The sequence below is a fragment of the Schistocerca americana genome, chromosome 11 (assembly GCF_021461395.2).
Source record: "Schistocerca americana isolate TAMUIC-IGC-003095 chromosome 11, iqSchAmer2.1, whole genome shotgun sequence".
Taxonomy (NCBI): Eukaryota; Metazoa; Arthropoda; class Insecta; order Orthoptera; family Acrididae; genus Schistocerca; species Schistocerca americana.
The window spans coordinates 202,855,951-202,928,039 of NC_060129.1; positions in this window are offsets into that span (position 1 = coordinate 202,855,951).

The following is a 72,089-nucleotide window of genomic DNA, read 5'->3' on the forward strand; positions in this document are numbered from 1 at the left end:
TTTACAGACGAATGGAAAAACTGGTAGAAGCCGACCTCGGGGAAGATCAGTTTGGATTCCGTAGAAATACTGGAACACGTGAGGCAATACTGACCTTACGACTTATCTTAGAAGAAAGATTAAGGAAAGGAAAACCTACATTTCTAGCATTTGTAGACTTAGAGAAAGCTTTTGACAATGTTGACTGGAATACTCTCTTTCGAATTCTAAAGGTGGCAGGGGTAAAATACAGGGAGCGAAAGGCTATTTACAATTTGTACAGAAACCAGATGGCAGTTACAAGAGTCGAGGGGCATGAAAGGGAAGCAGTGGTTGGGAAGGGAGTGAGACAGGGTTGTAGCCTCTGCCCGATGTTGTTAAATCTGTATATTGAGCAAGCAGTAAAAAAGTTTGGAGTAGGTATTAAAATCCATGGAGAAGAAATAAAAACTTTGAGGTTCGCCGATGACATTTTAATTGTGTCAGAGATAGCAAAGGACTTGGAAGAGCAGTTGAACGGAATGGACAGTGTCTTGAAAGGAAGACATAAGATGAACATCAACAAAAGCAAAACGAGGATAACGGAATGTAGTCGAATTATATCAGGTGATGCTGCGGGAATTAGATTAGGAAATGAGACACTTAAAGTAGTAAAGGAGTTTTGCTATTTGGGGAACAAAATAATTGATGACGGTCGAAGTAGAGAGGATATAAAATGTAGGCTGGCAATGGCAAGGAAAGCGTTTCTGAAGAAGAGACATTTGTTAACATCGAGTATAGATTTAAGTGTGAGGAAGTCGTTTCTGAAAGTATTTGCATGGAGTGAAGCCATGTATGGAAGTGAAACGTGGAAGATAAATAGCTTCGACAAGAAGAGAATAGCTTTCCAAATGTGGTGCTACAGAAGAATGCTGAAGATTAGATGGGTAAATCATATAACTAATGAGGAGGTATTGATTAGAATTGCGGAGAAGCTGCGGAGAATCTGCATAGCGAGAAGCATTTTCTCGGAGTCGCCGTGCGCAGCGGATTCGTAACGCTTCATACTATAAGATCGGATGTTATGCTGCACTGTGAGGATTTTTCAACTACTTAAACAGTTTCATCTTGGGAGTTTTGTATCGCGCTGGCGCGTGTATTTCGGATGTTGATATATATTATTACTGATCTTTTTTTTTCAGTACTGTCGTCGGCTTTTTTTTCACTTCTGCGATCTGATGGTAGTAAATCCATGGCTACTGCAGAGAAGGGACTGCGACCAACACCGACTCAAAGGAAGGCCTCGGCGCTTGTTGCTGACGTCACGTCAGCTAGGCACGGCGAACGCCACGTCTGTTGCAGGCGTACTCATAATGGCGGTGTCTCCCTCCCAGACACAGGAAAATGTGAAACTATTGGCGGTAGTTTACCGACACACATTGTTCTGAGAGATTTCTGCAAGCAATTAATTGTGCAGTTCATTACACTTTTTAACAAGTAGTGTACACCTGAACTTAAATTTCCGCCTGTTTTAAGGGTTTACATACAAAAACAACTTCATGGTCCAGCAGCAGCAGAATTCGTGCCTCCTTACCCTATTTGTAAATCTGAGGAAGTTACGTTCGTACTGTGTTGCTTTCACAACAAACTGTGAACATATTGGTGCTGCTCTTTAGGTATCTCGGTTGACTATGGGGCGAGGAGCACTGAATGTTGATGAAATATCTCGCGATTGTACACGTTGGGGGAGGGGGTGGGGGACAGAAGAAGAGGCAAAAGAGAGATACTTGTTTTATCAAATAAATTTTTTTATCTTACAAAGTTTCTCCTTTCAGTTGCAAGAGAGGAATATTTATCTTTTCTAATGTGCATGTTTAAAAAAGTTTAAGCTCAGCAGTATTTTCGATGTATGAAACTATTTTGTTTCCTGTTTAGAATTCCTTTCGTTGAAAACGACTGTAATCTAATGACTGGCAACAGTTGGACATTTGCACATGTGAATTGGTTCACATTTCCAGTGACGATGTGAAACGAAAATAAATACACTCCTGGAAATTGAAATAAGAACACCGTGAATTCATTGTCCCAGGAAGGGGAAACTTTATTGACACATTCCTGGGGTCAGATACATCACATGATCACACTGACAGAACCACAGGCACATAGACACAGGCAACAGAGCATGCACAATGTCGGCACTAGTACAGTGTATATCCACCTTTCGCAGCAATGTAGGCTGCTATTCTCCCATGGAGACGATCGTAGAGATGCTGGATGTAGTCCTGTGGAACGGCTTGCCATGCCATTTCCACCTGGCGCCTCAGTTGGACCAGCGTTCGTGCTGGACGTGCAGACCGCGTGAGACGACGCTTCATCCAGTCCCAAACATGCTCAATGGGGGACAGATCCGGAGATCTTGCTGGCCAGGGTAGTTGACTTACACCTTCTAGAGCACGTTGGGTGGCACGGGATACATGCGGACGTGCATTGTCCTGTTGGAACAGCAATTTCCCTTGCCGGTCTGGGAATGGTAGAACGATGGGTTCGATGACGGTTTGGATGTACCGTGCACTATTCAGTGTCCCCTCGACGATCACCAGTGGTGTACGGCCAGTGTAGGAGATCGCTCCCCACACCATGATGCCGGGTGTTGGCCCTGTGTGCCTCGGTCGTATGCAGTCCTGATTGTGGCGCTCACCTGCACGGCGCCAAACACGCATACGACCATCATTGGCACCAAGGCAGAAGCGACTCTCATCGCTGAAGACGACACGTCTCCATTCGTCCCTCCATTCACGCCTGTCGCGACACCACTGGAGGCGGGCTGCACGATGTTGGGGCGTGAGCGGAAGACGGCCTAACGGTGTGCGGGACCGTAGCCCAGCTTCATGGAGACGGTTGCGAATGGTCCTCGCCGATACCCCAGGAGCAACAGTGTCCCTAATTTGCTGGGAAGTGGCGGTGCGGTCCCCTACGGCACTGCGTAGGATCCTACGGTCTTGGCATGCATCCGTGCGTCGCTGCGGTCCGGTCCCAGGTCGACGGGCACGTGCACCTTCCGCCGACCACTGGCGACAACATCGATGTACTGTGGAGACCTCACGCCCCACGTGTTGAGCAATTCGGCGGTACGTCCACCCGGCCTCCCGCATGCCCACTATACGCCCTCGCTCAAAGTCCGTCAACTGCACATACGGTTCACGTCCACGCTGTCGCGGCATGCTACCAGTGTTAAAGACTGCGATGGAGCTCCGTATGCCACGGCAAACTGGCTGACACTGACGGCGGCGGTGCACAAATGCTGTGCAGCTAGCGCCATTCGACGGCCAACACCGCGGTTCCTGGTTGTCCGCTGTGCCATGCGTGTGATCGTTGCTTGTACAGCCCTCTCGCAGTGTCCGGAGCAAATATGGTGGGTCTGACACACCGGTGTCAATGTGTTCTTTTTTCCATTTCCAGGAGTGTATATAAAAGAAACGAGTTCATTGTAAGGGGGTTGGGGTAAGTTTCGATAACAAAATGGATGAAGTAAATATGGTTACTTGAATGTAAAATTTCCGAAGCTTGCGATGGGGCAAAGCATCTTCTCATATTGATCTACGTTTGTTTTGACAGGATTCAGTAACACAGAACTATGATCTTCATTTGTAGCTTTACGATAGTAAGAAAATTTTTCATCTAAATAAAACTGCAGGATCCAAAACTATACCGAACGTTTTGTCCAAAAATAAGAGATTCATAGTGATAAGCACGCCCAGGCGTTTCTGCCTGCAACAGACGTGGCGTTCGCCGTGCCTAGCTGACGTGACGTCACCAACAAGCGCCGAGGCCTTCCTTCGAGTCGGTGTTGGGTGGGACCCTCTTGGTCTACCCAGTAATAAGCACAGGCCACTTTGTCAGGTCTAAGCTGAATCAGACGATACCCTGTGCAAAATGAACAAGAGGGAAAGGCCTTCTTGAAATAGATGCTGAAAATGTAAAGAAGTAGCAAAAAGGGAATGCATGAAAGGCTGTTCCCCAAAAGGTTGTTCGTCAGGGCAGTGTTGGACATTGGCGGATAGTGTCGGCGAAGACAGACAGGATGCAAGATGCCCAACTGCAAATGTGCAAGAGGCGTAATGATAATTTGCGCATCGAGAAGAAACGGCCCTGGTTGCTGGACTTCCACTGAGAATAAAAACTATGAGGGTCAAAAGTTCTGAAACATTTTCACACGTCAGAAAAGCGTATATATTTTTTTTAATCATAATCCAAAATTCAGTTTATCTGTCTCCTTAACTGCCTAATGTAAGAAACATGTAATGCTACAAAATATATTGCATAAACATGACTGAATGTATTTTTTATCAGTAAATGTATATTTTGGGCCGTTACGTAACACAAATATAGCATTTAGAACTTTTTGTCCTTATTGCTTCATAAATCTTTCCATAGAGCGTTAACCTTTGTTTTACAATAGTACAAAAGGAAACAAACACAAATAAAAAAGTACTTAGGAGAAGACAAGTTCCCTAGTCGGGATCGCTACGAAAAAATTTATTGTACATAATGGGTCTCGGTAAAATTAAATTACTATCTTCAGATTGTAAGTAGGCTGTTTATGTTTTCTTATTGGGAACGTTACGTAGCGCTCTGTATGAAAATGGCTAAAAATGGTTCAAATGGCTCTGAGCACTATGGGACTCAACTGCTGTGGTCATCAGTCCCCTAGAACTTAGAACTACTTAAACCTAACTAACCTAAGGAAATCACACACATCCATGCCCGAGGCAGGATTCGAATCTGCGACCGTAGCAGTCGCGCGGTTCCAGACTGTAGCGCCTAGAACCGCTCGGCCACACCAGCCGGCTGTATGAAAATCACTGGCTGTGCTGTGTGCAGTCTGTGGCTACCATATGAAACGTCCCCTTTGAACAATTGTATAAGACTGTGCTTAAACTGACACACAATATTTTTAGCGCAACGCAATCTGACTTTCCCTACAAAAGAATGGCCCTGACTAACATTAACCTATACGTTTCACAAATCACTTACCTCACAAAAATCTTCGTCACTCGAACTACAGCAATACAGCGAGCGCCAATACTGCCAGCTAAATAAAACATTCAAACTACTGAAGGCACTAACTACTGATAGGCATAGTTAGCAAATGAAAGATTTTGATAGAGAACGAACAATGTATTTACCTTAATAGTCATAATATATATAGCAGTTCATGACATCCAGTCTTACAAATTTCAAAACTCCGCCATCTCTCTCCCCACATCCACCACTGCTGGCGGCTCACCTCCAACTGCGCAATGCTACGCGCTGTTCTCATCCAACTGCGCAACAATACAATAGCGAATATTACAACAATGCCACCGAGCCACAGACTGCACACAGCACAGCCAGAGATTTTCATACAGAGCGCTACGTAACGTTGCGAATCAGAAAACATAAACAGCCTACTTACAAGATCTTCATAAAAGTTGTTAAAACAGACAGTGAGAAAAGCAGACAGAAGACTCACATTCATCGGAAGAATCTTAAGGAAATGTAACTCATCCACGAAGGAAGTGGCTTAAAGGCGCTTGTTCGCCCGATTCCTGAGTGTTGTTCACCTATCTGGGATCCCTATCACGTGGGACTGATAGAGGAGATGGAGAAGATCCAACGGAGAGCGGCGCGTTTCGTCACGGGATCGTTTGGCTGGCGAGAGAGGCTAAACAAACTCCACTGGCAGACGTTACAAGAGAGGAGTTGTGCATCACGGAGAGGTTTAGAGCTGATATTCCGGGACAGCACTTTTCAGGAGGAGTCGGACAACGTATTGCCTCCCCCCCCTCCCCCCTCCCTCCATACACACACATACGTCACGCGTATTGACCACGAGGAGAAAATTCGAGAAATTAGAGCCAATACAGAGGCTCACCGACAATCATTCTTCCCACGCAATAGTGGAACAGAGTTGGACGGAATCAGATAGTGGTACAGAAAGTACCCTCCGCCACACACCACTAGGTGAGTTGCGGAGTGTGATGTTGATGTAGATGCAGATGTAGAGCTCACTGCACCTCTGGAATGTGTCTGTTCAGATATAGTAATTTGCAGCTTTAGCATAGCATAGACAGAGCAGTACTGCAACGCGTTATGCCGGCCGAAGTGGCCGAGCGGTTCTGGGCGCTGCAGTCCGGAACCGCGAGACCGCTACGGTCGCAGGTTCGAATCCTGCCTCGGGCATGGGTGTGTGTGATGTCCTTAGGTTTAATTAGTTCTAAGTTCTAGGCGACTGATGACCTCAGAAATTAAGTCGCATAGTGCTCAGATCCATTTGTTTCTAGGGGACTAATGACCTAAGCAGTTGAGTCCCATAGTGCTCAGAGCCATTTGAACCATCTTGCAACGCGTTATCCAGATATCCGCGGAATACAGGTAAGGATTACAGATTTTTTTAATTTATTTTTTATTCAGTCAGGGCCAACGTATGTCATTCAGAGACAGTTACATCTTCTACTCTTAGTTCTGGGATCTGAGATCAGGTCTTATGATGTCAAAGTTTCACTATTCAGGCAGTTTATACTGTTCAAAACTCTTGCAGTCAGATTGCTAGCTTTTACAGTATGAAAGACTTCCCTTTAGATTACGACAATTAATTATTATTACAGTGCAGTTTTGCCTTCACATTACGGCAGTACAAGTTTCATTACGACAGTTCATTTATTACACACACCAAAAAGAGTTTTGCGTCGCCCCGGTTCCCAGAACTCCTGAAGATGGACGTTGACTGTGGATCGTGTATCACAGACGGAGTTCCTTTGACTGTTCAGAGATGTCACTAAACCCGTCCAAAGATGTAAACAACGATACATGAGCAGCGCCTATTAGACGGAGGGAGTCCGACAGCCGATCAGTTCCAATCGTTCCACCAGGAAGGAGGTACACGGCAAGTGTTGTCTGTAGCTCAACCGTGCCGCGGTTAGATCGCATTGTTACGAGGTGCATTCAAGTTCTAAGGCCTCCGATTTTTTTTCTCCAGACTGGAAAGAGATAGAAACATGTGCATTGTTTTAAAATGAGGCCGCGTTCATTGTCAATACGTCCCAGAGATGGCAGCACCGTACGGCAGATGGAATTTTACCGCCAGCGGCGAGAATGAGAACTGTTTTAAATAAAATGGCGACTTTTCCTTACTTGAACAGCGTGCATTCATTCGTTTTCTGGATTTGCGTGGTGTGAAACCAATTGAAATTCATCGACAATTGAAGGAGACATGTGGTGATGGTGTTACGGATGTGTCGAAAGTGCGTTCGTGGGTGCGACAGTTTAATGAAGGCAGAACATCGTGTGACAACAAACCGAAACAACCTCGGGCTCGCACGAGCCAGTCTGACGACACGATCGAGAAAGTGGAGAGAATTGTTTTGGGGGATCGCCGAATGACTGTCGAACAGATCGTCTCCAGAGTTGGCATTTCTGTGGGTTCTGTGGACACAGTCCTGCACGACGACCTGAAAATGCGGAAAGTGTCATCCAGGTGGGTGCCGCGAATGCTGACGGACGACCACACGGCTGCCCGTGTGGCACGTTGCCGAGCAATGTTGACGCGCAACGACAGCACGAATGAGACTTTCTTTTCGTCGGTTGTGACAATGGATGAGACGTGGATGCCATTTTTCAATCCAGAAACAAAGCACCAGTCAGCTCAATGGAAGCACACAGATTCACCGCCACCAAAAAATTTCGGGTAACCGCCAGTGCTGAAAAAATGATGGTGTCCTTGTTGTGGGACAGCGAGTGCATACTCCTTACCCATTGCGTTCCGAAGGACACTACGGTAACAGGTGCATCCTACGAAAATGTTTTGAAGAACAAATTCCTTCCTGCACTGCAACAAAAACGTCTGGGAAGGGCTGCGCGTGTGCTGTTTCACCGAGACAACGCACCCGCACATCGAGCTAATGTTACGCAATTGTTTCTTCGTGATAACAACTTTGAAGTGATTCCTCGTGCTCCCTACTCACCTGACCTGGCTCCTAGTGACTTTTGGCTTTTTCCGACAACGAAAGACACTCTCTGTGGCCGCACATTCACCAGCCGTGCTGCTATTGCCTCAGCGATTTTCCAGTGGTCAAAACAGACTCCTAAAGAAGCCTTCGCCGCTGCCATGGAATCGTGGCGTCAGCGTTGTGAAAAATGTGTACGTCTGCAGGGCGATTACGTCGAGAAGTAACGCCAGTTTCATCGATTTCGGGTGAGTAGTTAATTAGAAAAAAAATCGGAGGCCTTAGAACTTGAATGCACCTTGTGCTTTGTGCCAGGAAGGGCTCTCAACAAGGGAAGTGTCCAGGCGTCTCGGAGTGAACCAAAGCGATGTTGTTCGGACATGGAGGAGAGACAGAGAGAAGGAACTGTCGATGACATGCCTCGCTCAGGCCGCCCGAGGGCTGCTACTGCAGTGGATGACCGCTGCCTGCGGATTGTGGCTCGGGGGAACCCTGACAGCAACGCCACCTTGTTGAATGATGCTTTTCGTGCAGCCACAGGACGCCGTGTTACGACTCAAACTGTGATGTAGACGTGGCGGCGACCTACTGAAGAAGGGTAATGTTCAGGACACCCATCCAGGGCGGTGCCAGGCGTTTTCCAGGATCTGCCGAGCGGCGGCGGAAAGATGGGTCCGGAGCGAAGACGCGACACGAAGCGAAGCGGGCTCTACGTAACGCGCTTGCAACACGCGGGAAACGGAGGCCATTATGCATGCGGGCGGCTTCCGGCCTTTGGAGGAGCACGCGAACGTCTCAGAGACGTGAATCACCGGCGCACCCAGTTGGTATGTCGGTCGCGTATTCGCGATTGGCGCGTGCGAACAGCTACTGTCTACAAAACAAAACCTCCGTCTCCGCGATGGGTAACGCTTCTCTCGCGCCGTCTTCCACAGCACGCTTGCCATTTGTGGGCCGAAAAGATTTACTACTGGTAGGAAGTTCTGCCGCGAATGGCTTTGCCGCAGTGGTAACACCGTTTCCCGTCACATCACCGAAGTTAAGCGCTGCCGGGCTGGGCTAGCACCGGGAGGGGTGACCACACGGTCTGCCGAGCGCTCAAAGTTACTAACAAGGGAACCTCCCCATCGCACCCCCCTCAGATTTAGTTATAGGTTGGCTCAGTGGATAGGCCTTGAAAAACTGAACACAGATCAATCGAGAAAACAGAAAGAAGTTGTGTCGAACTATGAAAAAAATAAGCAAAATTACAAACTGAGTAGTCCATGCACAAGATGGGCGACATCAAGATCAGTCTGCGCTCAGGAGCGCCATGGTCCCGTGGTTAGCGTGAGCAGGTGCGGAACGAGAGGTCCTGGGTTCAAATCTTCCCTTGAGTGAAAAGTTCACTTTCTTTATTTTCGCAAAGTTATGATCTATCCGTTCCTTCATTGACGTCTCTGTTCACTGTAATAAGTTTAGTGTCTGTCTTTTGCGACCGCACCGCAAAACCGTGCGATTAGTAGACGAAAGGACGTGCCTCTCCAATGGGAACCGCAAACATTTGATCGCAAGGTCATAGGTCAACCGATTCCTCCACAGGAAAACACGTCTGATATATTCTATACGACACTGGTGACGGCATGTGCGTCACATGACACGAATATGTTGTCGACCCACCTAACTTCTACACTTCGCGAAAGAGAAAAAAGATTCTTCTACCTTGCCCCATTTAGGTTTTCTTGTGGATGTGATAATCACTCCCAAAAAAGTGACGAAAACATAAGAGTTTGTCACATAAACTGCAACGAATGAATGCGACAGTTTCACAGTCGCACAGTTTTCCCTGTGCTCTGTCAAAACATATGTTTTTAACGTTTTCAAATTTTTCCGTGTGTAGACCGTCAAATCCTGCATATGTACAAGCAAATCTGAACATGTCCTCGAATTTTGGAGAGCGAAGTTGATTATGAGTGAGTGTCTGAACTTTGACAATTGCCTGAAAATAAAAAATTAAACTTTTCACTCGAGGGAAGACTTGAACCAAGGACCTCTCGCTCCGCAGCTGCTCACGCTAACCACGGGACCACGGCGCTCCTGAACTCACACTATCCTTGATGTTGCCTATCTTGCACATGAACTACTTAATTTATATATTTTGCTTATTTTTTTCATAGTCCCACACAACTTCTTCCTGTTTTCCCGATTGATCTGTGTTCAGTTTTTCAAGGCCTATCCACTGCGCCAACTAAATCTGAGGGGGGTGCGATGGGGTGGTTCCCTTGTTAGAAGCCCCATCAGTCAAACACATCAGTAACAGCTTGCACCGTACGTGCTTGAGCACTGGCCTGCAAAATGAGGGTCAAGTCCTTCAGAAAGCGTCATCACTTCTGTCTGTAAGATGGTCGTAGTTTGTGTTCCAAAAATGAACAGCAGAGAGACAGAATTGGTGACACTTTGTGCAGGACCTGACCATCATTTTGCAGGACAATGCTCAAGCACGTACAGTGCAAGCTGTTACAGGTTTGTTGACCGATGGGGCAGCTAAGTGCTATACCGCCTACTGCACTCCCCTGACTTAAGCCCTCGTAGTTTAACTCGATTTCTGAACTGAAGGAAACACTTCGCGGCATTCGCTTCACAACTGCTACTATTCGTTGGGCAATAAACAAAACCAAAAAAAATGGTTCAAATGGCTCTGAGCACTATGGGACTTAACATCTATGGTCATCAGTCCCCTAGAACTTAGAACTACTTAAACCTAACTAACCTATGGACAGCACACAACACCCAGCCATCACGAGGCAGAGAAAATCCCTGACCCCGCCGGGAATCGAACCCGGGAACCCGGGCGTGGGAAGCGAGAACGCTACCGCACGACCACGAGATGCGGGCTGGGCAATAAACAGCGCCGCTCGAACTGTCAACACAACTGGCACCGCTAAGAGTATCCTACGACTTCCACATCGCTGGCAACCGGTTATACACAACGCTGGTGACTACTCTCAATGTCAGTAAAACTTTGAAACACGTATCTACTTTGTGCGAGCTGTAAATGAATAGTTGTCACTATTAAAGTTCCAACCCTCGCAATAAAGTCGGGCGGTAATCTCTCTGCTCTGCCATTTGCTGGTGTAGTGACGTCAGCGTGGAAGCAGGCGCTCACAAGCGAACGACAGGAAATGCGCGTTTACTTTGTTTTTTGATAAAAGATGTTGTTTATACCAGAATTTAGATGTCTAAACTGCTTTTCTGCTGCTAAAAATATTACGTAAATTACATTGTATCGTAGGTTATGCCGTACGCGTCGGTAAAATATCAGATCACAACCAAACCACCACAAACCTGAAATGCGAAACGTTGACTCAAATAAATCGCAAGCAATTCATGTGATCGCATTGAAATAAATCCTCATAACCGCATACCAGACGTACATTACGATTATATAAATACACTACTGACCGTTAAACTTGCTACACCACGAAGACGCGAAGACGCGAAATTTAGCCGACAGGAAGAAGATGCTGTGATATGCAAATGATTAGCTTTTCAAAGCATTCACACGAAGTTGGCGCCGGTGGTGACACCCAAAACGTGCTGACACGAGCAAAGTTTCCAACTGATTTCTCATACACGAACACCAGTTGACCGGCGTTGCCTGGTGAAACGTTGTTGTGATGCCTCGTGTAAGGAGGAGAAATGCCCGACTCTGATAAAGGTCGGATTGTAGCCTATCGTGGTTGCGGTTTATCGTATCGAGACATTGCTGCTCGCGTTGGTCGAGATCCAATGACTGTTAGCAGAATATGGAATCGGTGGGTTCAGGAGGGTAATACGGAACGCCGTGCCGGATCCCAACGGCCTCGTATCACTAGCAGTCGAGATGGAAATGGAAATGAGCGTTTGGCGTCATTGGCCGGGAGGCCCCCGCGGGGCAGGTCCGGCCGCCATATCGCAGGTCTTATTACAGCCGGCGCCACATTGGGCGACCTGCACGCCGGATGGGGATGAAATGATGACGAAGACAGCACAACACCCAGTCCCTGAGCGGAGAAAATCTCCGACCCAGCCGGGAATCGAACCCGGGCCCAGAGGACGGCAATCCGTCACGCTGACCACTCAGCTACTGGGGCGGACAGCAGTCGAGATGACAGGCATCTTATCCGCACGGCTGTAACGGATCGTGGTGCCACGTCTCGATCACCGAGTCAAGACATGAGGACGTTCGCAAGACAACAACCATCTGCACCAACAGCTCGACGACGTTTGCAGCAGCACGGACTATCAGCTCGGAGACCGTGGCTGCGGTTACCCTTGACGCTGCATCACAGACAGGAGCTCCTGCGATAGTGTACTCAACGAGGAACCTGGGTGCACGAATGGCGAAACGTCATTTTTTCGGATGAATCCAGGTTCTGTTTACAACATCACGATGGTCGCATCCGTGTTTGGCGACATCGCGGTGAAAGCACATTGGAAGCGTGTATTCGCCATCACCATACTGGCGTATCACCCGGCGTGATGGTATGGGGTGCCATCGGTTAGACATCTCGGACACCTCTTGTTCGCATTGACGGCACTTTGAACAGTGGACGTTACGTTTCAGATGTGTTACGACCCGCGGCTCTACTCTTCATTCGATCCCTGCGAAACCCTACATTTCAGCAGGATAATGCACGACCGGATGTTGCAGGTCCTGTACGGACCTTTCTGGATACAGAAAATATTCGACTGCTGCCCTGGCCAGGACATTCTCCAGACCTCTCACCAACTGAAAACGTCTGGTCAATGGTGGCCGACCAACTGGCTCGTCACAATACGCCAGTCACTACTCTTGATGAACTGTGGTATCGTGTTGAAGCTGCACGGGCAGCTGTACCTGTACACGCCATCCAAGCTCTGTTTGACTCAATGCCCAGGCGTATCGAGGCTGCTATTACGGCGAGAGGTGGTTGTTGTGGCTACTGATTTCTCGGGATCTATGCGCCCAAATTGCGCGAAAATGTAATCACATGTCAGTTCTAGAATAATATATTCGTCCAATGAATACCCGTTTATCATCTGCATTTCTTCTTGGTGTAGCAATTTTAACGGCCAGTAGTGTATAACATTTCCGCCTTTATATCACGCAGAGTAATCGTTTTGCAAATGTTCTCATTACCCGATCGAACCCTTTTCGAGTTATTTAATAAACTTTTTATTTGAATGGGTGAAAGTATTTTTCCCAAGAGACGAGTAACTTTGTTAGACACAAAAACCCCCTTCGTCGTCGTGTTCTTGACAGCTGACTCCGAAGATCTGTCACGCTCTCGAATTTGGACACACTTGTTTGTAAGAGCCGCTGTAGCATTCATCGAAGAAAAAGACTGCGCCAGAAGAATGATTATCATCTGTAATTGTGCCCTTGTTAAGATGTTCCTTATCTGGTGACAGCTTTTCCAGAGTCTCGAAAGACCTTTTATATAGATCTCGTTTTGTTACAGCGATCGCTTCTGTCTTCTGTTGCACGTGACGCATTGACAATCGCACTGCTGCGCGGCAAAATGGACGTCGGAACTGCATCTGGCTTGAGCACTCTCAGACTGCAAATCCCTCACGTAACCTGCTTCTGCGAAATGGCGAGAGCATATTCGTACATGCTCAGCGTTTGCACTGCCTTTCCTACAACATTTAGTTTTTGTAATGTTTCACTGCGCGGGAAACTGTGATACATTACGTCAGTTTCCTTTGTGTCCTGGCTGTAGCAAGAACAGCCCGCAACAGCACAGGCTGACACTGTAAAAATTAATTTCCACACTCACTTGTACATTCAGCACTGAGTATTTGAGTGGACGAACCATAAACCACGCCGCTGGTGAATGCAGTGTTGATCCCCCTGTCCATTGTTCGCTAACTATTTAAGTTCTGAATCAAATCTCTACGCAGTAACAGCAAAAACATGAACACTCCCGAATCCGTTGAAGTTTCCACTGTCGACTGTGTACTTCCGAGGGAAGAACACGATCAAAGTACTCCACACAAATACAGCAAAAATGATTACACATAACGCGAACTAATGTATTGTTTCGTGCGGCGGCTGCTTTCGTTCTGACGTCACGCTGACAACTGGGAAAATGCGTTACTTTCTGCGCATTGCTCACTGTGCCCCCGCCCCCCCCCCCCTTCCGAGCTCTGTTGGCAAGTGGAGTACACTCAGCACTTGCGAGGCAAACTCAGGAGATATTACATCGAGGAGTAGCGGCTCTCGTCTCGTAAACTGACATACGGCCGGGAGAGCGGTGTGCTGACCACATAAATGACCTTGTGGATGACATCTGAACTTCACTGAGGCTTTTTGCGGATGATGCTGTGGTATACCGAGAGGTCGCAACAACGGAAAATTCTACTGAAATGCAGGAGGATCTGCAGCGAATTGACGCATGGTGCAGGGAATGGCAATTGAGTCTCCATGTAGACAAGTGTAATGTGCTGTGAATACATAGAAAGAAAGATCCCTTATCATTTAGCTACAATATAGCAGGTCAGCAACTGGAAGCAGTTAATTGGATAAATTATCTGGGAGTATGCATTTGGAGTGATTTAAAATGGAATGATCATATAAAGTTGATCGTCGGTAAAGCAGATCCCAGACTGAGATTCATTGGAAGAATCCTAAGGAAATGCAATCCGAAAACAAAGGAAGTAGGTTACAGTACGCTTGTTCGCCCACTGCTCGAATACTGCTCAGCAGTGTGGGATCCGTACCAGATAGGGTTGATAGAAGAGATAGAGAAGATCCAACGGAGAGCAGCGCGCTTCGTTACAGGATCATTTAGTAATCGCGAAAGCGTTACGGAGATGATAGATAAACTCCAGTGGAAGACTCTGCAGGAGAGACGCTCAGTAGCTCGGTACGGGCTTTTGTCGAAGTTTCGAGAACATACCGTCACCGAGGAGTCGAGCAGTATATTGCTCCCTCCTACGTATATCTCGCGAAGAGACCGTGAGGATAAAATCAGAGAGATTAGAGCCCACACAGAGGCATACCGACAATCCTTCTTTCCACGAACAATACGAGACTGGAATACAATGGAGAACCGATAGATGTACTCAAGGTACCCTCCGCCACCCATCATCAGGTAGCTTGCGGAGTATGGATGTAGATGTAGATGTAGATGCCCCTCCATATCCGCATCCAGTAACTCCTGTGGCCTGAGGATGACACGGCGGCCGGTCGGTGCCGTTGGGCCTTCATGGCCAGGTGGGGTTTAGTTTTTAGGAAGTTCTGTCGCTTCTGAAAGACTGGTATCGTCTTTGAATGATAATGTTTCCGATGAAAGAAGCCGTCTTACGGATCAACACATTATACACACATCAGAAGAAGTTTTGCATCACCCCAGTTCCCAGAACTCCACAAGATAGGCGTTGACTGTGGATATTGTACCACAGACACAGTGCCTTTAACTGTTCAGAGATGTCATCAAACCTGTCCGAAGATGTAAACAACCGTGCATGAGCAGCGCCTATTAGACGGAGGGGGTCCGACAGCCGATCAGTTCCAGTCATTCCACCAGGAAGGAGGTACACGGCAAGTGTTGTCTGTTGTTGAACCTTGCCTAGACGGTCAATACCGCGGTTTCTTTGTGCCAGGAAGGGCTCTCAACAAGGGATGTGTCCACGTGTCTCGGAGTGAACCAAAGCGATGTTGTTCGGACATGGAGGAGATACAGAGAGAAGGAACTGTCGATGACGTGCCTCGCTCAGGCCGCCCGAGGGCTACTACTGCAGTGGATGACCGCTACCTACGGATTATGGCTCGGAGGAACCCTGACAGCAACGCCACAGTGTAGAATAACGCTTTTCGTGCAGCCACAGGACGTCGTGTTACGACTCAAACTGTGCCCAGTAGGCTGCACGATGCGCGACTCCACTCCCGACTCCACGGCGAGGTCCATCTTTGCAACCACGACACCGTGCAGCGCGGTACAGATGGGTCCAACAACATGCCGAATGGACCGCTCAGGATTGGCATCACGTTCTCTTCACCGACGAGTGTCGCATATGCCTTCAACAGGACAATCGTCGGAGACGTGTTTGGAGGCAACCCGGTCAGGCTGAACGTCTGGGACACACTGTCCAGCGAGTGCAGCAAGGTGGAGGTTCCCTGCTGTTTTGGGGCGGCATTATGTGGGGCCGACGTACGCCGCTGGTGGTCACGGAAGGCGCCGTAGCGGCTGTACGATACGTGAATGCCATCCTCCGACCGATAGTGCAACCGTATCGGCGGCATAATGGCATTCGTCTTCGTAGACGACAATTCGCGCCCCCATCGTGGACATCTTGTCACATGCTAACAGCGACATAATTGTCTCAGCAATTCTGCACCAACTCTTGAGAAATTTCTGTCGTCATTGTTATTAAAACAGCACCGACTGCTATTCCCATTTTCTACAATAACGCAATATTTCAAAGCAATGCAAATTTTACGAACAGAAATTATTCGTTCTTTCAAAAAGGGTTATTTGAAAACGAAGAGCTGAGGCTAATCGATATTCCGTTTTTTTTTTTACCTGGATATTTGTAAAAAGAAATAAACGTTTCCCATAACCGAGACAAAATCCACCGAAACATATTAAAGTGGGAGGACAAATAAATAGAGGTCGTCAAAGAATTCAAATATATTAACAGAATCTTCCGTCGGTTCTTGGTAGAACAACATTATTATAATAAATGAAAAGCACCAGTTTGCTTTTGTTCTACAATATTTGTAGAACAAAAGCAAACTGGTGAATCCAAATATCTTGGAGAATGTAACAGTTGGAACGCCCTCGTGAAAAAAAAAAACAGTAGAATCTAAAAGAAGTAAAGTTGAAGTGGGCTTTCAGCTCACCAAAATCACATATAACACAAAAAGTCCCTCTCGTGGAGTGCAGAAGGAAGACAGTACAACACAGTAAGCAAACGGGAAGTCGAAAGATTGTCACCAACCACGGCACAGCTCAAAAGTTGGAGATCAAAATAAGGAAGATACGAAAAAAAACAAAAAAAAAACTTCGTCCCAGGTTCCACAACAACAAACCAATTCACATCAAAAATGAAACCCTGTATCAAACTGCCGGAAAAGAAGAATTGATTTTTATGAACACATCCACAGAATGAACCCAAATACTCGTAGATTAACAAAAAAAATTCTGACTATTTCTGCAACAAAAATAAAAAAAGCAAAACTAGTTCAAGGAAACGGAGAACGACTTAAGAGAACTCGGAGAACGACTTAAGACAACTCTAAACTACACAAAATGTACACATAGATAAAAGTGCAAAAAAAAAAAAAAAAAAAAAAAAAAAAGAGAGCACAAGAAAGAGAGGTTCCGAGTCAAAATGAAAACCAAACGAACAGTCGAAATCTCTGAAGAAGTAAGTAAAGCGCGAAAAGAAAGAATGAAATAATATTGGGCTAACAGAAAGGCACAGAACATTAAAAACTGATTGATTTGACGTATCCCAAAACAACGTGAAACGAAAGAAGGAAAACCGGAGACCAAACAAATACCGCAAAATAGCGGTTATTCAGAGCGAAAATACCGGCCCGTTTTTCCCATCTCTGTTTTAACAGCCGGTTTAAAGTGGAGATGAGAGAACCAGTATAAACGAAAACACCCGCCTCCAGCGATAAAAGCCACCGCCAACGTAACATAGATGTCGCACCCCATTGGCCGCGTTTTTTTCCCCACTAAGCGAAACTTTGGCGCGTCCCGATTTCTGCCTCTCACGCTCGGCAAATGCTCGGCGGCGTTGTGACGTCACAAAACTGTTCCAGCATCTGATACTAAAATGTATCAAGGGGGTCTGTAGCTCGATGGAAGGTCCAACACACCCACTGGCTCGCCACCTTGAAGATGTCCCCCGCAGACTGGGTCGAAACGTTGGGAATTGACACAGAATTCATCAACCGACCACGGCATAGCAGCCCGGGTAATTGTAATGGACATGACACTTCCGGCCGTGAAAGTCTACATTTTAGTATCAGATGCTGGAACAGTTTTGTGACTGTCACAGCTTCGCAGGAGAGCTTCTGGAAAGTTTGGAAGGTAGGAGACGAGATACTGGCAGAAGTAAAGCTGTGAGTACCGGGCGTGAGTCGTGCTTCGGTAGCTCAGATGGTAGAGCACTTGCCCGCGAGAGGCAAAGGTCCCGAGTTCGAGTCTCGGTCGGGCACACAGTTTTAATCTGCCAGGAAGTTTCAATTGACACAAAATTCATCAACCGACCACGGCATAACAGCCCGGATAATTATAATGGTGTTCCAGCATCTACAAGGGTCATTCAATAATTAAAGAGACAAATTAGTGTGGAGAAAAAAGCGTTTATTTTTACAAAACAATACTTATTCCACTTTTCAACATAATCCCCTTGAACATTTATGCACTTGTGCCAACGGGCTACAAGCTTTTTTTATTCCGGCTTCAAAGAACTCTTTATCTTGATGTTTGAACCAATTTCCCACAAACTTTTTCACATCCTTGTTGTCCTGGAACCTCTCCCCACGTAATGCCTCCTTCATTGCACCAAACGAATGGAAATCACTTGGTGCTAAACGAGGACTGTAACGGGGGATGCGGCAATACTTCCCCCCCCCCCCATTTTGTCGATGGTTTAACGGGTTAGTTGAGCAATATGAGCACGTGCGTTGTCTTGCTGGAAAGTCACACCTCTCCTCTGAGATCCACTACATCGCTCTCTCTCGTGGCTGGCTTCACAATGTTCAGAAGCAAATGCGAGTAGTATTGGCTGTTCATTGTATGGTTCAAATGGCTCTGAGCACTATGGGACTCAACTTCTGAGGTCATCAGTCCCCGAGAACTTAGAACTACTTAAACCTAACTAACCTACGGACATCACACACATCCATGCCCGAGGCAGGATTCGAACCTGCGACCGGAGCGGTCTCGCAGTTCCAGACTGTAGCGCCTAGAACCGCACGGCCACTCCGGCCGGCCGTTCATTGTGTGCTGCTCTTCGAGATAATCACAGAAAACTGAGCCTTCGGCATTCCAAAACACCGTCAATATGACTTTCCCCGCTTATGCATGGATTTTGAATTTTTTCTTACAGGTGAGTTGGTGTTCTTCCACTCCACGCTTGGTCTTTTTGATTGTGGCTCATAATAGTGAACCCAAGTTCCACCAGAAGTTAAAATTTTGTTGAGGAAGTGCTCACCTTCTCTTTCATAACGTTTCTTTAGCTCTGTGCACACGCTCAACCTTGTTTCCCTGTGCAGCCGCGTCAACTCCTTTGGGACCCATCTTGCACAACCTTCCCGGTACTTCACCTTGCTACAGATAATGTTATGAACTGTACCAGTACTGACTTGAGCCTTGTCAACCATTATTTCCACAGTCACACGGCGGTCGGCACGAATGACGTCACCAATTCGACTTTCAAGTGAGGGAGTGGAAACTGCAGCTGGTCGTCCTGAACGGTGTTCGTCACTCACTCAGTCGCATTTTTTGAACTGCTCTACCCACTTGTAAAAATCTGCACGATTCATACAACCTTCACCATAGAGTTTAGACATTCTGCAATATATATTCACTGGTTTCTCGCCTTCAGCAAGTAAAAAATGGGATAACAGAACTTTGTTCAACTAATGTGGACGTTTGTAGCGGACTCGCCATCTTGATATGTATCTTTGAGGTTATAAACAAAACAATGTTGATACATCACAGGCCCCCACAACCGCACGAGTGGTCGACTGTGGAGAGCGGACAAATTGAACAGCTGGCCGGCGGCCATTAGAGTGGTAAACTGACGCGCGGAGTTCGAATGTTTATACATCGCTTTTGGTTATAAAATGCCTTCCCGTAAGTTAGGTCGCAAACATAATGCCTCATTTAAATACGTTACTACAATATACTTTTTAATTTATGAACAAACAGCAACTAGTCACTGTTTATGAATTTATCTTACGTACTACATGGAATCTGCCGTAGCTAAAAGTTATGTACTGGACCCCTAGCATTTTTCGTAGTTCGTTTACGATAGATGTACGCAAAATGCATCAAAATACTCGAAGATTTGCCCACTATATTAATCGATATTTTTGACTCTACCTTGCTTTAGATTTTATGACGAGAAGTGCGTTATATATGGCATAGTGCTTTGGCAACTCACGACCGAATTATCAAGTTTCAACCTAGCCTAGACCATGAAAACACTACCGATAAGCCAACTTTCATCAAAATGATCAGAACATGTAAAATGGTATTCTGTCGGTCGGAAATCTTGCTTCCTGACAGCGTGTAACCATTTTTGTAACAGCTGTGGTTTTGAGAAAGGAAACCTGCAAATAGATGCACAGACATTATGCTAATACCGTGTTACAAAAACATTTATTAAGCAAGCGCACTGACATACAAAACAACTTCAAATATCCACATACCTGTGAAATGTAATATTCGTTCCTTTCTCGAATTTATTTGTACAATTAATCGCTGCACAACTCTTCACCAATGTACTTCTTTTGATTGGAACGTACAGACAGTAGAATTACGAGTAACAAATACTGTATGTACGCCCCAACAAATGTACAACGTTGAATCAGGGTCTTCATAAACAACAGTACTACACAACACATCAGACTACAACCACTATAATGGCGTCCAGCCGAAGGTTCAAGTTATCCCGCGACTGCAGCGCCATCAGTGAGTCTAGTTATTTTTTACAAGGTCTTTGCTACATCAGGTGATCGGGGCTCATCCCAGTTATGCCAACTTAAGGCCATACAAGTACCAAACTTGCCCTACTAACAGATTTTTCCCCGCACCAATTTGTCTCTTTAATTATTGAATGACCCTCGTACGTCTATAATGTGCAAATCACCGTGAGGTGGGTGGCAGAGGAGTGGATACGTCCCATTGTACCGTTGTTAGTGTTTCCGTCTGTTCTATTCACGTATGGAGCGCGAGAAGACTGATGGTTTGAATGCCTCCGCGCTTGCAGCAGTAATTATTCTACTTTTATCCTCACGATTCGTGTGTGAGCGATATGCAGAGGGTTGTAGTATATTGCTAGAGTCACCATTTAAAGCCGGTTCCTGAAACTTTGTTAATAGACTTTCTCCGGATGGTTCACGTCTGTCTTGAAGAGTCTTGCAGTTGTTCCTTCAGTATGTTTGTGACTCTCTCCAATGCGTCAAACAAACCTGTGACCATCCGTGCTGCCCTTCTCTGTACACGTTCCATATCCCCTGTTAGTCCTATCTGGTACGAGTCCCACACACTTTAGCAGTATTCTAGAACCGGTCGCACGAGTGATTTGTATGCAATCTCTTTGTAGACTGGTTGCACTCCTCCAGTCTTCTACCATTAAACCGAAGTCTACCACCTTGTAATGACACATTCCGACGCAGAGACATACAATACCTTAAAGGCTGCGCCAAAGATTAAATTGAGAGGCATGTAGATTATAATCTTTGTAATGTTCACATTGGATTCTCTTTTGTTTCATACTCCAAGAAGGAGCTAAGAGACACTTTCGATTGTTGCCTCGTGGAGGCTGGACGTGATTTTTGGAGTGTGCGGAAAGGCAGCCGTATTGTTGGTAATTATGGTCTGTGCGACGAGCACAGCAAGTCTAATTGTGTTGTGAATAAAAAAATAGTGAGAAGTATCTAAGTTTTACGAGAATTATTTAAAGTGACGTAGCATTGTATTTCCTCGGTTTCCACCGTCTTCGTGAAGTGAACCGATGCCAACTCAGAAAGGTACACATGGTCAACAAAGAGAAGAACACCGATGGCGACTAATGAATTAATACTGTGGCAGAAAGACGAATTTTAAGTCTAAGGTGAGAATTCTGAATAAATCAACAATGACGTATAATTGAGAAATGTAATTAATTGGAATGGTAAATTATATTACAGGCATATTTCACGCAGCACTGAATTTGTCCGCATTCAAGCCGGTCAATACAGTCCATAAAAAATCCCTTAAAAATTCTAAAGTTACAGTTCCATGTCCGTAATTTTCCCCTTTTCAAAAAAACCAATAAATTTAATTTTTTTAAATTTATTTCGCCACAACCTGCTTTACCCACGACAGATTCTACGTCATCATTTCATACCCCTACATAGTGTTACATCCAGGTACGTGTATGAGTTTGAAACATCTTTATTTAAATGAGTCTGTCTGCCCCCTTTCTCTTTACTTTTTCTTATCATGTCAACACTGAACCACAATATTCTAGCGCAACGCAATCTGACTACAAAAAAAAAAAAAAAGATAACCTGACTTCAAATAATTAATTCAAAATTCAAAACAATGGCCCTGACTAAAGAGAAATCCTAACAATAACCTATACATTTCATTACCTTACCTCACAAAAATCTTCCTTACGCGAAAAGCTGCAATACAGCGAGCGTCAGTACTGCCAGCTAAATAAAAGATTCTAACTACTGAAGCCACTAACTCCTAATAGGCATGTGGTTAGCAAAGGAAAGATTTTTTTGCAAACCAAATAATGTATTTCTTTTACCTTAATAATGTGACACCCGGTTCATACACGAATATAAATCGTCATTGACATCTAGTACAAAGGTATATAATCATGAATAATATTCAGTCTCCAAGTCGAAAATGTACAGATCGTCAGCCCTCTACCCTCCATCAACGCAAACTTCTGACATTTAACATCCGTCAATGCTGGCTGTTCACCTCCAGCTGCGCAACAGCACTTCCAGTGTTGCCAACTCGAAAAAACCCGAATCACTAGATTCGATATCAAAACTCGCTAGAAAGTCGCTAAAACTGATTTTACTAGTAGTATACTGAAAATTTCGTGCTGTGAATGGTGCAATATGCCAGTGGGGGGGTTACTAAAATATTAATAAAAATTGTCTCATACGTAATTGCTATATCGTCTTAATTAAATCACGCATCGCTTGCAACAACATACATATAAAATACGCTAACGTTTAATTAAACATGTTATCATAATTGACGCAACACATATAAATTGTTGTTTCAATCACAGTAGTCAAATATACTAGAAATATACAACTACAGGGTGATTCAAAAAGAATACCACAACTTTAGGAATTTAAAACTCTGCAACGACAAAAGGCAGAGCTAAGCACTATCTATCGGCGAATTAAGGGAGCTATAAAGTTTCATTTAGTTGTACATTTGTTCGCTTGAGGCGCTGTTGACTAGGCGTAAGCGTCAGTTGATGCTAAGATGGCGACCGCTCAACAGAAAGCTTTTTGTGTTATTGAGTACGGCAGAAGTGAATCGACGACAGTTGTTCAGCGTGCATTTCGAACGAAGTATGGTGTTAAACCTCCTGATAGGTGGTGTATTAAACGTTGGTATAAACAGTTTACAGCGAATGGGTGTTTGTGCAAAGGGAAAAGTTCTGGATGGCCGAGAACGAGTGATGAAAATGTAGCACGCATCCAGCAAGCATTTGTTTGCAGCCCAGGAAAATCGACTCACAGAGAGCTGCAAATTCCACAATCAACTGTATGGAGAGTCCTACGAAAAAGGTTAGTTATGAAACCCTATCGTCTGAAATTGGTTCAAGCACTGTCTGCAGCTGATAAGATTAAAAGAATCGATTTCTGTGATTTTATCCTTGCTCAAATGGAAACAGATGAATCTTTCGTTTCAAAGATTGTGTCTAGTGATGAAGCAACTGTCCGTAACTACCTGAACGTCAACTACCCGAGGCGATGGATCGGCCGCCAGGCAGCCCGTGACAGAGCACTTCATCACTGGCCTCCAAGAAACCCTGATCTTACCCCCTGCGATTTTTTCTTATGGGGGTATGTTAAGGATATGGTGTTTCGGCCACCTCTCCCAGCCACCATTGATGATTTGAAACGAGAAATAACAGCAGCTATCCAAACTGTTACGCCTGATATGCTACAGAGAGTGTGGAACGAGTTGGAGTATCAGGTTGATGCTGCTCGTGTGTCTGGAGGGGGCCATATTGAACATCTCTGAACTTGTTTTTGAGTGAAAAAAAAACCTTTTTAAATACTCTTTGTAATGATGTATAACAGAAGGTTATATTATGTTTCTTTCATTAAACACACATTTTTAAAGTTGTGGTATTCTTTTTGAATCACACTGTATATTTGCAACAAAAGAAAGCAAGAACTCAGGTTACAAAATATATACATACCGGTATGTGAGCTATTAATCGTCGTCACCCAGAAGATCGAATAACTCATCTGTTTCATGCTCTGACAGAACTGTAGTTGATGTAGAGGGCTGAACGTCGCTCAAAAGATGATGTTGCAGTTCGACTGGTTTTGTCGCAAAAGAGTAACTTTTGTTCGTTCCAACAAGCTCCAATACGTCTTACGGTATGTCAAAAGATGCACAATCTTTATTTTGTTTCTTCAGCTGGTCTCTCAATATGATCAAAGCATTAACTGTCTTTAACGATAATCTGTTACGTTGTTTAGTTTTTATAATGTTCATAGAACTGAATATTCTTTCCACTTCTGTATTTGAATGCGCTAGGCATAGAACAGTCATTGCTAGCTGTGGAATCAAAGAAAAAGGATTTTTCCCTGCGGCATTTTTATACTGCAAAACCTCACTCCAAAATCGAACAGCGTTAGTAGTGTTATTCCACGTAATGAAGTTGATATCATGCCATTCTTGCAGCATACCGTCTATGAAATCGCCACTAAAACCCAATTCTTTGGCTACATCCGCTGCAGCATTATTTTTATTCACTTGTAGTGTTTCTTCAACATTCAGCATTGACATTTTTTTCAGGTAAGGTAGTTTGTGTTTTCTTTTAAATCAATTTTTTGTTTATGCTTAATAGTTTTCGAATGCTTTCTAATATCACACAATTTAGCATAAAACTGTGTTGCACATACTTGACATCTTGCCTTGGATAAGTCTCCAACGATTGGTTTCAGTCACCCATTGAATTCAGGTTCTGCTTCCCACGCATCCCGATATTTTTGAGCGTACCGCTTCTTCTTCTGCGGTAAATCCATTATGTAAGACACCACAACATAAGTTTCACCAATTTATAATCACTGAAAATACATTAAAACCCAGGCGAACTAGAGGTCATGAAACAATCTACTCACTCCGTAACTCGATATCAGTCCTATTGTTCATTATTTGAAACGTAATAATGTCCGAGATACCCCCACCGAATTGTTCTTGCGTTACCACTGTGCATGTGGTAATAATTTGACTGCGAGTTAACATTTCGAAAAATTAGAGGTTGCTAGACAGAAATGTATTTTATTATACTTAATATTACGTATGTTTTTTGTCAATTCGAAAAATAATGGGAGTTCAAAAGTTGAAGAATTATAGATCGATACGCTATCGACGACAACAGGCTAGTGAATTGTTCTATAGCCAAGGTTTTCTTACTCTGTAAGCAATTCCCACATTCAGGTTACTAAATGCTGAACAATGCTACATGATCTGGTAAGAACTTAATTTAACTTAGTAATCTAGAACAAAGCCAGTGTAGTATCCATTCTATAGTTAAAATCTTAGTGTTGTTAATGAAAATACTGGCCCAAAATAGTTTTGATTTGTACTTCAAAAGTCGTCAGTACTCCAAAAGTCGCCAAATAAGTCGCTAAATAATTTCTGTCGCTAAAAAGTCTTTTTTTTGTCGCTAAGACGAAGGCAAAAGTCGCCATTTCTAGCGACAAAGTCGCTAATTTGGCAACACTGAGCACTTCCATCACTGCCGGCGACTAACTTCCAAAACAACGAGTCCGACCAGCCACAGAGTCTCTTAACAAAGAAAGCGCAGTCAGAGATCCAATGCAAAGCGCTACACATCGCTGCCAACACAGAAGCAGCCCACTTACAAGTTGACGAATTCCAACAGGGAGTCATTGATATTAAGCAAGTTGCCTATCTTTGCAGCACTTTCAAACCTTATCGCCATCTGACGGAATATTCATGCAGCTTCTTTCAGATAGTACGTCATTGTAGATAACTCCATCACCTGCAAACTGTCTGATTTTACTATTAATGTAGTCAGCAAGGCCATTAATACGAGGTGCATTCAAGTTCTAAGGCCTCTGATTTTTTTTCTCCGGACTGGAAAGAGATAGAAACGTGCGCATTGTTTTAAAATGAGGTCGCGTTCATTGTCAATACGTCCCAGAGATGGCAGCACCGTACGGCAGATGGAATTTTACCGCCAGCGGCGAGAATGAGAACTGTTTTAAATACTTAAAAAGGCGACGTTTTCCTTACTTGAACAGCGTGCAATCATTCGTTTTCTGAATTTGCGTGGTGTGAAACCAATTGAAATTCATCGACAGTTGAAGGAGACATGTGGTGATGGTGTTACGGATGTGTCGAAAGTGTGTTCGTGGGTGCGACAGTTTAATGAAGGCAGAACATTGTGTGACAACAAACCGAAACAACCTCGGGCTCGCACGAGCCAGTCTGACGACACGATCGAGAAAGTGGAGAGAATTGTTTTGGGAGATCGCCGAATGACTGTCGAACAGATCGTCTCCAGAGTTGGCATTTCTGTGGGTTCTGTGCACACAATCCTCCACGACGACCTGAAAATGCGAAAAGTGTCGTCCAGGTGGGTGCCACGAATGCTGACGGACGACCACACGGCTGCCCGTGTGGCATGTTGCCGGGCAATGTTGACGCGCAACGACAGCACGAATGGGACTTTCTTTTCGTCGGTTGTGACAATGGATGAGACGTGGAGGCCATTTTTCAATCTGGAAACAAAGCGCCAGTCAGCTCAATGGAAGCACACAGATTCACCGCCACCAAAAAAATTTCGGGTAACCGCCAGTGCTGAAAAAGTGACGGTGTCCATGTCCTGGGACAGCGAGGGCGTAATCCTTACCCATTGCGTTCCAAAGGGCACTACGGTAACAGGTGCATCCTACGAAAATGTTTTGAAGAACAAATTGCTTCCTGCACTGCAACAAAAACGTCCGGGAAGGGCTGCGTGTGTGCTGTTTCACCGAGACAACGCAGCCGCACATCTAGCTAACGTTACGCAACAGTTTCTTCGTGGTAACAACTTTGAAGTGATTCCTCGTGCTCCCTACTCACCTGATCTGGCTCCTAATGACTTTTGGGTTTTTTCAACAATGAAAGACACTCTCCGTGGCCGCACATTCACCAGCCGTGCTGCTATTGCCTCAGCGATTTTCCAGTGGTCAAAACAGACTCCTAAAGAAGCCTTCGCCGCTGTCACGGAATCATGGCGTCAGCGTTGTGAAAAATGTGTACGTCTGCAGGGCGATTACGTCGAGAAGTAACGCCACTTTCATCAATTTCGGGTGAGTAGTTAATTAGAAAAAAAATCTGAGGCCTTAGAACTTGAATGCACCTCGTATACAACAACACGCTTCTCCAGCGCACACCCGAAGACACTTCCACATCTGACGGTGACTCTCCATCTGAGATAACATGCCGTGTCCTTCCTGGCAGTAAGTCCTCAATCCAGTCACAAATTTCACTTGGTACCCTAAATGATCGTTCTTTTGACTATAAGCTTAGGTGCGGTTGTGTGCCAAATGCTTTTCGGATATGGAGAAGCACTCCATCTGCCTGACTGCCTCGACCCAAAGCTTTCAGTACGTCGTGTGAGAAAAGTGCGAGTTGGGTTTCACACGATCGATGTTTTCGGGATCCGTGTTGGTTGGCATTGTGGAGGTCACACCGTTCGAGATCCTTCATTATGTCTCAGCTCAGAATACGTGTGAGCCGGCCGGAGTGGCCGTGCGGTTCTAGGCGCTTCAGTCTGGAACCGCGTGACCGCTACGGTCGGAGGTTCGAATCCTGCCTCGGGCATGGATGTGTGTGATGTCCTTAGGTTAGTTAGGTTTAAGTTCTAGGGTACTGATGACCTCAGAAGTTAAGTCGCATAGTACTCAGAGCCATTTGAACCAGAATATGTGTGAAGATAGTACAGCAAACCGATGTCAACGATTCTGGACGGAAGTTTTGTCGATTCACTTCCACTACCTTTCCTATAGACGTGTGTGGACCGTGGTTTGGTTACAGGGACTCCGTACGGTTTTTTGTCGAAAGGACCTGCGATGGGTTGTAGCTAGAAAAGGGGCTAACTCAACCGCAACTTCAGTATAGAATCTGCCACGGAATTCCATCGGGCCCTGGAGCTTTGTTCAATTTTAACGCTTTCAGCTCTTTCTCAACAGCACTGGCGCTAATATTTATTTCCTTGATGACTGGGGCCGCAGTGAAATATATGTCTTGAAAGAACATTGTAAATAAGATTCCAGTATCTTTACTTAAATATTTATTGACAATTACGACAGTTGTATTCGAAGATTTCTATTTTCAAGTGTGTCTATGGGGTCCTGTCAAATATATAGCATCTGGTATGACTATTCTCGTTGCATTTCACGTGCCGGCCGCTGGTGGCCGAGCGGTTCTGGCGCTGCAGTCTGGAACCGCGCGACCGCTACTGTCGCAGGTTCGAATCCTGCCTCGGGCATGGATGTGTGTGTTGTCCTTAGGTTAGTTAGGTTTAAGTAGTTCTAAGTTCAAGGGGACTTATGACCTCAGCTGTTGAGTGCCATAGTGCTCAGAGCCATTTGCATTTCACGTAAAACTTTAAAATATCGATTTCACGTCGATTTAGTGCTGTTCATACAGTGTAGCGTAATACGATTATTTTGATACAATATTGTAAATATCTCCCATAATTTTTGACACTTCACAACATAGATGTCTCATATTTCACAGAAACACACACACACACACACACACACACACACACACACACGCACACACACACACACACACACACACACACACACATATATATATATATATATATAGGCATTGAAGTATTTGCGTATCTTTGTGAAGTGATTCACGTAGATATGCAAATACTTTAATATATTATTCTACAAGTAAAACTTAAGTAAGAAGTTCCTATTAGCGTTAAGTCCGAAAATATTGTTACGGAGTTACGGCTAGTAAAAAAATGGTTCAAATCGCTCTGAGCACTATGGGATTTAACATCTGAGGTCATCAGTCCCCTAGAACTTAGAACTACTTAAACCTAACTAACCTAGGGACATCACACACACCCATGCCCGAGGCAGGATTCGAACCTGCGACCGTAGCGGTCGCGCGGTTCCACACAGAAGCGCCTAGAACCGCTCGGCCAGTCCGTCCGTCCGGCTAATAAAAGACTTTGCCTCAAATTTAGCAACTTCGCTAATATGAAGCCATCGTGAAACTGTACGAGGTTGAAGGAAAGCACGATTTCCATGTATTTTGTTGTTACTGGTCTGGTGAACCTAATAAAACATGTATCTGCAGTAGTTTTCCAGAACAACCAAAGAGGCGAAGACGTAATTTCGTAAAATTTTTAATTTATTAACTACTTGGTCCAATTTGTTTATTAAATTCCAGACAATTGCGCAAAGCTTTAATTCCAGACAATTGCGCAAAGCTTTCATTTGAAGTTGCAGAGAATCTGATTTTGGAAAAATGATGGTAATAATATCAACTGAAACTGTATTAATGTGTCAGATAATCTGCTTTTATTAATAGCACAGTACACGTGAATTCATGTTGAACCGGAAAATACAGAGCTCAGTGTTAAGGAAGTTGTGCAGTGTACATACAATTTCACAATACATTCACAATAAATGTTCAAAAACGTCTCCGGCGAGTTCATTGCACCAATATATGCGATGCCATGCCATGCCATGACCAATATATGCCATGTCTTTCTAGAACATCTGAACTCGATCCACCCGAACATTCGTTTTACGATGGAGGTGGAAGAGGATGGTTGCCTTCCCTTTCTCGACGTGTTGGTTAGGAGGAAGGATGATGGATCATTGGGACATGCAGTCTACCGGAAACGTACTCACACCGACTCGTACTTACAAGCTAATAGTTGTCACCATTCGGCTCGGCGTGAAGGGGTACTTCGTACCTCGGTACACAGGGCACATGTCGTTTCTGACGCTGAGACTTTGCCAGCTGAGCTGTCCCATCTTGAAGTTACGTTTCGTCAAAATGGTTATAGTGATAGACAGATTGAACGTGCGTTGCGCTATCGACCAACTGTACATCGGGTGATTGATGATAATTCTCCATCAACACCTGAGTCTACTGCCTTCTTGCCTTACGTAGGAAACACGTCCAATAAGATCGGTCGTATTTTACGGAAATACGATGTGAAATGTGTTTTGCGACCTCCATCTAAAATTAGAGCACTTTTGAGTTCCGTTAAGGATGATCTTGGACTGCGTAAGGCGGGTGTATACCGTATTCCTTGTAGCTGCGGCACGGCATATATTGGTCAAAGTATCAGGACCGTGGAGGACAGATGTACTGAGCATAAGCGGCACACACGATTACAGCAGCCAAGTAGATCTGCTACTGCCGAACATTGCTTGAATACTGGTCATCCGATGTTGTTATATAACACCGAGATGTTGGATGCACGTCCAGCTATTGGGACAGTGTCATTAGGGAGGCAGTTGAGATTAAATTAGCGAGCAACCTTGTTAACAGGGATGGAGGTTTCTGTTTAAACTCTGTTTGGAATCCGGCTCTCTCCCCTGTCAAAAAAACAGAGGGACAGAGTGAATGCTACCTCACCTGCGAGTTCATAGTCTCACTATCGATAGCTCTGACTTTGGTCATCTTTGGTGGCACTAGTGTTCAGTGTGTGTGTGTTATCTTTCCCGCATCAGTCGGAGAACAGAGGTTTTAAATTTGCATGCACTCGGCCTGTCCGTTGCAGTGTGCCTTGAAAATGGCGGGGGTTTACTCTCGCCGAAATATCGGCGGTCCCTGAAAGTGTTACCTGGCTGAATTCCCGGAAGTTATTTGAAAGTTGTATACGCCAGGAGAAACTCAGGTATCAAATATAGTACACTAGAACTGACTTGTGATTTCATTTCACGCAATTTGGGCGCATAGATCCTGAGAAATCAGTACCCAGAACAACCACCTCTGGCCGTAGTAACGGCCTCGACACGACTGGGCATTGAGTCAAACAGAGCTTGGATGGCGTGTGCAGGTACAGCTGCCCGTGCAGCTTCAACACGATACCACAGTTCATCACGAGTAGTGACTGGCGTATTGTGACGAGCCAGTTGCTCGGCCGCCATTGACCAGACGTTTTCAATTGGTGAGAGATCTGGAGAACGTGCTGGACAGGGCAGCAGTCGAACGTTTTCTGTATCCAGAAAGGCCCGTACAGGACCTGCAACATGCGGTCGTGCATTATCCTGCTGAAATGTAGGGTTTCGCAGGGATTGATTGCAGGGTAGAGCCACGGGTCGTAACACATCTGAAATGTAACGTCCACTGTTCAAAGCGCCGCCAATGCGAACAAGAGGTGACCGAGACGTGTAACCAATGGCATTCCATACCATCACACGGAGTAATACGCCAGTATGGCGATGAGGAATACACGCTTCCAATGTACGTACACTGCGATGTCGCCAAACACGGATGCGACCATCGTGATGCTGTAAAGAGAACCTGGATTCATCAGAAAAAATGACGCTTTGTCATTCGTGCACCCAGGTTCGTCGTTGAGTACACCATCGCAAGCGCTCCTGTCTGCGATGCAGCGTCAAGGGTAACCGCAGCCATGTTCTCCGAGCTGGTAGTCCGTGCTGCTGCAAACGTCGTCGAACTGTTCGTGCAGATGGTTGTTGTCTTGCAAACGTCCCCTTCTCTTGACTCACGGATCGAGACGTGGCTGCACGATCCGTTACAGCCGTGCGGATAAGATGCCTGTCATCTCGACTGCTAGTGATACGAGGCCGTCGGGATCCAGCACGGCGTTCCGTGTTACCCTCCTGAACCCACCGATTCCATATTCTGCTAACAGTCATTGGATATCGACCAACGCGAGCAGCAATGTCGCGATACGATAAACCGCAATCGCGATAGGCTACAATCCGACCTTTATCAAAGTCGGAAACGTGATGGTACGCATTTCTCATCCTTACACGAGGCATCACAACAACGTTTTACCAGGCAACGCCGCTCAACTGCTGTTTGTGTATGAGAAATCGGTTGGAAACTTTCCTCATGTCAGCACGTTGCAGATGTCGCCACCGGCGCCAACCTTGTGCGAATGCTCTGAAAAGCTAATCATTTGTATATCGCAGCGTCTTCTTCGTGTCGGTTTATTTTCGCGTCTGTAGCACGTCATCTTCGTGGTGTAGCAATTTTAATGGCCGGTAGTGCATGCATACGACAGGACAACAGAGAAGTACTGGAAAATGTTAAGTCTTGCGAAACAGCTGTCGTAATGATGAATAAGTGTTAAGCAATGATAGTGGAACCTTCATTCCACTGGGGCACCCGTGACGAGGGCCTCACAGTGTAGGATCGTTGGAAGAGAGAAGGACGGAGAAAATAAAACTCGAAGTAGAAAAAAGTGAGCTCGTGTCTGCGTTTTCTGGAAAAGCACGGAGGAGGCTGGTCTTGCGTGGGTGGCGCGGCGCAGCTGTTGCACTGCGGGCAGACAAAGGCGCGCAGCGCGGGGGCGTATGCGGTCCCGGAAGGAAGGCCGCGTGCATGCGTACACGCCGGCGTGCTCGGATTACTGCGGGCACGCAGCCACACGCACGCGGTGGGTGCGGGCCGCTGCAGCGCCACCCACGCACTTCCCCCCCCCCCCTCCCTCCCTCCCCCCGCTGACCAGGAACGCCGGTCTTTGCACAAACAGCAGGTCCAATCTGACAACAGCACAACAAAACTATTACAACCACTGCTGTACAGAGAAAAACTCACCTAGACGGCTGGTGCTACAACTGATCCGTTACGAACGACACCAGACTTTCCAGATTGGGGGAAAAAAAAAAGATTACTAGTTAGCGATTCCTGGTAGCAGCCGATCAAGGGGGGGGGGGGGCGGGGAGGAGATCAGTTTGGATTCCTTAGAAATGTTGGAACACGTGGCGCAATACTGACCCTACGACTTAACCTAGAAGATAGGTCAAGGAAAGGCATTTGTAGACCAAAAACTTTTGACAATGTTGACTGGCGTCCGCCCGGTTAACCGAGCGGTCTAAAGCTGGGTTTACACTAGCAAGTCGCTTGCAGAAGTTATTGCTGCGAGTTATTGCTAGCCGCTATAGCGTCCCCAGTGCTATATTACGGAAAGACTTAAAAAACAGAATTTATAAAGAAGAGACATTTAAAAATTGGATAATATATTTCTATCATGTAGCCGTAAAATATTAATTTCTCTGTTTAAGTTTCGAGTGCAAAGAAATATAACAAAATGATTGAAAGAGACGACAAGATACGCTCGTTTGTTAATTTTTTTAGTCGTCTTGACTTCTTCTCTTGTCTCGGTTGTGTGTAGACGGACATCTTACGAGTGCTGGCAAGTGTAAGCATATTTGTTCGAATTAAGCAGGTAATATATTGATTTAATATCATTGTGCACTTTTAATTTGTAAGAGGTGATCCCGATTTCATGTCCGCCTTCTTTTGAATTAGCCTGCATTCGAGTAATTTACAGTTCAACAATCGCAGCCGCCAATGCAGCCAACGACGCCATTACGTGGCGATATTAACTTATAAAATTTAGCGGAAGCTAAATACTCGTCCGCTATTAAAGTAATACACAATTTTCTCCACAGCCGCACGAAGTTGCAGAAAATACGTAGCTTTAAGATTCTTATTTTCAGTACCATAGCCCAGAGCCAGAGCCAGGACTCCGACTACAATGCGATGGTTAACGGAGGTAAGAAAAAAAATTCTCTCGCGCGTGTGTGGGCCGCAATTGTAATTAATAACTAAAGCTCTTTTGCTTTAAAGTGAACTGACTAGCCGAGGAAATTAATATGAAAAGTTTATTCCATGGTTCAACTTATATGTTTATGTCTTAAGATTCAGCGAGTCTAACATTCATTAACGTAGCAAATAATTTAAGATTAATATTGTTGAAAAGGAGAACTTCACAAAAGCATTTAATCGTAAATCACAATTGAATGAAATATCATTTTTATTATGGCCCACCACGTAAGTCGGCAATAACCAAAAAATAATAACAACAATAATAATATATTAAATTACGACGGCCGACGGACGCGAGACCGCTTGCAGCTGTGTTTACACAGCAGCGCCAGAATTAAGCAAGATTCTTCCCCAAGTTCTTTGGCAACAAACTCGCGTCAACAACTTGCTGATACTGTTTTTGCATACGCTTTCAGTACCACTACGAGTGTCAGCCGAAGTGTAAAATGACAAGTAGGCGGGTGAGATATGCTGCAGCTCTTGTAATTGTAATGAAAAACGTGAAGAAGAAAAAGAGAAGTATTTGGGTTAGAGAGTAGATAATGAGAAGATGGCAAAATGGTGTGCCTGTAATAACCTTTTGCAAGAACTTAGTATCGAGAGCGTGGATACTTTTGAAAACTTTTGCAGAATGTCCTCAAATGATCCTGAGTATTTGTTGATGTTCATAGCGCCCGTCATAACAAAACGAGACACAAACTTCGGTACTCCTATTTTAGCAAAGGAACGTTTGCTAGTCACTCTACGATTTATAGCTACCGGTGAGCTACGAATAAAATAGGCATTTCATTTATTTATGTGAAACATACAACCAAAAAAAGTTTGCATTTTGAAATCTTTTCTTTTTAGGAGACTCATACAAGTCCCTAATGTACTTGTTTCATATTCCCGTCAGCAGGATTTCTCTGATCGTACCCGATGTATGTAGAGCCTTTTGTAACGTCTTGGCCGGCCGGAGTGGCCGTGCGGTTCTAGGCGCTACAGTCTGGAACCGAGCGACCGCTGCGGTCGCGGGTTCGAATCCTACCTCGGGCATGGATGTGTGTGATGTCCTTAGGTAAGTTAGGTTTAATTAGTTCTAAGTCCTAGGCGACTGATGACCTCAGAAGTTGAGTCCCATAGTGCTCAGAGCCATTTGAACCATTTTAACGTCTTGAAAAGGGAAAATTACACTCCTGGAAATGGAAAAAAGAACACATTGACACCGGTGTGTCAGACCCACCATACTTGCTCCGGACACTGCGAGAGGGCTGTACAAGCAATGATCACACGCACGGCACAGCGGACACACCAGGAACCGCGGTGTTGGCCGTCGAATGGCGCTAGCTGCGCAGCATTTGTGCACCGCCGCCGTCAGTGTCAGCCAGTTTGCCGTGGCATACGGAGCTCCATCGCAGTCTTTAACACTGGTAGCATGCCGCGACAGCGTGGACGTGAACCGTATGTGCAGTTGACGGACTTTGAGCGAGGGCGTATAGTGGGCATGCGGGAGGCCGGGTGGACGTACCGCCGAATTGCTCAACACGTGGGGCGTGAGGTCTCCACAGTACATCGATGTTGTCGCCAGTGGTCGGCGGAAGGTGCACGTGCCCGTCGACCTGGGACCGGACCGCAGCGACGCACGGATGCACGCCAAGACCGTAGGATCCTACGCAGTGCCGTAGGGGACCGCACCGCCACTTCCCAGCAAATTAGGGACACTGTTGCTCCTGGGGTATCGGCGAGGACCATTCGCAACCGTCTCCATGAAGCTGGGCTACGGTCCCGCACACCGTTAGGCCGTCTTCCGCTCACGCCCCAACATCGTGCAGCCCGCCTCCAGTGGTGTCGCGACAGGCGTGAATGGAGGGACGAATGGAGACGTGTCGTCTTCAGCGATGAGAGTCGCTTCTGCCTTGGTGCCAATGATGGTCGTATGCGTGTTTGGCGCCGTGCAGGTGAGCGCCACAATCAGGACTGCATACGACCGAGGCACACAGGGCCAACACCCGGCATCATGGTGTGGGGAGCGATCTCCTACACTGGCCGTACACCACTGGTGATCGTCGAGGGGACACTGAATAGTGCACGGTACATCCAAACCGTCATCGAACCCATCGTTCTACCATTCCTAGACCGGCAAGGGAACTTGCTGTTCCAACAGGACAATGCACGTCCGCATGTATCCCGTGCCACCCAACGTGCTCTAGAAGGTGTAAGTCAACTACCCTGGCCAGCAAGATCTCCGGATCTGTCCCCCATTGAGCATGTTTGGGACTGGATGAAGCGTCGTCTCACGCGGTCTGCACGTCCAGCACGAACGCTGGTCCAACTGAGGCGCCAGGTGGAAATGGCATGGGAAGCCGTTCCACTGGACTACATCCAGCATCTCTACGATCGTCTCCATGGGAGAATAGCAGCCTGCATTGCTGCGAAAGGTGGATATACACTGTACTAGTGCCGACATTGTGCATGCTCTGTTGCCTGTGTCTATGTGCCTGTGGTTCTGTCAGTGTGATCATGTGATGTATCTGACCCCAGGAATGTGTCAATAAAGTTTCCCCTTCCTGGGACAATGAATTCACGGTGTTCTTATTTCAATTTCCAGGAGTGTATTTGAAGGTATGTGAAAACACAACAATGTAATTAAATTTTTACTGAAACAAACTGCATTTTACAAAATGATATGCTTATAAAAATGTTTTTGTTTTCTGATGCTCATGAAATGGAAAGCGACAAGCTAAGTAAACAGAACATGTAATAATTACACATCGTCTTTTTCTAGACTCCTAAAAACGACAAGCGAGTGGATGCAGGTGGCAAAGGGGTTGTGTCCTCAAGTTACGCTACTTTGTCTGTACTTCTTTTATAGATGTGTCGACTATCGACGAGATTTCATTTAATGCGCTCATCTTCCTCACTCTATCCTTAAAGTCTGGGTTTAGCACGTTCCATATTTCGGGGTAGCTCTCCACGGCTTCAATAAAATGTTCTCTATCCTGCTTCATCCATTCCCGTTTCTCCTCCATTTCTGAAATTTGTTTGCATGTAATACGTAAGATGGTTGCATAAAATTAAGTCACTACATTAAGTAAAATGTTAAATATGACTCTTATGCAGACGACACACTTACTATAACTTGCGATTCCTACTTGCAGGAAATAGAAATGCACCCTAAAAGCTGCAAGTTACTCGCAGATACTTCTCGCGTCGTGTTCACACTGGAAGCGGAAAACGTGCAGCAAGTCACTTCCGCAATAAATTGCTACGGTCGCAAGTCGACTTGGCGATGTGTTTACATTCGCAAATCGCGCGGCAAGTTCCTCCGCGCAAGTAAATTGCTGCAACAACTCGCTAGTGTGAAGCGAGCATAACGCACGGCCTCCCGGGCGGGAAGCAGCGCCTGGTCCCCGGCACAAATCCGCCCGCCAGATTTGTGTAGAGGTCCGGTGAGCCGGCCAGTCTGTGGATGGTTTTTAGGCGGTTTTCCATCTGCCTCGGCGAATGCGGGTCGGTTCCCCTTGTACCGCCTCGGTTACACTATGTCGGCCATTGCTGCGCAAACAAGTTCTCCACGTACGCGTACACCACCATTATTCTACCACGCAAACAAAGAGGTGTGACACTTTCCCTGGGGGGTCCACTGGGGGCCGAACCGCACAATAACACTGGGTTCGGTGTGGGGCGGTGGAGGGGTGAAGTGGACTGCGGTAGTCGTCGTGGGGTTGTGGACCACTGCGGCTGCGGCGGGGACGGAGCCTGTCCGTCGTTTTTAGGTCTCCGGTTAACATACAATACAATACATACAATGTTGACTGGAATAGCCTCTATCAAATTCTCAAGGTGACAGGGGTAAAATACAGGGAGCGAAAAGCTATTTACAGCTTGTACGGAAACCAGATGGCAGTTATAACAGTCGAGGGGTATGAAAGGGAAGCAGTGGTTGCGAAGAGAGTGAGACAGGGTTGTAGCCTCTCCCCGATGTTATTCAATCTCTATATTGAGCAAGCAGTGGAAGAAACAAAAGAAAAGTTCGGAGTAGGTATCAAAATCCATGGAGAAGAAATAAAAACTTTCAGGTTCGCCGATGACATTGTAATTCTGTCAGAGACTGCAAAGGACCTCCCAGAGCAGTTCAACGGAATGGACAGTGTCTTGAAAGGAGAATATGAGATGAACATCAACAAAAGCAGAACGAGGATAATGGAATGTAGTCGAATTAAATGAGGTGATGCTGAGGGAATTAGATTATGAAATGAGACACTTAAAGTAGTAAAGGAGTTTTGCTATTTGGGGAGAAAAATAACTGATGGTGGTCGAAGTAGAGAAGATATAAAATGTAGACTGGCAATGGCAAGGAAAGCGTTTCTGAAGAAGAGAAACATGTTAACATCGAGTGTAGATGTATCAGGAAATCTTTTCTGAAAGTATTTGTATGGAGTGTAGCCATTTATGGAAGTGAAACATGGACGATAAATAGTTCAGACAAGAAGAGAATAGAGGCTTTAGATATGTGGTGCTACAGAAGAAAGCTGAAGATTGGATGGGAAGATCACGTAACTAATGAGGAGGTATTGAATAGAATTGGGGAGAAGAGGAGTTTGTGGCACAACATGACTAAAAGAAGGGACTGGTTGGTAGGACATGTTCTGAGGCGTCAAGGGATCACCAATTTAGTATTGGATAGAAGCGTGGAGGGGTAAAAAATCGTAGAAGGAGATCAAGAGACGAATACACTAAGCAGATTCAGAAGGATGTGGGTTGCAGTAGGTACTGGGAGATGAAGAAGCTTGCACAGGATAGAGTAGCATGGAGAGCTGCATGAAACCAGTCTCTGGACTGAAGACCACAACAACAAAAATAATTTTATTCTCTGTTGTTCTTTTTCCTTTTGGGTCATCAAAGAACTACCCACCAATTTCAATGCTTCCCCCCTTCGTTCTTGTTTCTTGTTCCTCCAATATTCTCTCGTCTTCCCCCTATCTATCCTTTTTCTCTCTTCACATCCTGCCTTCGTCTCCCTAAAGCCTCGGAATGCTTTCACTTTTCACACTTTCTTCTTCAAAATCTCTACCGAGCGAGGTGGAGCAGTGGCTAGCACATCTGGACTCGCATGCGGGAGGACGACGGTTCAAACCCGAGTCCGACCAGCCTGATTCAGGTTTTCCAGTTTCCCCGAATCGCTTCAGGCAAAGGACGGGATGGTTCCCTTGAAAGGGTACGGCCTATTTCCTTCCCCATCCTTCCCTAATCCGATGGGACCAAGACCTCACTGTTCCGCGCCCTGCCTCCGAATCAAACACACAATCTTAGAAATCTCTCTTTCTGTTGCATCTTTTTTATTTCTTCTGTTTCTTTCCAAGTCTTTCCTAAGTTCTTGAATCCAGGGTATTGTCGACTTCTTGTCCCAAAGGTATTTAAAAATCTGTTTGGTTAACGCATTTGCCGTTCATTCTTCATACATGTCGAAAGAAATAGCAGTCCCGTCTTTCGCACCGTTTCAGTTACGTTTTGTATTTTGCGACATACTTCTACAGTATTTCGTAATTTCCAGAACTCTGTATTTCATAGCAGACCAAATAATTTTTGAATAGTTCTACTTTTTCCTAGGACATCAGGTATGAATAATTTGTAATTCAGTACTAAACATTCACTTGCCAGAAGACATTTTGGTTTTACTACTGTGTCTCAGTGCTGTATTTTCAAATTTTTAGACAGAGACCTTTTGTTGTAAATCTTCCTGGATATACTACGTGTTCTCTCCATTTTACGTACTCTTCCTTCTTCGACAAATTTTTCAAAGCTACTTTCTCGAAGGGGTCCCGGAACGCTTTGCAGCGGAGCCCCACTGCAAGTAGTCGTCGTGTTGCACGTGAAATGGCCGCTGCACGTACTAGCGTGTGTCCAGTACTCCACGAACAACAATTACACCCACACCACCCACGACGATTCCGTGGAGTGCTTGTCACTGAGTTTGCAGCAAGGGTCGCAGGGTGTCACTGGTTGCTCCAACGATGGACTGATGGACCAGATTTCCTACAGAGCGTGCTGTTTACTGACCAGGCCTAATTTGATCGTGACGGTATTTCGATCCCCCACGCTGTAGTAGTCACACCACCCCAGGGAAGTGTGGTAGGTCCGCTGTTTTCTATCTACATAAATGATCTTTTGGATAGGGTGGATAGCAAAGTGCGGCTGTTTCCTGATGGTGCTGTGGTGTACGGGAAGGTGTCGTCGTTGAGTGACTGTAGGAGGATACGAGATGACTTGGGCAGGATTTGTGATTGGTGTAACGAATGCCAGCTAACTCCAAATATAGATAAATGTAAATTAAAGCAGACGAATAGGAAAAAGAATCCCGTAATGTTTGAATACTCCATTAGTAGTGTAGCGCTTGACACAGTCACGTCGATTAAATATTTGGGCGTAACATTGCACAGCGATATGAAGTGGTACAAGCATGTAATGGCAGTTGTGGGGAAGGCAGATAGTCGTCTTCGGTTCATTGGTAGAATTTTGGGAAGATGTGGTTCATCTGTAAAGGAGACCGCTTATAAAACACTAATACGACCTATTCTCGAGTACTGCTCGAGCGTTTGGGATCCCTATCAGGTCGGATTGAGGGAGGACATAGAAGCAATTCAGAGGTGGGCTGCTAGATTTGTTACTGGTAGGTTTGGTCATCACGCGAGTGTTACGGAAATGCTTCAGGAACTCGGGTGGGAGTCTCTGGAGGAAAGGAGGCGTTCTTTTTGTGAATCGCTACTGAGGAAATTTAGAGAACCAGCATTTGAGGCTGACCGCAGTACAATTTTACTGCCGCCAACTTACATTTCGCGGAAAGACCACAAAGATAAGATAAGAGAGATTAGGGCTCGTACAGAGGCATATACGCAGTCATTTTTCCCTCGTTCTGTTTGGAACAGGGAGAGAAGATGCTAGTTGTGGTACGAGGTACCCTACGCCACGCACCGTATGGTGGATTGCGGAGTATGTATGTAGATATAGATGTAGATGTACGTTTTGCTGTGGATATGTGGGCCGGCATTGCAAGCGACAATCTCATTGGGCCGTATCCTCTACGTGGCCATCTGAATAGCCTTCTGTACTTGAGGCTCATCCAAAGAGTTCTACCTCAAACTTTCCCGGCAGATTAAATCTGTGTACCGGACCGAGACTCGAACTCGGGACCTTTGCCTTCCGCGGACAAGTACTCTGCTATCTGAGCTGCCCAAGCACGACTCACGCCCGGTCCTCACAGCTTTACTTCCGGCAGTACCTCGTCTCCTACCTTCCAAACTTTACAGAAGCTCTCCTGCGAACCTTGCAGGACTAGCACTCCTGAAAGAAAGGATATCGCGGAGACGTCGCTTAGTCACAGCCTGGGGAACGTTTCCAGAATGAGATTTTCACTCTGCAGTGGTGCGTCCGCTGATATGAAACTTCCCGGCAGCGAGGCAAAGGTCCCGGGTTCGAGTCTTTCCTGGTCGCTGAACTGAAAGGAGAGGTCCTGTTCCGAGGCGTGCGAGATCAACGGAAGAGCACCCCCTTGATTATTTCCTACGGGGATGTCTAAAGTCACTTGTGAATGAAACGCCAGTGGATACGGAGATGGAATTACTTGTCATAATTGGAGCTGCCTGCAATGTGATTCGAAACACACCAGGGATATTTGTCAGGATGCATCGCGATCTTGTTCGCCGATGTCGTGCTTTACAATGAGGTTGATGGCCGTCAGTTTCAACACATTGTGTGCGATGCAGTACAAATGGTACATTCATTGTGTCAGTCATCGTATTTCCAATTAACTGTATCTAATGGAAAAACTGGTAGAAGCCGACCTCGGGGAAGATCAGTTTGGATTCCGTAGAAATGTTCGGACAGGTGAGGCAATACTGACCCTACGACTTATCTTAGAAGAAAGATTAAGGAAAGGCAAACCCACATTTCTAGCATTTGTAGACTGGGAGAAAACTTTTGACAATGTTGACTGGAATACTCTCTTTCAAATTCTAAAGGTGGCAGGGGTAAAATACAGGGAGCGAAAGGCTATTTACAGTTTGTACAGAAACCAGATGGCAGTTATAAGAATCGAGGGGCATGAAAGGGAAGCAGTGGTTGGGAAGGGAGTGAGACAGGGTTGTAGCCTATCCCCGATGTTATTCAATCTGTATATTGAGCAAGCAGTGAAGGAAACAAAAGAAAAGTTCGGAGTACGTATTAAAATCCATGGAGAAGAAATTGAAACTTTGAGATTCGCTGATGACATTGTAATTCTGTCAGAGACAGCAAAGGACTTGGAAGAGCAGTTGAACGGAGTGGATATGTCTTGAAAGGAGGACATAACATGAACATCAACAAAAGCAAAGCGAGGATAATGGAATGTAGTCGAATTATATCAGGTGATTCTGCGGGAATTAGATTAGGAAATGAGACACTTAAAGTAGTACAGGAGTTTTGCTATTTGGGGAGCGAAATAAGTGATGATGGTCGAAGTAGAGAGGATATAAAATGTAGACTGGCAATGGCAAGGAAAGCGTTTCTGAAGAAGAGAAATTTGTTAACATCGAGTATAGATTTAAGTGTCAGGAAGTCGTTTCTGAAAGTATTTGTATGGAGTGTAGCCATGTATGGAAGTGAAACAAGGACGATAAATAGGTTAGGCAGGAAGAGAATAGAAGCTTTTGAAATGTGGTGCTACAGAAGAATGCTGAAGATTAGATGGGTAGATCACATAACTAATGAGGAAGTATTGAATAGGATTGGGGAGAAGAGAAGTTTGTGGCACAACTTGACTAGGTAAAGGAACCGGTTGGTAGGACATATTCTGAGGCGTCAAGGAATCACGAATTTAGTATTGGAGGGCAGCGTGGAGGGTAAAAATCATAGAGGGAGACCAACAGATGAATACACTAAGCAGATTCAGAAGGATGTATATTTTGCAGTAGGTACTGGAAGATGAAGAGGCTTGCACAGGATAGAGTAGCATGGAGAGCTGCCTCAAAGCAGTCTCTGGACTGAAGATCACAACACCCAATTTCCCCAATGATTTTAGAAATTTCGGTGGAGCCTTATGTATTCCCTTCCGCCGTATTCAACCTCAAGCCTTCCAAAGTAATACTGAGTCACCTACCTCTTCCATCGAGTCCAACTTTTCTTCTATCTTCTTCCTGTCTTCTTCATCATTAGTGGGTCCACTCACTGCTGGGTGTAATGACCCCATTTCTTCATTTTCGTAACTACTATATCTTCGGCTAGACATTTACATCCACAGTGACTTTCAGCTCTCCTTAGTGTAACGTGAAGAGACAGGCCGGTAATCTTCCTCACTTGATCCAACAACCTAGCTGCTGTTCTTCCTCACGGCCTTCTGCCTTTGATATTGTGTTGGAAGATGATGAAAGGGGGACATATACAGGAGGACTGGACATTAATTTGTGGGTGGTTTCAGGATGAGTGGAATTTTCATGTTACTGGAGCGAAGGAGTCGCTTCTGACGTCTGTGGAACAGTCGACTTACGGCAGAGACAGTAGTTATCTCTGAACTTGTGTATCTGTGCCTCAGCTGTTGCAGAGCGGAGACTAATCGCAGTGTTGCACGTGGAGTAAGCTGGCTGAACGTTTAGCGTAGTGCATATTGGAGGAGGACTTTGCTGGAGAAAATTATTAAGAATTATTAATTCGATGGAAGGACTTACAGACGCAGTATTTATGGGTTACAGGGAATCGATTTGCATTACGTGTATGTTTTTAAGGCAGTAATTATTGCTGGCGCGTAATGATAATGTTAGCGATTCTTGCCACAGAACAATCCCCTTTACTACCTCAGTTTATGTAATTTCAGTTATATTCAATCTGGAGAATCGTAGAATAATTTTATTGTAAGACTTTTGAAAAGAAAGTAAACTTCCGGGTTTTCTGTGAGTTTTATCTTCTTGTGATAAACGAGCTTAAAGTGCAGCATTGTAATTATAATCAACGGGTTAGTATTTTCATCAGTGAAAGTTATAAGCAGCGACTCGATCGTTCCATCGAGAGTATTAAAATGTCTGCCTGCTTTATACTCAAAACTGAATGTACTGCCCTCTGTTATAAGAAGGTCGAACTGAACTTACTACTGCGAACAGCGTTTCACAGTGCACACATTTACATAAAGACACTAGTAACTGGGCAGGAAACGAAATAAGCACTGTTACTCGAAAAGCAGTACCAAAATCAAAGTGTGCACTGCCGACGAAAGAAAGAAAAAAATACTGAAACACTTACTACGTAGCCGTACTATGAAACCCACACTGTTGACTGGCCAATTGCAAATCTTAATTGCAAAGAAAATGCGCAATGGAAACGTCAGATGAGAAAGGAAGGGACGACCAAAAAATGAAAAGGATCTCACCCCAAAATTTACAGCATAATCAGCGGCAACAGCACAGCACGAAGAAATCACGATGGCTAAAACGTGCTGAAGTAAAACTAAACTACTGGGAGAAAGAGTGCGGTGATTTTCTCATACAAATAAAAAAAAACTTTTTACTTGAAAAATGAAAATATTAATCTGTTCATCATAATGACAATGTCGTATTTTAAACTCTCATCTCATAAGAACATAAAACTCACAGGAAACCAAAAATATTTGCATTCTTTCCAAAAGTCCTACACGGCAGTGAGTGCTTTTACGACTACGTAAATTGAAACGAATTAAACTGAAATGACCTGAACTGAGGTGGGGTGGAAGACTGTTCTGTGGCGGGGATCGCCAACACTATCAGTTCGCGCCAGTAAAAATTGTACATTAAAAACATATCCATAATCCAGATCCATTCTCTCTGTTCCATAAATGTTGCGTCTGCAAGTCCTTCGATCATATTAATAATTCCGAACAACTTTCTTCAACAAAATCCTCCTCGAATACGCACGCTACGATCTGCCAGCTTACACTAGCACTCAAGGTTACTAAATAATAAGGTTGGTCAGTAAGCGCTCTGCTCTGCCATTGGCTGGCCTAGTGACGTCAGCGTGGGAGCAAGCGCTCACAAGCAGACGACACGGCATGCGCGTTTACGTCAAGTTTTTGGCGGAAGATTTTGCTTATACCAGAATTGAGATGTCTAAACTGCTTTTCTGCTGCTAAAATATTACAGTTAAAACTGATGAGTTATATTCTTTCGCAGCTTATGCCTCACACATAGGTAAAATGTCAGATCACAACCACACTGACACACACTTGAAATTCGAAACCTCGGCTCAAATCAATCAGAAACTATTCATTTAATCGCATTGAAATGAATTTACTTAACAGCTCGAAGTTGCACACACTTGTTTGTAAGAACAGGATTCCTTCTTTCTAAAGCCGCTATAGTATTCATCAAAGTAACTTTATCTGTCTCTGAAAAAAAAAAAAACTGTCATCTGTACATGTGCTCTTACTACGATGCTTCTTATTTGGTGACAGCTTTTCCAGAGTTTCCAGAGATCTCTTATGTAGTTCTCGTTTCTTATACCGTTTGGTTCTGTCTTCTGTTGCGGGTGACACATTGACAGTCGCACTACTGCACGGCAAATTGCGCGAAGGAACTGCATCTGGCTTGAGCATTCTTTTTCGGGACAAATTAAGCAATTCAGACTGTAAATCCCTTAAGTAATCTGTTTCTGCGAAATGGCGAGAACATATTCTTGCATGCGCAACATTTACACTGTCTTTCCCACAACATTTCGACAACCACAGTTTTTGTAATGTTTCGTTACGCGGGAAACTGTGATACATTACGTCAGTTCCCTTTGTGCTCCAATTGTAGGAAAAACAGCCCGTTACAGCACAGCCTGGCATTGTAAAAATTAATTTTCTCACTCACTTGCAGATTCTCCAATAAGAATTTCACAGGACGAACCATAAACTATAGAGCTGGCAAACACGATGTTTATCCCTCCGTCCACTATCGCTAACTATTTCAGTTCCGAATCAAATATCAGTTACAGCAAAAACCGTTAACACTCCTGAATTCCGAATGTTTCCGTTGTTGACTGAGTACCTCAGAAGAAAGAACTCAGTCACAATACTCCTTCAAACACAAAACAACACAAGAAAAACAATCACACACAATTCGAACTGTGTACTGTTTGGCACAGCTGCTTCCACCGTGACGTCATGCGCACAACTGAGAAAACACGTTGCTTCCTGCGCATCGCTTTCTGCGCCGCCCTGGGGTAGCACTCGAGTGACCTCCGTCCTAGAACAGCCGAGACCGTGATACACAAGTCCACAGATTAGACTTGGCCACTGTTTCTACGTTTCGATACAGTGTATCGATACGTGGAACTGTTTCAGTGTTTCGGAACGGCTGTGGTTCACTGTTTCGAAACAGTGGTGTTTCATTCCGCTCTGTGTCGGACGAGATTCGGGCTCGGCACAGGTACTGAAACACACTTCATGAAACACTTTCAAGAGTGTCGAAATCTTTTTGACAAGCAACAGCATGAAGCTTCAGATATCCGAAAGTAAAGCCTCGTTTCTAGCTGACTGTCCTATTTCGAAATGGCGTAACATCTGCTTTATCAACACTAACCAAACAATAAAACAACGCATACTATTCACATTCAAAATAAATATGTGAAAATCATTCAGTTAAATTACACTTTTTTTTATAACATACGCTTCTCTGTTCATGTACAGCAATCATATTAAGAAACGCAAGTAAGCCTACAACATTTCGAATAAAAAAAAGGCGTAGAGTGACAGTTATTACACATATACGTAAATTTGATGTAGGTATAATTGCAAGCAATCTGTTAGACATATCACTTATAGTGTAATGGTGAACGGGAAGGGCTAGGAAGCATGGTGAATTTATAGTTACGGTTCGAAACACCTTGAAAGTCAAAATTTTTTCTATTATAGTTTGTTATTTATTCGAATTATTTGTGAGTCTATAGTCACGGTGCCTATTATCCACAATGATTCCCTTTGTGTGCATGTAAATTAGCAGGATCGATGTATTATCCATACTAACGGAATGTGGGAATCCCAGTAGCATATCCGTTGTTTCTGCAGTTTGCTCCCACCTCCAGTACCGTTCGTGGTGGTTGTTCTGTCTTCAGCTATGGCTGTCCTCAGCCGACTGAAAAGTATGAAAGTCACACGACACGAAAGCAGCGCATTCGCTGCACGAAATACGAAACTGCCAAGACGCATAAGTGATAGTTTCATGCTTTCTGCGATATGATTAGCGCTCTCGCACCTCATTTGTGTTTATGTGGACGTACTTATACAGTAGACATTCAAGATGATAAAATGTGTAGGTTTATTAGATTACAAAACACAAACTGTTTCACTGTTTCGAAACAGCGTATCGAAACATTTCATTGTACTGTTACATTTGTTTCGAAACAGTTACTTGTTTCAGTTTGCCCATCTCTACCACAGATACTACTGCCACTGCGATTTCAACTGTTCCACAGGTGTCACACGCGACTATTCGCTCTCGCAACACGAAATTTCCAATCATTCTGTCCGCACCCGTCAGCTGAGTGGTAAAAACTGAGTAAATGGATCAACGACGAACTGACGCGGGTGTCTTCCGACGTCCCCCCCGAGCAGATACAACGAACGAAAACGAACAAAAATGAGAAATACAAAACAAAACAAAAAAAGAGTGGTCAGCGCGGCGGAATGCCACGCCAAGAGGCCCGGGTTCGATTCTCGGGTGGGACAGGAGATTTTTTTTTTTTTTTCCGCTCACGGACTGGGTGTTGTGTTGTCCTCATCTCCGAAGCGCAAGTCGACCAATGTGGCGTCGACTCCAGTAAGTTGAAACGTCTCTGCGAAGTCGTTTCATAAGACGCTTGTCGAATTCGGTTCAAGTTATCCGCTTTACTACCTGATTTTAGCTCAATTCATGAACACTTCCAGAAAGACTGAGCACTCAAATACGGCATGTTGATTATTATACGTGTGTTTTTAATGTGGGGTTTCGGTTTTGCTTTGTGGCAAACGCCGAGTTGGTCATCGTCTGCTGGGAGCAGACGATGTTGCTTCTCGTTCGAAGGAGAGCACAGGATGACCAACTGAGGTTTACAATACCTGAATAGAGAGGTTTACCCATCTTAGTCGAGGGCTGTGTCGAAGGCTGTTTTTTTTTTGTGTGAGGTTGGCATGGAGGTAAGAATAGAGGGAGACGCCGTGACGTCACAGCTGCGAAGCTATGTGAAGCCGAGGGTAGCCATCTCAGTCCGACCAAAACATTGCTGCTGTAAGCTTGTGTGCATAGGCTTGTCGCTCGCTTTTCGAAGGATTTTGCGCTATTATGGTGACTTGCGTGATGTTCGGATGTACGAATCCTTCTGATTGTTATGCGAAATCGAAGGGAATAACATTTCGTGTGTGAGTTGTGTCGTTAAGTGTGGTTTTACAACTTCATTGTGAACGAGCGTGTGCTACGTCTGTACTTGTACTATAGCGTGTTTTTCTCCTGTATGATTTTAGATTTCCTAAAAATGAAAGTCGGAAAGCTCTGTGGGAGAATGCCGTGGGGAGGAAGAATTGGCGTGCGTCTAAATGGAGCACTATATGTTCTCAGCATTTCCGAGAAGAGGACATTGACCGAACTTCCCTTTCAACAGTAAGGCTCCGAGAAAATGCTGTACCTTCAGTTTTCCCTACTCACCCAAAACATTTGCAAAAGGTATGTTAATTCAAAGAATTAAATTCTTAGTTTTCAAGTACACGTTTCAGTATAATACGTACGTATCGTCGATAATCCAAGTGTTGAGTAACTCACCTTGTCTTCATCGTGTACCAAATTAAAAGCTAACACTACATTAACTGGCGTAAAGTACAGGCCTAAACAGGACACTGTGTAGATTTGCCATTCTATGTACCGTATTTCAGCAAATATTGGTGATAATGAACAGTGTTTGCCAGTAGTGTAACGTAACTGAAATGTCCCAGTACGTATTACAAACAAGACGTATTTATGGGGCTTTGGAGGGAGGGTATAGCTAACTTAGTTTTCAGTTTCTATTATTTAGTTTGTGATACACGTTTATTACTGAATTAACAAAATCGTATCGTTTACACTGAAGACTAGCTATTCGTGATATTACATTAAAAACTATTTTTAATGAGGAGAAACGCGGAATTTCGCCTTTACGAGATTTTATTTTAAACAAAAACTTTGAAACAACCAATCTGATGACGTTAGATGCGTATATGGTGCAATTAGCGACTGTAATAGACGCAGCGCTACAGCACACTGGCAATGTTTTGGTCAGAGTGTCATGGCAGCGAGCCACGCCCCCATGGCTTCAAAACGTACTACGGCTGGGATACGTAGCGCCATCTCCCCTTATTCTTACCTCCATGGGGTTTGGGGACGGACGGCTACCCCTGTGGTAGCTTCCGCTGCTCGGGGAGCTAGGTAATCTGGAAAGAGAAAGCGGTACTCTTCGGTGAACACTTGGTGAGTACGGATCGTAGCTCTTAAGGGGGGTTTCAGGTGATAGGAAGCAGGTAGAGATAGGACTTCGTTATGTTTAACTGAAGAACTTCAGCTTAACTGAAGCGAGTTATTTTTCCGAATGTGCCACAATTATATTGCTTTAAACAGACGATTTTTGGGTGTCTGAGTTAAGAGTGTGGAAGTTATTCGTTCATTTTAACAACGGTGAAGTAGAATGTCAAACGGTAAATCTGATTAGGAAAAGCTAGTTAGGATCACTTCAACCGTACGTGAGTGTAATACTGTGTCGAAGTGAGTATGATTTTTAATCTTATATTTGTGGAAGTTACTTTTGTCGTTGTGTGTCGATTTTGTGGCACGTGTCTGGTACTCAATGACCCTTCTGGTCCACCACGGCACCGCAATAGGCTTTGTTTTAACAGTTTGCTTGTTTAACGAACTATGATTTCTGCAAGAATATATGTTTTTTCGTGCGCTTTCTACAAAGCAGCACAACAGTTTGGTTCTGAATGCACCACGTGCTCTAGTTCGGCCGCAGCAATAATTATCGCACAACCTCGTGCATTGGTTAAACCTCTGTCCAGAATAGTGAATGTGTAGAATCGTAATGCGAATCGCTCTGAGATATTTTTATGGTATGAATGGAAAGGAGCTGACAGCATCATTGTCTCCCACCCCCGTTTTTTTTTTTTTTTGTGTTTCTCCTTGCTGTAGTTAAATTGTGCTCTGTTACATTCTCACATAATTCTTACTTAATATTTCTAGTCAGGCAACAATTATGTGTAGTTAGAATGTGCAACCAAATACTCAGATACAATCAATAATTTACGTGAAAGATAAATTCTGAGGTGTTTATCTTACCCACTTACTCCGATTTCCGATCCTGAATTAATCAACTTGCTTCATGCACGACATGGAGTGCTATTTATCTGGCTACTTATGAAATTTGCTTACTTGTAACTAAATTATTTAAGTAATTAAACTAATAATTTTCCAGTTCCGTTTTTTTTCTAAATGGTTAGGAAGGGCTTTGGCTGGTGGTGACCCTGAATTTCTGAATTTTTATCATTATTTGTGTGAGAGAAGCAGCTAGAAATGCGAGATAACGTATATGGCTCGATGAGAAACCTCGTAAAGATAGTAATACATTTCAAAATACTTCACCTCGGCGGCCGAACTCACCCGAATGGGGGACTCCCGGCCGACGATGCCGTATGCTTATTTCCATTTTTCCAGCCATTCTGAAAATATCCACAAATAAACGTCCAATCCACCTATACAGGGTGAGTCACCAACATTACCGCTGGATATATTTCGTAAACCACATAAAATACTGACGAACCGATTCCACAGACCGAACGTGAGGAGAGGGGCTAGTGTAACTGGTTAATACAAACCATAAAAAAATGTACGGAGGTATGTTTTTTAACACAAACCTACTTTTTTTTAAATGGAAGCCCGTTTGTTTTGCTAGCACATCTGAACATATAAACAAATACGTAATCAGTGCCGTTTGTTGCATTGTAAAATGTTAATTACACCCGGAGATATTGTAACCTAAAGTTGACGCTTGAGTACCACTCCTCCGCTGTTCGATCGTGTGTATCAGAGAGCACCGAATTACGTAGGGATCCAAAGGGAACGGTGCTGGACCTCAGGTACAGAAGAGATTGGAACAGCACATTACGTCCACATGCTAACACCTTTTTATTGGTCTTTTTCACTGACGCACATGTACATTACCATGAGGGGTGAGGTACACGTACACACACGTGGTTTCAGTTTTCAATTACGGAGTGGAATAGTGTGTCCCGACATGTCAGGCCAATAGATGTTCAATGTGGTGGCCATCATTTGCTGCACACAAGTGCAATCTCTGGCGTAATGAATGTCGTACACGCCGCTGTACATCTGGTGTAATGTCACCGCAGGCTGCCACAATACGTTGTTTCATATCCTCTAGGGTTGTAGGCACATCACCGTACACATTCTCCTTCAGCGTACCCCACAGAAAGAAGTCCAGAGGTGTAAGATCAGGAGAACGGGCTGGCCAATTTACGCGTCCTCCACGTCCTATGAAACGCCCGTCGAACATCCTGTCAAGGGTCAGCCTAGTGTTAATTGCGGAATGTGCAGGTGCACCATCATGCTGATACCACATACGTCGACGCGTTTCCAGTGGGACATTTTCGAGCAACGTTGGCAGATCATTCTGTAGAAACGCGATGTATGTTGCAGCTGTTTGTTACAACACGCATCTGAACGCCGGAGGTTTCAAGCGTCAACTTTAGGTCACAATATCTCCGGATGTAATTAACATTTTACAATGCAACAAACGGCACTGATTACGTATTTGTTTATATGTTCAGATGTGCTAACAAAACTAACGTGGTTCCATTTAAAAAAACGTAGGTTTGTGTTAAAAAACATACTTCCGTGCATTTTTTTATGGTTTGTATTAACCAATTACACTAGCCCCCTTCCTCACGTTCGGTCTGTGGAATCGATTCGTCAGTATTTGATGTGGTTTACGAAATACATCCAGCGGTAATGTTAGGTGACTCACCCTGTATATGCCCACCTTTCCAAATTAGCCCCTTCACATCTCAAAACATACCCAAGAAATCGCAAGTACCTTTGGTTGACACGGGAAGATAAACTAATTTCGATGCTACGTTCTTCTACAACGGAAGCATTGGTTCCTCTTTCTATCCACGGTAGACGTAACATTTTCCGCCAACACATCTCAATTGCCTATCTGAAAGTACGTAAAGTATTTTCGAGAGAAGTCGGCCCTCACTGTACAATTTTTTTAAATTTCCGTACGCAGTCACAACTGTCTATTTAGATGACCGGTCACAACAACAGAACAAATGGCTCTTCTCTGCAAGAAATCATCTGAATACCGCCGTTTGCTACAGTGGAAACAGGTCATGCGATTGTATCGGATAATTTTTTTAAAAAATATGGAATTCCTCATATTGAGAAATGAGAAGGAGCGATCTGTTTTACTTGGTAAAATAGGTTTTATAACCAAGATCGCATAAATACGTATTTATTTTCGACAGTTTCGACAGGTTTCGCTATCATCAGCTGGTCGTAAAAAAATTTTGCTACAAAACGTGCTCACTGCGTGTTGGAACCTCACGTCAAGTTGTCATGTTAATAGATAAAATGTAGCACATATGCAACTGTTTGTCAAAAATAAATAAACATTGACAATCAAAAAGCACCTTGTGCACATTGCCATGTCTGTATACAGTATAATTCATGAAGATACGCAAATATGTTATTCTACAAGTATAACTGAATAAAAAAGTTCATATAAACATAGGTCAGCAAATGTTACGTTACGGAGTTACGGCTAATAAAAGATTTTGCCTGAAATTTTGCAACTTCGCTAATGTGATGCCATCGCAAAACAGTACGAGGTTAAAGTAAAGCACGATTTCCATTTATTTTGTTGTTATTGGTCTGGTGAATCTAATAAAACATGTCCCAGACGTGTATCTGCAGTAGTTTTCCACAACATCCAGAGAAGGAAAGACTGTCATACGAAATTAAGAACAAACCTGTGAAACTGAAACGAGCAACTAAGCCGGCCGGTGTGGCCGTGCGGTTCTAGACGCTACAGTCTGGAACCGCGGGACCGCTACGGTCGCAGGTTCGAATACTTCCTCGGGCATGGATGTGTGTGATGTCCTTAGGTTAGTTAGGTTTAAGTAGTTCTAAGCTCTAGGGGATTGATGACCACAGATGTTAAGTCCCATAGTGTTCAGAGCCATTTGAACCATTTTTTTTTTTTCGAGCAACAAAATCTGTTCATACACGTGCAACTAAATGCATTGAACTCGGTGGAAACATTTTTCAGCATTTATTGTGAATGTATTGCGAAATTGTATGTACACTACACAACTTTTTTAACACTGAGCTTTGTTTTTTGCCGGTTTAACATGAATTCACGTGTGCTGTGGTATTAATAAAAGCACATTATCTGACGCATTCGTACAGTTTCAGTTAACTTTATTAGCATCATTTTTCCAAAATTAAATTCTCTACAACTTGTGTTGAAAATTTTGCGCAATTGTCTGGGATTTAAAAAACAAATTGGGCCAAGTAGTTAATAAATTAAAATTTTTTTACGAAATTACTTCTTTGCTTATCTGGATGTTGTGGAGAACTACTGCAGATACACCTCTGGGACACTTTTTATTAGACTCACCAGATCAACAACAACAAAATGGAAATCGTGCTTTACCTTCACCTCCTACAGTTTTGCTATGGCTTCATATCAGCGAAGTTGCTAAATTTCAGGCAAAATCTTTTACTAGCCATAGCTCCGTAACTAAACATTTTCGTACCTGTGTTTATATGAACTTTTTTCTTTAGTTTTACTTGTATAATAACATACTAAAATATTTGCGTATCTTCGTGAATCACACTGCATATACCACAAGACTTAACTACTCTATGTGAAGCCACATAGAAGGCAATTGGAAAATTGTGGTAAGTCCTTATGGGACGAGTGATGGGTCCCTACGCTTGCACACTACGTAACCTAACTTAAACTAACTTACGCTAAGGACAACACACGCACCCATGCTCAAGGGAAGAGTCGAACCTCCGGCATCAGAATACATACACTCGAGGACTTGGCAATATGCGCAAGATGCTTTTTGATTTACAGTTTTTATTTTTATTTTTGACAATCAGTTGCATAATGTGCTACGTTTTATCTGCTAATGTGACAGCTTGGAATGATGTTCCAACTCACAAATTACACGTTTTGTAACAAAAATATTTTTTAAGACTAGAAGATGATAGCAAAGCCTGTCGAAACCGATAGTGAAAAATAAGTACAGTACTGGCCGTTAAAATTGCTACACCAAGAAGAAATGCAGATGATAAACGGGTATTCACTGTACAAGTACATTATACTAGAACTGACATGTGATTACATTTTCACGCAATTTGGGTGCATAGATCCTGAGATATCAGTATCCAGAACCACCACCTCTGGCCGTAATAACGGCCTCGATACGCCTGGGCATTGACTCAGACACAGTTTGGATGGCGTGTACAGGTACAGCTGCCCGTGCAGCTTCAACACGATACCACAGTTCATCAAGAGTAGTGACTGGCGTATTGTGACGAGCCAGTTGCTCGGCCACCATTGACCAGACGTTTTCAGTTGGTGAGAGATCTGGAGAATGTGCTGGCCAGGGCAGCAGTCGAAAATTTTCTGTATCCAGAAAGGCCCGTACAGGACCTGTATCATGCGGTCGTGCATTATCCTGCTGAAATGCAGGGTTTCGCAGGGATCGAACGAAGGGTAGTGCCACGGGTCGTAACACATCTGAAATGCAACTTCCACTGTTCAAAGTGCCGTCAATGCGAGCAAGAGGTGACAGAGACGTGTAACCGATGGCACCCCATACCATCACGCGGGGTGATACGCCAGTATGGCGATGACGGATAAACGGTTCCAACGCGATGTCGCCAAACACGGACGCGACTGTCACGATGCTGTAAACAGAACCTGGATTCATCCGAAAAAATTGTTTTACCATTCGTGCACCCAGGTTCGTCGTCGAGTAAACCATCACAGACGCTCCTGTCTGTGATGCAGCGTCATGGGTAACCGCAGCCACTGTCTCCGAGCTGATAGTCCGTGCTGCTGCAAACGTCGTCGAACTGTTCGTGCAGATGGTTGTTGTCTTGCAAACGTCCCCATCTGTTGACTCGGTGATCGAGACGTCGCTGCACGATCCGTTACAGCCGTGCGGATAAGATGCCTGTCATCCCGACTGCTAGTGATACGAGGCCGTTGGGATCCAGCACGGCGTTCCGTGTTACCCTCCTGAACCCACCGATTCCATATTCTGCTAACAGTCATCGGATCTCGACCAACGCGAGCAGCAATGTCGCGATACGATAAACCGCAATCGCGATAGTCTACAATCCGACCTTTACCAAAGTCGGAAACGTGATGGTACGCATTTCTCCTCCTTAGACGAGGCATCACAACTACGTTTCACCAGGAAACGCCGGTCAACTGCTGTTTGGGTATGAGAAATCGGTTGGAAACTTTCCTCACGTCAGCACGTTGTAGGTGTCGCTACTGGCGCCAACCTCCTGTGAATGCTCTGAAAAGCTAATCATTTGCATGTCACAGCATCTTCTTCCGGTCGTAAAATTTCGGGTCTCTAGAAATTTCAGGTCTCTAGCACGTCATCTTCGCGGTGTAGCAATTTTAATGGCCGGTAGTGTAATTATTTATGCGACCTTGGAGGTAAAAAAAAAAAAAAAAAAACCATGTGAATGGACACGACACAGACGTAAGTATCCGCAAGACCACACGCACACTGTGTGTTTATTTAAGTGCGTGTTTATTTAAGAAATGACTCTTTTTACCGTCGACGTTCATTCAGTCCCTTGTACGCTGCTGGCGGCGTCGGCAGAGAACTCGCGGCCGACTTTTCTCGCTTTCTACCGCGCGAGATCTTTGATACACCCCCGTACTAGGTGGGGGTGGATATTCGCAGCCCCCCCCCCCTCCCAACCCTCTCTTCCGCCCATCCCTTAGTATCAGACGGAGGCGCTGCGGTGAGATTTTTGCGCCAGACACGGGGGTTGCTTCCCGAGAGGGTTGTTTCCACCCCCTCCCTACACGAGATGAGACCGGCGCCTTTGAAAGCTGGAGGCATTGCGGCCGTCGGCGAAATCCTTTTCATCCGGCCGGCGTATGTAGGCCACACAGTCCTTAGGGGTGTCAATGTGTGTATGTGTGTGTGTGTCTGTGTGTGTGTTCTACAGATAACACGCGGCCCCAGTGCACCTGTGTTCAACGGAAGCCAACAGCCTCCAATACGGTGTCCCCAATTGCGAACTGGAGCGAAAAATTGTGTTTTCACCATTCTTTGGGAACGCCTGACAAAGAAGGCAGTTTAGCTCCCCTGCACGAAATATAACTCCAACGAATAATAGAAATATTTACTATTAAAAACGGTCTTGATCACGATTTATTTATCAAGGTGGCCGGTTTCCACCACTACTGTGGTCATCTTCAGACCTACAAGTTGTATACAAAGCTTCAATTAGAGGGCTACAAACATTAAGGAAAATACATAAAGTTATAAAGCTATAAAACGATGAATTACCATTGAGTAGCAACCTTTTTCCGTTGGAGAATTACTACTGGAGAAACCAGTGCACGTCTTACTATATATAATGGAGGCTCCGCCCACTTCTGACTGCATGATGTCATTACTAACCAATGAGTTATAAGTCGAATTACAATTTAAAATTTCTCAGTTAAAAGATCATTGTCAAGAATTAAAAATAAATAAACACAAAACTTAGCTTATTACACAGCTATTGTCAATTAGGAAGCGTTAAAAATATTTAAATATGTAGGATAAATGAACTTCGGTTTAGCAGTACATGGGTTGTTCTCTCAAGGCCTGGTAGTGAACCATTTGGAGCCACTGGTTGCCATGGTGAAGTTGGACGCCGTTCCAAAGATGGCGCAGCAGGCTTCTTTCCAACGAAGTTGTTGCGAAAGTGGAATGGCGAAGACTGTCACGCCAGACGATGTATTACTGAGCAGCAACATGTCTTTATTGAAACGATTTTTCAATGAGTAAGCTGCAATAATCTGCAGCTGACATGTATACTACATGCTGCACGAATACGATACGAAGTACTTGTCCATACAGATATGTGAAGTATTGTCTATGAAGTTGGTATGTAAATTACATGTGACAATTTTTAAAACGCATTGCTATTCCGTAAGTTATATGCCAGTCTTATAATAAAAATTGTGGATGCAGTACACTTGTAACAATACGATTCAAGATAGATGTAACGGAACTTGAATAGCGTATTTGCCTCTATCGGTTACGCTAGAGAGATCGATCTTTCGGTCCTGTCTCTATATATCATATTGCACGAATAAAGGTTGGGCGAGTGTAAAGCCATCGTTAAAAACGCACGCCGCGCGATTTGTTACGATTTGGTCGGTCATAATAATAACAACAACATGCTTTTGAATACAATTAAAATATAACGGCGATACCTGTTTAGTGTTACTGGAAATAATATGTAGTAAATTAATGAGTAAGGTAGCCGATCCTATAAGAAGAGGTAAAATTGGGCATATTGAGGTGTTTTGCTCTATATCGACGAAGCCGATGATACGGCGTCATTTTTTTTTTCGTTTACTCTTAGAAATAATAAAGGAAAGAAGTGCTAATTGTGCGTAGTGAAAAAATATAGGGGCGAGTATCAAATAACTACGGTATACGATCAGAGTAACAAACGGGCATTTAGTTACACGAAATCGCGGACAGCGAAGTGTGGTCATTAAATTGAGTGCACCTACAGGGCGGTGAATTCTGGGATAAGTCTATACGCATCTCACGAGGGACGCGGTATTGAGACGGTTTATATATATATATATATATATCTCGCGGAGAGCGGGCTCCAATTTATGAAAAGGAGAAAAACGTTAACTTTTACGCGAACCCTAAATAATTGCGGACCGGAGAGAAAAGTGCGTAATTGTCTTACGCCTAACGAAGATTCGTGTAGGGCGGTGGCTAACCTAGAAGAGTCAATTACAAAATACTGTTATCATTATCATTGACTGCTGGTGTCTAGCAACCAAAACTGTTGGAACTTGGGAGTTCCGTTCAGGCACTCGCATATACTCCACATCAGAGGGTGAGTGAGTGGTGAATGCGAAATAAAACTGTGAACAAAGTTACGTTAAATAAAACAGAAGAAACAAGACAGTTTGGTCATATCTGTTGTTATTCCACAAACTGTAACATTTCTTATCGTTGTACGAAGCCTTTATAGACGATCGTTATGACAATTTGCTTCGAAGGGATCTCGTTACAAGTTTTGGGGACCTGGTCAAGAGGGGGTAGTTCGTAGATCTTAACTACTGCAGCTATTCTGGAATCTGGTGCTACCGTGACCGTTGTGTGTTGTCAATGGCTTAAGGTCATCATATCTCATGCTCTAAGATCGACGCGCCTTCCCTCTTGATATAACTGTGCCTCACGGCAACAACAACAACAACGCCGACGACGAAGGAAGACACTGGTATTACAAAAGTCGTGGAATACTATAACAATATTTGTTTATGGTTCATCTAAATTTTTGTAATATTTTGCTTTAAAATTTTCGCACATTCACACTATATTTTCTGTACATGTAAAGTGTGCTGTACTGGAAGCTGAAGTTCTTTGTACTGTATGTGAGTAATGTATGTAAAATTCTGTGTCAATTGTTTATTACGTTAAATAATTTTCTGATCACATTTTCTATTTAAAATATTTGTGTGGTTAAACTTTTCATGTTGATGTAAATTTGACAATTGTAAGAAATGGTCGCGCTTAGGAATAATGTAAGAAATAGGAGTTATGTAAAAGCCAGTGTGCTTTTGTTGGAAACGAAACCGGCTCTTGGGGAGCGGGAAAGGTGGTAAGGGCGAATTGGCGAATTGGCTACGTAGAGCAAGCGCGGGAAGTAAGTCACGCAGTCTGTAGAAAGCAGAGACTGAGGCAACACCTTTGTGGAGCAGGCGAAACTTTGACTGCAAATTTGAACACAAACGCTTCGGATGGAGACTGCAAACGGCTTACGGCATAGCTGCCAGTTGTTGGGATACTGTATGTAAAATTGAACGACGCGAAGAAGAGAAATTGAGCACACACAGCAAGATACTTGCAGGTCATACTGTGGGTGGTGTAGCCGCCATAGCTGTTCACCACACCCAAGCCTACAGGCAACAGATATGATTTTTTTTTTAATTTTTACTTTCGTACAGCGTGAACCATTCATTTAAACTGTGTTTTAATAATCATTCTTTAACTTTAAAGAAACTGGTTCACTCTGTTATTTCATCCTAATGATATACCTAGGTAGGGTTCCTTCCGGGTGTTTGATTATTCCGAGTATCCTGTATTACAGACTTATGAAGTGACAAGTTATAAAAAGAGCAACCGTTTTAATTGTTTTTGTGTGAGTAATGAGAAAGTTTTCTTTGTTGTTGTTGTTGTTGTTGTTGTGGTCTTCAGTCCAGAGACTGGTTTGATGCAGCTCTCCATGCTACTCTATCCTGTGCAAGCTCTTTCATCTCCCAGTACCTACTGCAACCTACATCCTTCTGAATCTGCTTAGTGTATTCATCTCTTGGTCTCCCTCTACGATTTTTACCCTCCACGCTGCCCTCCAATGCTAAATTTGTGATCCCTTGACGCCTCAGAACATGTCCTACCAACCGGTCCATTCTTCTAGTCAAGTAGTGCCACAAACTCCTCCTCTCCCCAGTTCTATTCAATACCCCTTCATTAGTTACGTGATCTACCCATCTAATCCTCAGCATTCTCCTGTAGCACCACATTTCGAAAGCTTCTATTCTCTTCACCCCCCCCCCCCCCCATGAACCATGGACCTTGCCGTTGGTGGGGAGGCTTGCGTGCCTCAGCGATACAGATGGCCGTACCGTAGGTGCAACCACAACGGAGGGGTATCTGTTGAGAGGCCAGACAAACGTGTGGTTCCTGAAGAGGGGCAGCAGCCTTTTCAGTAGTTGCAGGGGCAACAGTCTGGATGATTGACTGATCTGGCCTTGTAACACTAACCAAAACGGCCTTGCTGTGCTGGTACTGCGAACGGCTGAAAGCAAGGGGAAACTACAGCCGCAATTTTTCCCGAGGGCATGCAGCTTTACTGTATGATTAAATGATGATGGCGTCCTCTTGGGTAAAATATTCCGGAGGTAAAATAGTCCCCCATTCGGATCTCCGGGCGGGGACTACTCAAGAGGACGTCGTTATCAGGAGAAAGAAAACTGGCATTCTACGGGTCGGAGCGTGGAATGTCAGATCCCTTAATCGGGCAGGTAGGTTAGAAAATTTAAAAAGGGAAATGGATAGGTTAAAGTTAGACATAGTGGGAATTAGTGAAGTTCGGTGGCAGGAGGAGCAAGACTTTTGGTCAGCTGATTACAGGGTTATAAATACAAAATCAAATAGGGGTAATGCAGGAGTAGGTTTAATAATGAATAAAAAATAGGAGTGCGGGTTAGCTACTACAAACAGCATAGTGAACGCATTATTGTGGCCAAGATGGACACAAAGCCCATGCCTACTACAGTAGTACAAGTTTATATGCCAACTAGCTCTGCAGATGATGAAGAAATTGATGAAATGTATGACGAGATAAAAGAAATTATTCAGGTAGTGAAGGGAGACGAAAATTTAATAGTCATGGGTGACTGGAATTAGTCAGTAGGAAAAGGGAGAGAAGGAAACATAGTAGGTGAATATGGATTGGGGGAAAGAAATGAAAGAGGAAGCCGTCTGGTAGAATTTTGCACAGAGCACAACTTAATCATAGCTAACACTTGGTTCAAGAATCATCAAAGAAGGTTGTATACCTGGAAGAATCCTGGAGTTACTAAAAGGTATCAGATAGATTACATAATGGTAAGACAGAGATTTAGGAACCAGGTTTTAAATTGTAAGACATTTCCAGGGACAGATGTGGATTCTGACCACAATCTATTGGTTATGAACTGCAGATTGAAACTGAATAAACTGCAAAAAGGCGGGAATTTAAGGAGATGGGACCCGGATAAACTGAAAGAACCAGAGGTGGTACAGAGTTTCAGGGAGAGCATAAGGGAACAATTGACAGGAATGGGGGAAAGAAATATAGTAGAAGAAGAATGGGCAGCTCTGAGGGTGTAACCTCCCCACAAAAATTTTAAAAGAAAAAAAATTATAGCAATACTTAATAGAAATGGGAGCCAAGTGTAACCTCCCCACAAAAATTTTAAAAGATAAAAAATGGACAATACTTAATAGAAATGGGGGCCAAGTGTAACCTCCCCACAAAAAATTTAAAAGAAAATAACGATACTAATTAGAAATGCTGATGGACATGGCTCTATGCGTAACCTGCCTACAATCAAATGTACTGACAATGGCAACAAATGTGAAATTCGCAATCTGACTCAATTATAAATCCTTCAAAAAATTAAAGTCCATTCAGTGACAAGAAAATTCAATTAAACCGAAATATCGGTTTTTGGCCCTGTGTAAAAACAATCAGAATTAAAGTCTTACCTCAGAATAAATGGATGTCACATATCTGCTCTTGTTGTTGCGCACCACTTGGAGGAACTGCATTGCAAATAATAATATTCTCCTTTTTTTTTTGTAATTCTAGTGAAATTTTTCTTCAAAAAGAAGTGGAATGAAATGGGAAGTGCAACGAGATCTTTAGTTCAAAAAAATTAAACTTTTGAGAAAATGCTTTTGAAATAAAAAATTATTATTGGGAGACTTGTTAGAGAATAATTACAATAAATAAAATTTTTCATTATCTAATGATTATATTAATTAACAGTATACCTTATTCCTCATCTTGACCATTGTTGCCGACCGCCTACATCACACAACCGCACTGGGCTGCTACTACTGACCGACCGCTCTGCATGACGACTACAGACTGAGTACTGCTCTCAACTAGACAGAGCTACAGACTCGCAACGACTGACTGCTACTCGCAACGACAGACTACTACTGACTGAGAACCGCTCGCAACACTCGCGCGGTCAAGCGCATACTCTCTGGTCACAGATGCTACAATGCCTCGCCATCGCTGCTGCGTTACATACGTGTTTCATAACCCTCCACTCGGGGGGCAAAAATTTGGCAGCGATGGTGAGTCATTTGGACTTGCCAAGCGCGGCAAAATTTTTCTTTAATTAACAAAATCCTACAACTTACAGAATATTTAAATGTTGTGCACACGCACTAAGTACAAAATATATCAGACAAGGACAAAATGTGAATACTAAACATAGTAGCAAATCAGAAAAAAGTATATACAAACTTTTTGACAGATAAAGTGCACAGGCACTGAAAAAATTCTTTAGCATATGCAGAACAAATAAACAGACTGGCAAGAATAATTAGATGTAGTACATAAAGTAAATGTTGTGCACACGCACTAAGTACAAAATATATCAGACAAAGACAAAATGTGAGTACAAAACATAGTAGCAAATCAGAAAAGTATATACCAATTATTTGACAGATAACAAAGTGCACAGGCACTGAAAAAATTCTTTAGCATATTCAGAACAAATAAACAGACTGGCAAAAAATATTATGTTGACAAGTGTACATGCACTGAAAAATGTCTTTAGCATTTTCACAACAAATAAACATAATGGCAAAAAAAAATTCATGTCCAAAGTGCACATGCACTGAAAAATGTCTTTAGTATTTTCACAACAAATAAACATAATGGCAAACATCATGTCGACCAGTGACATAAGTGTACTCACACTGGAGTTTAGCGAATCGAAAAATGTATAACCTATGAACATAAATGATGTTACCAAAAAAAAAAAAATTTTTTCTTTATGTGACAAGAATCAGGATAGGAAAGGGAAGGATTGCATCATGGTTGTAGCACTTTAGATTGCACACAGCTGCTCTGAAAGTCCATATCTTTCCACAGTAGTACAACACCAAGTGACACAACTTGAAGTTCTTTTCCCATCAGAATTTATCAGTGTAGCCAAGACACTGAACTGTCGTAGTAATGTTCCATGTTTTCATTTTGGCAGTACATTAGGTATACCAAACAGTGGGACCATAATAATGTCTTCATCGCTCATGGTGGTGGACAGCATGTCGTGTCAACACCACACTCTTACAAGGCACACCAACGTAGAATTAGTGCAAAACCAAATATAGTGCTCCATGATCACTGGGATAAACAGGACAAATGGACATTGCAGTAATTCAGGGTAGTCAGCTTATGAGGTGAAGGACATCAAGTCACATAATATTGACAATTACAGTCTTCATTGATAGTTCGTGGCATTCATAGCCCAGTTATTGAACATTTCTGTACCAAGTATGTAGTATTACAGAAAAATGTTCATTAATTGTTTTACATAGAATCAGTAGCCTTCTTTTCCTGGTTACAAAATATTATGAAATAATCGCATTCTTTTCAGTTACAGAGTATAATTAAGAATCATTAACCTTCTCCTAATTACAGTTAATTAATCATTTGTCATTCCAATCTATTAAGAATCATTAGCCTTTTCCTAATTACAGTTAATTAATCATTTGTCATTAATTAATCATTTGTCTAATTACAGTTAATTAATCATTTGTATAATTACAGTTAATTAATCATTTGTCGTTAATTAATCATTTGTCTAATTACAGTTAATTAATCATTTGTCGTTTCAATATACTAAGAATTATTAGCCTTAATTAATTACAAAGCATTATTAAACAGTACCATAGTTAATTAATTATGTGTCATTCCAATCTATTAAGAATCATTAGTCTTTTCCTAATTACAAAGCATTATGAAACAGTCATATTCATTTCCAAATACAAAGTATGAACATTGAAAACAAGAGTTAATTAATGGCATAATTAATAACAATTTCGTTGATTGACATTAATTATTGGCACTCAGTGGCCATCAAGTATTGAATAGAATAAAACATAGTTCATCATTCAGTATTATTCAGATCATTACAAAGTCATTATTAAAAATCAGTTAATTACAGTCAAATCATTAGTAGTCACAGGCATTACAATAAACAGTGGCAGTTATTAGCTAGTGACAAAGCATTATTTTGAATATAGTCTCATTAAGAGGTCATTACTCGAGTGACATGCTATTCAGAGTTGATCAGTATTATTCAGAATTATCATAAACTAGTGACATTATGTGGGACTGGTAATACATTTTTTTTGGTAGCAATGCATTGCGTTGGGATCGATAATTAATTGCTGAGGCATAATACTTTTTGCTTTTGACCTATTGCTGCAAATGAGGATAGGTAACGTCATTCGTCATGAGTCAGCTGTAGCAAGATTATGTAACAAGGCAGTACATGTGATCACATTTATAAATGATAAACACAAATGGGTAAAAAATATAAAAATGCAAGTACTAGAACAGGTATAATAAGTAACAGGTTTAGTAAGTGTCATGAAAAACTTCTCCTGGAAAAAATACAAAAACGGATTATTGACCTGAAAGAAGAAACGCATACTATGCTGAAAAGTAGTGAACTTCGAATTAACAAGTAGTGAAATGTGTATAAAATGTGTTCCATAGCTGTCCTTTCCAAAACTTTCCGTCATCCTACTATGCAATGTAACACCTGCTGTCAAAGCAAACCGCAACAAATACTTAAATAACTACGTGGCATAAAGAAAAAAAAACTTCATTATCCATATCATCATAACTTCACCATTATCATCACCTGTAAAGAAAAACTTCATTATTCATAATACCATATCCTTCATCATTATTCATCAGTACTCACTATCATCTGCAAAAAATCACTTCATTACTCATTACCTAACTATTCCTTATCTCTAGCATATTTCATCACTAAAATTAAGATGTGTAGTTCTCTCTGACAGCCTGCATCAATCACCTTGTATTCTGAAAGAAAAAATTAGTTAAGACTGCTATTCTGTGATGAGTATAGTATAGTCTTGTTAATGCTTGTTAATCCTGATCCCTTTACTCTTCCTCATAAAGTTATTGCATCTCCTTTCGTTTATTCCGTAGGTGAAATTCCCATTTATGTTAAATTTATTTCTTAGAATCATCATTCCTTTCTGAAATTGATGAACAAAGATTAATGTCTTGCATTTAAATCCTATACCCACTAAATAATGACTGGTTTATGGTGACACAATTAACCATACAGCATAACATGACAGAAAACGTAATATGTCCAAGACATTGACAGTGTTCGGATGCGAAAAAATGTACACAGAATAATACAATGCAGTAGCAAAAAAAAATGTGATACAGTCACGATGTTGAGATGTCATAAGGCAAAAAAAAAAATGTCAAAGTCGACTGGTGTGTGTTATATCTTAACTATTTCATAGTGCATACAAACAAAACTGGAGTACAGTCATATACACAAAAAATGGAAAATGTGCACGGTCTGATGTGTAACGACAAGAAGAGCGACCTGCTAACCTTACCTTGCCGGGCACTTGCCAAGAAAAAAAAATACGATAATCATCAATAATTAGTCAGGTGAATTAATTGCATTAGTAAATGGCATCATAGTGTGTTGAATCATACAGTGGTTTCACTCAATAAACGGTTTAATGTTTGAGATATGGTGATTACCTTTCGATTTTCTGGTTCTCAAAGTTTCGACGTGTACAACATTGGGGTGAGGGATGCTGCGAATCCGATACGGACCTGCGTATAGAAGTTCAAATTTACTGCACTTACCTTTTAATTTGCTGGATAAATAGTGTGTACGTACTAATATCTTCTGTCCAACGTGAAAGTCGCGGCGTGTACAAACCTGTTTTTGCTGTCTTCTCCGGCGCTCTGCGGCACGTTTGATGTTGTTCAGCGCAATGTCAATTATTTCGTGGTGTCGTAGGCGACGATTTTTGGGGAATTCTATTAATTCTTTAATTTTGTTCGGTGGTTCAACGTTTTTCAGTATAACAGTCGGAGATAGCATAGTGGATTCATTTGGAATGGAATTAATTACATCTTGGAATGAGAGTATGTGTGTATCCCAATCAATATGTCTTTTGTGGCAGTATATTCTGCACAGCTTACCAATTTCCTTCATTAATCTTTCACAAGGGTTCGAAGAAGCGTGGTACTTGGATATATAGATCGGAGAAATGTTTCTAGCTCGTAACATGCGTGTCCATACACTACTACGAAATTGAGATCCATTATCAGAAATTACTTTCATTACATGCCCTACATGAAATAGAAAATGTTTTACAAATGCTTTCGAAACAGTTTTAGCAGTAGCTTTGCGTAACGGAGTGAAAGTAACAAATTTTGAAGTGAGCTCAACAGCGACAAAAATGTAGCAAAAACCTCTGTTAGTTCTCGGAATCGGACCAAAAATATCTACTGCGGCCATGTGTCTTAATTTCACAGGTATAATGGGATATAAAGGAGGAATATGTGAAGCGGTGTCTGATTTAGCTTTCTGGCAAATTTTACAAGACGCTAAAGCTCGTCGTATACGTTTTTCCATGTTGGAAAAATAACAGTTCTGTCTCAGTATAAGAAAACATTTTCGTGCTCCGTAATGTGCGTAACTTAAATGAGTGTACCAAATTAGTTTGTTAACCAGTTCGTCAGGAATGCATAATAACCAAATGTTGCTGTCAGGATGAGAGCGGCGAAACAGAATGTCATTGCGTACAGTGTAGTGGTTCCTAATCGTAACATTTTTCCTATCTTGCCAAAGGTGTTTAACTTCTTTCCACACATTGTCTTTATTTTGTTCTCGTGCTATGTCCTGTAATGACGACGAAATAAAGTTTTCAAATGCAACTTGCTGAATGTACATGACACTGAAATTTGTTTTGCAGAAGTTGGTTGCTACGTCTTGCTGATTGTTGCCGAGAGAACGCGATAGTGCGTCTGCTATAACATTTTGTGTGCCGGGAATGTGAACTATTGTAAAATTAAATTCCTGTAAATAAAGTTTCCATCTGCTCAATCTGTCGTGAGTGAATTTAGCCGAAAGTAAAAATTGTATCGCTTTATGGTCTGTGTAGACGGTGGTATGTCTGCCGTAAAGATAGTGCCTAAATCTCGTGAAAGCCCATACAACACATAATGTTTCAAGTTCTGTGACGGAATAATTTCGTTCAGCAGGTGACAAAATGCGACTTGCAAATGCGATGTTTTTAATTACTGTAGAACCATCTTCTTCTATTTCCTGGAAAATGTGTACGCCTAAAGCGGTGTTGGAACTGTCGGTAGCAATGGAAAAATTTCTAGTAAGATCTGGGTGCGATAATAGTGGAGCATTCAACAGAGCATTTTTCAAATAACATTCTCGTGAGCAAAATTCTGCTTGTCAAAAGTAATGTTTGCGTTACTGTAGTATGCAATCTGTGCTGTATCTGGTTAAATTCTATCGTTCGTCCTGTTATTTACGGGAGGATGCTGTGGCATATCCACTATATGAACTGTTCTGTTATTTCTTACTGACGTGTTACGCTATGGATGACACCTATTGTCTGTTCCATTCATGATTATTTGTTGTTGCTGATGTTGTTGCTGCTCATAAGATCGACTGTTATTAAATGTACGCTGAAAATTGTGCTCATCATTCTTTTTACGTCTGTCCTAATAATCATTCCTATACGGTGTATTGCGATAGGAATTGAAATAGAGTGTTGTCTGTACGTAGTTATTTCTTTGCTGCCATGCGTTACTATTTGTTGGAGCTAGGACTATACGTGCACGCGGCGAAACATTAAAGTTTGGTTGACCTTGCAGACTGCATTGTTGGTTACGTATGCTAAGCGGCTGACTTTCATGCTATTGTGGTGGAAAACATCTATTGTTACAAAAATATGGTTCCGACTGCTCAAAATTTTATACATACTGATGATTACGATTTTATCTGTAATTAAAATTACGGCGGTACTGGAGTGCCTACTGAAAATTGTCACATTCGGTAAAAGATTTGTCGTATCCGGTTTTCATTACATACGTTTCTTAATACTAGGTAGAGCAATAGTTAAAGAGCAGTTTGGATAGAAATAAAGGATAGTAGAAGAGAAGGCAGCAGTGCAGAAAACTAAAGATGAAACAGCACTACTACAGCTCGGGGCCCTATGCTCGCTACGGCACATATTCATTAAAGCGTAATGAATCCCCTGAGGTCAATTACGCACTGCAACTAAATTTTAGCTTTTGCGTTACAGGCAATAGCGGTAAAAATCCAAAATCAAATTGTTGTATCCATGTTAATTCAAGTTTCCTCATTACACGCAACGCTGTTGTAAATACGAAAATAAATTGTCGCATCTGGTTCAAAGCTAGCTTTTGCATTACAGGTAATAGCGGTGAAAGTACAAAAATAAATTGTCGTATACAGTGCAAATCGTGTATCTGTGTTCTGCCATTATTAAATTCCTTACATTTTCTTACAAATGCAAACTGCTTATTATCAACGTTCTCGTCACTGAATTTGAGAACACGTTCGGGTTTGTGTGTGAATCTGTTCGTCTCTGTCATTTCGGTTTTCAAGTTGCGTAGCTTTTCAGATTTTAAGTCGCGTGGCTTTTCGGATTTTAAGTCGCGTAGTTGCTGTAAATTGCTCACATTATACACGCTGCGTGACTCTGACACATGTTCATAAAGTGGCGTCTGTTGTGGTATGTTATTAACTGACATGTTTTTCATCTCTGTTACTTCTTGTTGTAAATTTGATAACTTCCGACGTAACGTGTTGTTAGATGAATCGATTTCATTAATTGTCAGCTGTAAATTTTGAAATTCAGGTGTTTGGATAAATGAAACCGGTGCAGTATCGTCTGATTTATTGTCATTAGCATTTTCGATAACATCAATACGACTGGCCAATTCATCACATTTTTCAGTCAATATCTTAACCTGATCATCGGTTTTAGAATCAGACGCATTAATCTGTTTTTGCAACTTGCGCGTAGTTTCGCTCAGTTTTTTAACATCAGCTTTGATAACATCACAATCCTGTGTTAGATCTAACTGTTCGAATCTATCTGTCACTGTTTGAATATTTACTGTGTGTGTATCTGTTTTTGATTTAAGGTCAGAAATTTCATCCCGTAATTCCGCGTTCAATTGTTCTATGGTATTAATTTTGTCGGACACTGTGGTAATATTATTGTCTACATACGTCTTCGCTTTCGCGAATATTTTACGTTTGTCCTCTTGTCTTTGTGCAGTGATTGTTTCCATGACTTGTCGTTTTACTTTGTTTTGATCCTGAATAAATCTGCGGAAACGCGTATCACTGTTCTGTATGTGCTGATTAAAGCGCTCGTTAATCTGAGTGTTCTGCTGTTCGAATTTCGTGTCTATCTTTGCGTCCATAGTGCGCGAAAGTTCTACCGTCATTGCTTTAAACTCGTCCCGTAATTGTGCAGCTGTTTCAGAGCATTGTTTAGCGACTCCGCTAATTTCGTCTCTGAGTGTTTCTGTTGCGGCTGTTTGCATTTCTCTTAATTCTTGCGCAACAGACTTAATTTCTTCGCTATTTTTTTGAGAACAAGCCTCAATTTCCACGCGCAACTGTTCCTTAGTGTCATGGCACTGCGCGGCAACGGCTGTAATTTGTTCACTAAGTTGTTTGACCTGTTCATTGAGTTGTTGTTTGAGATTTTCGTTATCTTGTTTGTTATCTTCCCTTAGTTGTCTGAAATTTTCATCATTTTTATTAAATTTTTTGTCCTGTTCACTAAATTGTTGTTTGATATCTTCACTCTGTTGTTGTAGCAATCTTGTCATAATTCGTACCAAGTCAAAATTAGCGTTTATATTCTCTGTGCTGTTTAGTGGTGGATCTAGAACTCTCTCGCTTTCCGTGACCATTTGGTCATTCTGTAATTTCGAAAAAGGTTTGTCAGTCGGATGTACATTGTCAGACACTGTTCCGGAATTAAATAAATCCGCCCTACTTTGTGTGATCTGTTCATTTTCATTAGACAGATTTGTCTGTACATTACTTGAGTTTTCCGAATCGGGTGTGTTAAGCTGGGCAGCGCTCATTACAATAGAGCGTTCTGCGTCATCAATTGTCAAATTAACAGACGAGACAATTGAGTTCGTTTGCTCATCATTAAGGTAAAAGTCATCATTAGTGGTTGGAATGCACTGATTGTTAGTGAACGCAGGATTGTCATCATTACGCTGCGTATCACAATTACTATCGGTCACGTTGTTTAAGTCGGTAATTTCATTCACAATACTTCGCGATACACTATTCACAGTCTTTCGCGGCATTTTTGCAATAGTCACAATTATTCACAAAACAAATAAGCACAACGCAAAAGCAACACACAAATACAACAAAGCAGCAAATTGCCGTTGACCTGTAGAAAGAAAGTCACAATATTATTAAAAGCGTTGCGCCAAATCCTAATTATCTAAGCAAATAAGAGCAGATATCTGACTGTCGCTCAAAAGACTCTCAACGAAATACGATCCTGGACTGGGTGTCGCCAAGTGTAACCTCCCCACAAAAATTTTAAAAGAAAAAAAATTATAGCAATACTTAATAGAAATGGGAGCCAAGTGTAACCTCCCCACAAAAATTTTAAAAGATAAAAAATGGACAATACTTAATAGAAATGGGGGCCAAGTGTAACCTCCCCACAAAAAATTTAAAAGAAAATAACGATACTAATTAGAAATGCTGATGGACATGGCTCTATGCGTAACCTGCCTACAATCAAATGTACTGACAATGGCAACAAATGTGAAATTCGCAATCTGACTCAATTATAAATCCTTCAAAAAATTAAAGTCCATTCAGTGACAAGAAAATTCAATTAAACCGAAATATCGGTTTTTGGCCCTGTGTAAAAACAATCAGAATTAAAGTCTTACCTCAGAATAAATGGATGTCACATATCTGCTCTTGTTGTTGCGCACCACTTGGAGGAACTGCATTGCAAATAATAATATTCTCCTTTTTTTTTTGTAATTCTAGTGAAATTTTTCTTCAAAAAGAAGTGGAATGAAATGGGAAGTGCAACGAGATCTTTAGTTCAAAAAAATTAAACTTTTGAGAAAATGCTTTTGAAATAAAAAATTATTATTGGGAGACTTGTTAGAGAATAATTACAATAAATAAAATTTTTCATTATCTAATGATTATATTAATTAACAGTATACCTTATTCCTCATCTTGACCATTGTTGCCGACCGCCTACATCACACAACCGCACTGGGCTGCTACTACTGACCGACCGCTCTGCATGACGACTACAGACTGAGTACTGCTCTCAACTAGACAGAGCTACAGACTCGCAACGACTGACTGCTACTCGCAACGACAGACTACTACTGACTGAGAACCGCTCGCAACACTCGCGCGGTCAAGCGCATACTCTCTGGTCACAGATGCTACAATGCCTCGCCATCGCTGCTGCGTTACATACGTGTTTCAAGGGATGAAGTAGTGAAGGCAGCAGACGATCAAGTAGGTAAAAAGACGAGGGCTAATAGAAATCCTTGGGTAACAGAAGAAATATTGAATTTAATTGATGAAAGGAGAAAATATAAAAATGCAGTAAATGAAGCAGGCAAAAAGGAATACAAACGTCTCAAAAATGAGATCGACAGGAAGTGCAAAATGGCTAAGCAGGGATGGCTAGAGGACAAATGTAAGGATGTAGAGGCTTGTCTCACTAGGGGTAAGATAGATAATGCCTACAGGAAATTTAAAGAGACCTTTGGAGAAAAGAGAGCCACTTGTATTAATATCAAGAGCTCAGATGGAAACCCAGTTCTAAGCAAAGAAGGGAAAGCAGAAAGGTGGAAGGAGTATATAGAGGGTTTATACAAGGGCGATGTACTTGAGGACAATACTATGGAAATGGAAGAGGATGTAGATGAAGATGAAATGGGAGATAAGATACTGCGTGAAGAGTTTGACAGAGCACTGAAAGACCTGAGTCGAAACTAGGCACCGGGAGTAGACAACATTCCATTAGAACTACTGATGGTCTTGGGAGAGCCAGTCATGACAAAACTCTACCATCTGGTGAGCAAGATGTATGAGACAGGCGAAATAGCCTCAGACTTCAAGAAGAATATAATAATACCAATCCCAAAGAAAGCAGGTGTTGACAGATGTGAAAATTACCGAACTATCAGTTTAATAAGTCACAGCTGCAAAATACTAACGCGAATTCTTTACAGACGAATGAAAAAACTGGTAGAGGCGGACCTCGGGGAAGATCAGTTTGGATTCCGTAGAAATGTTGGAACACGTGAGACAATACTAACCTTACGACTTATCTTAGAAGAAAGATTAAGAAAAGGCAAACCTACGTTTCTAGCATTTGTAGACTTAGAGAAGGCTTTTGACAACG